Here is a 72,089-nt window from a genome sequence, read left to right as displayed (position 1 = left end):
AATACAGTAAGGGTGCCTTTACAGTTTTACCCCCCACTGTTACATCCAATGCTTCTGTGTAAGGAACTTCAATTACAGCCCCAGAGAACCCCTGCGTCTCTAACTTCCTGTTAGATAACGGGAACCGGCCCTCCCGGATACATGATTTTTCCGCTCCCAAATCAACCATGAATATGAACTGCTTGTCTCCTATCTGCGCCCCTACCAATGGTTCCTCTGCTGCATTGTAGGTTGTAGATAGAACTGGACACGCAAGTGTTCTCTGTGGGCTGTCCTATGCGGGGTGTCTCATCGCCCCCCCCTGATTAAAGACACTTCCTGAAACCACCGACATGCCGTTGTAGGGTGCTGGTGCGGGGGCCCTGTTTGCTGTTGTCGCGAAAGGGTTGCCTGGCGTGTACTGCATAGTGTCATTGTTTTGTGGATGGTTCTGTGTTCTATACTGGTGCCCCTGCTGCTGTTCATTATTACCTTGGCCTGGGTTTCTCAGTTGTTGTTGTCCCATTGGAAGGCCATATGGGCTCCCCGGGTGGGGGTGGCCATACTGTTCTACCTCTTGGAACCCGTTGTTGGGTCTGGCTCTGCACTCCCTAGAGTAATGCCCCCATCTTCCGCAGTTCCAGCAACTCCCTTGTGCACCTCTAGGGCCCTGCCATCCATTTCCTCCCATTCCTGCATATCCCGGTCCACCTCCTCTTCGGCCCCTGTACCCACCTCGTCCCCCTCGAGGGGTCCACTCTTGCCACTGCGGACCTCCACCTTGTTCCTGCTCGTTCCACTGCCGCTGTCCTGCTCCAACCCAATTAGTTGCCACCCTTCCTTGTATTGCTGTCAGCCCCTCCTCCTCCTCATCTCCCTCCCTGCTGTGGGGGAGTGCGGCTACAGCCGCTGCGACCTTCACCAACTTTGTCTGCACTAGTTTTGCTTCGTCTGCCAATCTCTTCTGCGCCACCTCCTTCTCCCTTTCCTTTATTCTCTTACAATGGTGTACTATTATGCTCTGAATCTCAGGCCATCCCTTCGCTTCAATACCTGCTATCTTGTCGAGCGCCTTTTGCACTTCTTTGGGTAGCCCTCTTTTTATAATGAAATAGAATAAAGATGTCGATTGATACCAGGGCGTGCCCGTTTCTGCTCTCCACATCTCTTGGACCCGAAAAATGTAATCCATAGCCTCCTCCCCGTCATTCATTGTACACTGCATGACTGACTGTAAGTCTGGCGTGTCCGGAAACGTTTCTCGCAAGGCATCCCACACCCTTGCACGCACTGTGGTAAAGGAGGCTCCATCATGGCGGTCACAGTCTAATGTTACTTCCGGGAAACCGGCCTTGACCCATACTCTTTCGGCCTGATCCCCCACTGCTGATACGAGCAAGCTCTTCACATCTCCTATTGCTAGGGGTACCCCGGCAGTGTGTTTCTCAAAGGCGTATATCCACTTACTTGCCCCTCCGGACAACGGGGGCAATAGCTTTAATAAATTGGCTTTATCCATCTGAGCCCATGGGATATAGTTTGGCCTCCCTCCTCCCCTATGTATCAATGGGAGCTGTAGCCTTCCTTTTGTCGTTACATCTGGACCAGTTTTGGCTGCTGATGTTCCCAGTGATGCCATTTTCCCCACCCTGTTCCTTAATTGCCCCGTCCACTCATCGTCCAATGTTCTCATTGAACATGTACCATCCCCCCCCTTCGCTTCCCCCTCCCATTGCCATACTCAACCTGTCGCTTTCTTCTAAATCGTCCCTTATATCACATAGCAACTCCACTCTGCCCCCCACAGGCCTTTCCTCATTATCAACATCTCCCTCTCGTGTCCCTACTTCTATTATTCGTGTCGGTTCTTCTTCAATTCTGAACAGTATCTCGCCCTTTTTCCACCCCTCTTCAGGTTTTCTATTTTCGCCTGGCGCTCTAGACGTGCGCCCTGATCCAGCTGCATTAAGTGCTGTTTGTTCGCATATGTCTTTTATCCTCGAGAGCTCATCTTTTGCTAGTGAAAGTCTTGATTGTAAATCATCTGTGAGCTTCTCTATGTCCACCCTTTGTGTACCTGCCTGGGCTAGCTCCCTGGTGCTTTCATATGGCGGGGGTGCCGTGGGCTGGCGGGGTGTAGTAGTTGTCGGGGGAGGCACATAAGTGGGGTCACTGTACCCTTCTGCGGGCACAGGCTTGTTTAATATTGGGTACAAACTTATTACCTCTATTTGTGGCGCTACACTTGACAGATCCTTAACATCTTTCTGTATCATCAGTGGGTTGTCGGTGGTGGACGGGAGGTCAGGATTTAATGCTGGCGCTTTAGGTGGTGGTATCTCCTCAAATAACCTCCAGAGATCTAATACTTCTCTCCTATTTTGCAACTGCTTCCCCTTGTACTTCAAACAAATGCAGGTGGCCACCATATCCAGAACACTTTTATCAAATGACCCTACCTCGGGCCATATCTGGGGTAACCCCTCTCCCTTCAACTCGGTTATCCATTGGTCATGATATTTCTTAATTCGCTCCGCGTAGCCTGGTAGGTTCTTACAAATATGTGATAAGGGTGTTTCGGCCCCCATCTTGTGTATTTTCCTCGTACTTGTTTCTATCTGTGTGTCCACAATTACAATGTAAACCTCTTACCACTATGGGTTTCGTCTTTTACCTCACATTCAATAATGGGCTCCTTTGTGCTCTGCCCCCTGCCTGCGCAATACAAAACTGGCTGTACACAGTCTCTATTCTCTTCTCTTTGGGGGGCACATACAAGAGCAAACCATCAGTTATTTCGACAACATTAACTCGGAAATCAATTAGGTACACACTCACTCCACCTTGTCGTTTTTCTCTTCAAAAAAGTTCTATCCGGTTACACTTACCATGACCATTCCATTTCTATACATTTATAGCCATTTTACACACTTACAACATCAACTTGTCGTCTGACACATACGAGGTGTACACATCTCCCAGTAACACTCTGTTCATAATTCAAGCTGCCCTCCCTTTCCTCCCTAGCCGGCTGTCCCTATCCTTCTTATTCTGATATATGGATGCGCATATATATATATTGGTCTGCTCTTCCCCCTTATAGTAGGACTCTCTCCCTCTTACTTTCTCTCTGAGTTTTGTACTATTCTCACTTTTATTTTCCCCCTAACCCTAAAGAAAAGAAAAGAAAAGAAGTAATAGCGGTCACTAATATACTCTCAGTGCCCCCTTTTGCTGGACACTTTTTATCTTATATTCCACTTCTTCATATATTCCCAGTACTAGTCAAGATAGCACTATGCGGTGCCGCCTTCCACCCCCTTTCGGAGCTAGGTTCCCGTCACTTTTATCTCTTATTCACCTCCTAATCCTAATGGCCATATGCAAAGAAAAAGCAAGGAAAATTTTTAGGATGATCCTTAGTAGATCTGCGTACCCCCCTCTTCGTCCCCTGTCCTACACTTCTTCCCCCACTCCCTTTACAATCGCTCGCACTCAATACTCACGTGCCCGTCTTGAACCGATAGTCTCCGAAACTGGGTCCGTCCAGGCAGTGTCGCCGTCAGCTCAACAGTCAGCCCCGGCTCCGGCGAGTGGTACTCAAAGGGGATTTTTCAACTGGGATCCCGTACCCTCTCTCTTTTGAGTGCGCACTTCTTAGTGTACCGGTCGCCGTTGGCGGCCAGCCGCCCGGAGCCGGCTCACCATGCGTATCCCTTTTCGACCGGAGATTCTCGTGCCAAAAGGGGACGGTAATGTTAGATCGGGAAAAAATAATAATAATAATAATCACGCTTTCGGGGTCACCACTGAAGGCAAGCATCCCCAGCCAGCACGATCCTCCCTGCAATGAGAGACAATGAAGGACTCTCCCACGTAGGGAATAAGGCCAAGACAGAGTGCGGGTGAGCTTAAATGGGAGTTTATCAATCAGAATATGGCATGCAAAGAACTCTGCAACCTCCGAGAGCGCTCTGTCTGACAATAGCAAAGACAGGCGTATATATTTACAGAAAGCGTCATAAGAACCTATACTCTATAGGGGGCACAAGTTCAATGGGATTGGGTGGCGACGACTAACTATAGGTGCTGCTGCGATGTGGTTGGCCGTGGATGGACACGTCACTGGTCAGCCTCGTGGGTTGGGCTGGGCCTGGCAGGTTGGCAGAGTTCATCCGGACGGTGTTGCTGTGCCATCGCGGCTAGTGTCAGAGATGAATGTCTTTTCTTGACTTATTTGCCCTAGGCCATGCACACCGCAGTCATTCAGTCATTGCAATATTATCTTCTTTAGTAAATCTTCCAATAGGTTATTCTACAGGTTAATGCAACACAGGAGGAATGCACCTTGTGAGGGGCCTAATGGTCATTCATCAGGGCATGGTTACCAGTGTCCTGTTGACCGGAGTCATAGGTTGGGGGGGCTAAGCTTCAGGGCATGGGACGGACGGTACAAGCCTCCCTGTCTTGTTAGATGTGGTTATAAATGTGCCGCTGTGTGTTGCCACAGTGTTGGGTGTCCTGATTGCACAGGGCCATAAGTCTGAGATCTGGTGGGTTGTGGGGTTTACGAGGGGGCGCCTTTGGAAGTGTGGGTTCAGGTGGAGGTTTACTGCTGTGCTGTAAATAATGCAGGTGGCGGCCCGTGGCCTTGGGTGCTGCAGAGGGGGCTACACATCTTTGAAGCGGCTCCAGTCTAGTTGGGGGAGGTGGGGCAGCGCGGCGCGGGCCTCTGCTCTGATGTTTGGCAGTCTCCAGAGGGTGGGAGGGGAAATGGCCTTGCACATATTTATAAAGGTATTTTCCTCGCGTGTTGCCGGTTTTTGGAGGCGAAAACATCACAATCATTGGAATACTTTATAATATTTGTTTGAATTACTTAAAACCATACATTTGATTTCGCTGGAGGCGTTTCAATTATATCCAGTCTGAGCACCTTATTCGTACACTATGTTTCAACAATTACAGTATTTAGCTATATGCATATACATCTTGCAGTAAGTGAGGTAGCATTGCGGTTGGTGTAGTACATAGGAAATGAACCGCCACCGTATGTGACGGTGGTGGCACGCAAGGGGCTTTAAATATACACGCGTGACGAGTGCATTCTCGCACACCCTTCACAGGTGCCCCCTGTATGGTTACATTTGTTTTCTTGTGCACTCTAGCAGCATTAGTTCAGTTATGGCGCGGGACCGCGGGGTGTACGGTTTTCAATGATACATCTAAGGAACACTCCCCCGGAATGCTTTTTTCATTTGCACACCCCTGCAGGGGTGCGGGTCCTTTATGGCTGGTGTCATGTACAATAATTACACAATTTTACAGGTTTCTTTAGTAAAAGTGGTTGTATGGAAAGGATACATGTGTTAGAAGTGGTTTTTGACATTAATTTTTGGGTACCTTTCTGCTTCCATCAGATGACCATTCTACAGATCTTCCCATCACCCAGGCCTTGCTGATCGGGTCATTCTGGGAGCAGTGATACACTGCAGACGGTGAAATGTTACAGTGTTAGTATCTTATGCTAGCTCATGTCCGTCCTGTTCGTGGGAACGTGCTCGCAGCGGATCTGCCAGGGTGCTGCGGCAACAGGGATAATTGAAACTCTCTGAGGGTGGGGGCCGCGCTACAGTGCGCTACGCTCACACCATCCTTATTAGACAAAATGGTTTCTGAGGCCTAGCTGGATTCAATACGTGTGGGCAATGCCTTCAGCAGGTGAGCCATCCACCACCTGGGCCCGGGTGGTAAGGAGGGGGCAACCGATGAGCCGTGGCCCTCACCTGGGGTGGAGATATAGGCGAGGGGGGTCCCTTGGACCACTCCTCCCCTACATCCCTTACTGCCCAATTCCGAGGTCCCTTAGCAGGAACCTCAAAGAACGTGTGGTCTGACCACACGTCCCTTTCGGGTCCCGCTAAGGGACCAGGGCGCTAATTGCGGTACCGTTATTAGCTACTTCCCCATTCCCATTGAGCCCTATGGCGGCTCAAATGGGAATGGGGAATGGCATTTGGAATGGGGACTTACCGGGTCCGCCTTGGGGCGGAATGTCCCGGTAAGTCCCCTCTCCACCAGACCGGACCCGGACCTGATTTTTGAGGCAGCCATGGCGCTAATAGCGCCATGGCTAACTGCACACTCGTAATGAGGCCCTAAGTATCTTATCCATCTGTGTCTTTTGCTTTTCTTTTTGGAAGATCTGAAATCTAGGCATGTCTGCATCATCTGCACTCCGACTGAGATTTAAATCAGGAGTACCATTTTTATTTTCGTTCTCTTTGCATGGTCTGCAGACCTCGGAATGCTCTATTTCAATTTGAGCAAGTGCACTCTCATCATCGATGGTTCCACATGATTGTTATGCATTATTTTCCACCATTCTCTCTTCAACCATGTCTTGATTCGAAGTTTGTGTATCCTCTTTTCATTTTTGTATTCCCGTTCCATTATTTTGAATTCTTTTATTATTATTGTTTTGCTGATTTGTTTTCTTCGTAGGTTGTGCAATCAATTGTGGCAGTTTATTTCCACTGACCAAATTTGTCCCTTTATTCCTGACATTCAGTTGTTTATTCTTTACCATGTTATTCTGATTTTTTCCCGGGGTCACTGGAGAGTTCTTACATTTGAATGTTTTCTCATCCATTTCAATGCTTCTATGAATGCCTCCATCATATTGTTTCTGTTGGCACGTTCACTCTGGGCTAGATCGCTAAGTGGGGCTTGCAAGTAGCTGATGTTTCTGCCGCACGATTTAGTCTTGTTGGCATATTTGCCACCAATGCTTTCAACAGAATTAACTTTGTATCATTGCTAACAGGGTTTCATGATCTTTCATGCTAGGGTGAATGTTCTCATACAATTTGAGGAGAGGTGCCAATCATATTGTTTAAGCGGCCATCATGTTGTTATGTTTTTGCATTCCCAAATCAGATACAATGCATTCACTTCGCTGGAATTCCATATTTCCAGATGATAGGTTAGGTAAGTCAGGTAGTAGGTCAGAGGGTGTAGAGGAAATGGGCGAGCACTGCGCATTCAAGGTATAAGACTCCCGTTGGGGGGTGTTTACCATATGCAACTTAGATCCAGCAGTTTCCGCCTCACAGTTTGATACAAGTGCTCATCATGTTGTTTCAATCATTTATATTGTTTCGACGGTGGTACCTCAATGGTTGGTGTTCATAAAAACTGGTTGTGATAGTTAAACCAGTGTCTTCCTTCAAACTAAAATCTTAAAGATTGTTCACAAATCTGTTCTCTTATTTCAGCTAGACCTTTCTTTAATCTCTCCTGTAGTCTGGCATCACGCTCTGCATTTGCTTTTTCCATCAGAGTTTGAGCCACACACATAGTTTCTTTAGGAAGTCAAATTTGAACTTCATGTTCAACCCTTTTAAGTTCCTGCTCATTAATATCTGCCTTTGATAAATTTGGCTCAGTGGTCTTGGCTTTCCATCTGCTCTCTGAAAGCTCTACATTAATTGAGACTTGAGACTTGTCAGGCTTCAGTTTCTACTATTCTTTCTGGCCAGGAGAATCTAGGCACACGTACATTGCCCAAAAGATTTTGTTGAATAGGTGATGTCTGTGTTCCCATATTGCCTACTGCTAAGACCATTCTGGCAGCTACTACCCGACCTCCTTCACTATCCATGTTTTCCATTGACTTGCGGGGACTAGAAGCTGCAAACTCGGCCACTGTAAGCACTGCTGCAGATGTATTAAGGCTGCTAGTGTTATTCGCCTCTTTGTTGGTGTCTTTATCGGCAGGCGCACAGGCACAGGTATGCAGAACTGTCAATGTGATTTCAAGTATTTCCACGTCTGTAATATCGAATATGAGTGGGCGCCATTTATAACTTTCCGCTCTAAATTCCCGGAGTCCTTGATCGCTGTAGTCGAAAAGGCCCTGCATCCATCAGGTACATGTATAGATACAAGCGAGTGCAAGTGTAAAACGGGGCAGAAGCAGGCACTATGTTTCTGCTTACTGGCATTATGTCCTGATGCTCGGCGCGTTTCTCCGTTGGCAGCGTGATCTGGAAGCGCTGTTGCTGTTGCCGGGTACGAGGGCCCAGTTGATCCAAAACTCTCACAAGATTGCTCGCAGCCACAGCAAAACTCGTAGAAGACCGCTCCGGCGTGCCTCGGGAGGGACTGTCGAGAGACTGGGACTCTCTTGCCAGATTCACTTGCCGGCGCTACGCACCAATTACAGTTTTAAAGGCAGTGCCTCCAAATTAAAGGTATAACAACTTTCTTCCAGCGCAATTCTCCACAACTTGGTCCTGGCAAAAATAGCACGTACACTGGGGAGAGACTGGGACTAATCTACCTCCTTCCTTGCCTTCTTGCTGGACCCCATCACCACACTTTGCCTGCCAAAGCCAATGCTGCCTCCAGGCGGTCCTGGGGGGAAAACCAAAAGACAATGTGGTGATTTGTTCAGGGAATATGTGTGTGTGAAAGACACAGAGAGCGGCAGAGACAGAGTGCGACAAAAAATGCTCAGGACTAGTACTTACCTTTCCTGAAGTAAGGATCTGCCAGCATCCTTGTCTTTTGGTGGGGCCCTATCACCACCCCTTGCCCCACCAACACTGTCTCTCCGTCACAACGGTCCTGGGAAGAAAATAAAAGACAAAGTAGTGATTAGTTCAGGGAAAGTGTGTGTGTGAAAGACAAAGAGAGACAGAGAGAGACAGAGAGACAGAGAGACAGAGAGAGAGAGAGAGAGAGAGAGAGAGAGAGAGAGAGAGAGTCACAATACACTCAGGAATAGGTACTTATCCTTTCCTGAAGTTCAGATCTGTCAGCTTCCTTGTCTTCTGGCGGGCCCCATCACTACCCCTTGCCCCACGAATGCCATCTCTCCATCAGAAGGGACGTGGGAAGAAAATAAAAGACAAAGTGGTGGTTAGTTCAGTAACAGTGTGTGTGTGTAAAAGACAAAAAAGAAAGAGAAAGTGAAAAAACAATGAAGCCTAGGTACTTATCATTTTCTGGGGTGCTTGTCTGCCAGCTTCCTTGCATTCTTGTAGGCTGCATCACCACTCTTTGGCACGCCAATGCCAATGCTCCCTAAAGATGGTCCTGGGAAGAAAAACAAAAGACAAAGTGGTGGTTAGTTCAGGGAAAATGTATGTGTGAAAAACAAAGAGAGATAAAGAGAGAGACAGAGTCAAAAAACACTCAGGACTAGGCACTTATTCTTCCTGAAGTACTGATCTACCTCCTTCCATGTCTTCTAGTGGGGCGCCATGACCACCTCTTGCCCCGCCAATGCCACCTGTCTGTCACAACGGTCCTGAGAGGAAAACAAAAGACAAAGTGGTGGTTAGTTCAGGGATAGTGTGTATGTGTAAAAGACAAAGAGAAAGTCAGAGTCAAAAAAGCAGTCAAGACTAGGTACTAACAGCATCAAACTGAGGAGTCGGGCATTCGACCAGGGGCCGCAACAACAGACCACCAGCACCCGTGTGGTCCACAGGGGAGGGCACTAGTTGGCCTTTTGGCATTCTGTTTCATTTCGCTCCCTTTCAAATTTTGCAATCAAAAGGAAGTGAGACTCTGAGTGCCGACTGCAGAGGAATAAAGTGCTCTCTGCATGACTGGGGTCTCGCCTGACAGGCGCTAGGGCGTGGCAGCCAGCCCTGACTCTGAGGCAGGCACGAGGAGGAGACATCAGAGCCACCCACGCCCACCACCGGAACCCGATCTGGTGCATATGCACCCAGTGACCTGCAGTGCACAGATGCCACAGAACTGAACTGCAGCAGCAGGAGCTAGGAGAAGAGGGGGCAGCCGAGGCAGGTGGTAGCACACACCTTCGCTCCCGCCGCCGACACGAGGCCCGCCGCCTGCCTGCCCCAACCGACTGTGAGTGAGCTGCCGATCCAGACCAGGCCAGGGCCAGCAATAGCCAACAGGACAGCAGTGCCAGAGAGAGGCAGTACTAGCCGCACACACTGAGGTACTGAAAGAAAGGTCATCCGGGACTGCTAAAAGTCCACTGCTTTGATATAGCACCCCCTCTCCTGCATAGCATGGAGAATTCATCTGATGTTCCTGGTGGTCAAAATCAGGCTCAGTCAGTGAAGCTCGGTGTAGAGTGTGATTGTGTTGTGTGAATACAGTTGCTGTGGCATTTGAGAAGGTTGTTGAAAGAGTGTAAGAACAGGCCACTAATTGGCAAATGGTCCTAGGGACAGCATCAAATAAAAACGTGTGACGCACATCCAAATTCAGGCTGCTGGAAAGGGGATATGCCTATGTGTGTTATTTAAGATGTTGGCGCATTAATCAACCATCTACTATCCTGAAGAAACATGTATAAATGTTGAAAACAAGTTTCTGCCCTGTTGTGCAAGAATGGAGGTAGCTCATGGAAGTGTACATTTTTTATGAAAAACAGCAAGGGCAAATAACATACTTGGCGCTAGTTCTACCAAAAACTTTTAATAATACATATAAGTGTTGAGGGCGAGGAGGCACTCCAAAGCAAAGTCTCTGCTGACAGAGAAACCTGAACATTATTTTGCGTGAATTACGAGCGACTTGGGGTCGCCCATATTGACCTTGTTTACTCCTCTCTGAGTTTTCTTTTCGGTAATGCGTATTAATTTGGTATAGAACACAAGTGGGACATGCAATGTGGTATCTGTGAGGAAGGTAGCCCGTGTCCCGACTAGGAGAAGTGTATGTCGCCAGTATTGGCAGTGGCAGAGCACAAAGCTCTGAGGTGGATTTAGCTGTAAACTTCAGAACTGGTTAAATTCTGTTCATCCCCACAGGGCTTTTAATGTTAACCAACTCTAGAACTAGGAGCTCAGTGGCGGCAGCATCTTCCCTTAAGCATCTGGGAGGATCTGGAAATCCTTCCAGCACACACCGGCACATTTTTTTTAAAAAAGATATTTTTATTGATTTTACAACAAAAGAAACTCGTAATCCACTCCATTACCCCCTTCTCCTCCCTCCCCCACCAGGATAGTCTGTGTAACTGCTATGTGCTCCGAAGTGTGTCTGCTTCTATTTAACTGAACATGTCCAGTATCTTTATTTCGTGTGGGCACCACTGTTCCATATAGTCACTTTGTACGTATTCCAAAGTTATTGCCCAATCATCTCTGAATTTTTGATAGTTCCCTTGGAGATTGTAGGTTATGTGCTCCATCGTTATATCCAGTCTAGTGCCATTGGCGAGTGTTTCTGCTTCCATTTTTGGGCTTTGGTGAGGGTTCTATCTCTCGGGTGCCAAATCCAACATAGCCAAACTTCCTCCCCTGGTTCTCCCATATCTGGGAACATTAACTTCATGTGCGCCTTGACATCTCTCCAATATTGTTGTAGGTTATGGCAGTCCCACCATATGTGCCGCCAGTTGCCTTCCCCCCGCACAGGCCCTCCAGCATTCATTGGAGACTCCCCTGAACATCGTATGTAGTCTTTCTAGTGTGTAGTGCCATTGGAGGAGAATTTTCATCCACATTTCTTTTGAGTGTATTGCTTTCATTAATTTGGGTATCAGCTCACACGTGTATTGCTACCGTTCCCTGGGTATCGTTTTCCTTAAGGTCTTTTCCCATCTCCTAATGTATAGTCATTGTACTTCTTCCTCAAGAATATTTATGAATCTGTATGTGCTTGAAACCAGCTTCCTGGATCCATCGTTTGTCATAATGTATTTTTCAAATGGGGTTAGTTCTCTTGCGGCAGCTTCTCTTATTTTGGGTGAGTGCAGCCAGTGGTATAGTTGGTCATATTTATATCTATCGGTGGCGTTGAGTTTCAATAGAGTGGTACAGTCTTCAAATGATCTTATCTGTCCTCCCTGGAACATGTCCCCAACCATTTTGCAGCCCACTTCCTCCCATTTAAGGTATGCCTTTTTCTCGAGTCCTGGTGGGAATTCAGGGTTTTTTAATAGGGGCATGAAGGGTGCTGGAATTTTTGTTAATGTGCCCTTCTGTGTGGCTCTGTCCCATGTATCTAGTGCCGTCTGCATGATTTTGCTTATTCGTAAATTGGGATGTCTATGTTTTCTCCCCTCCCATAGCATGTGTCTTGTGGGTGTGGTTGCTACTGCCCTATCTTGCGCTGCCCACAGCTTCTGGGAGTTTTCTGGTATCCATTCTTTCAAGATCCATAATTGGGCAGCCTCATAATATTTTTTAAAGTGCAGTAATGCACCTCCCCCGATTTTTCTAGAGACAGTGAGGACTGTGTTAGATACTCTCTGTGTTTCCCCCTGCCATATGTATTACGTAACCGCTTTCGTTAGGGATTTAAAACATTTCGGAGGGGGTCTTATTGGCAGGGCTTGAAATAGGTACATGAGTTTAGGAAGGATGGTCATCTTGATCACCATCATCCCCCACACCATGTTATTGCTAATGGATTCCACTTCTCTAGGTCCCTTTTTATTTGTCGTAGTAACGAGGGGTCGTTTTGGGAGTATAGGTGTTGTATCTTATGTGTCAGGGGGATTTCCAAGTATTTGACACCCAGCTGTGCAACTTTTAATTGGAGATCTTCTGCGACTGATTTTATCTGCTTTTAATCTCCTGCCAGTATCATTATTTCTGATTTCTGTCTGTTAATCTTAAGCCCTGACAGGGAGCCTAATGTTTCTACTTCTTGCATGAGGAGAGGGAGGGAGTTGTCTGGGTCCCCCAGCATCACTAGCATATTGTCTACATATGCTGCTATTTTATGTTCAGTACCGCCCATATCTATGCCCTTTATTTCTTTTTTGCTTCTTATCTGCGCCAGTAGGGGCTCCAGGAAAAGTGCATATAATAAGGGGGATAAGGGGTGTCGCTGTTATGTCCCTCTCTCAATTTGAATCATCTCGAATAGGGCTCCGTTCACTGCTACTCTGATGTTGGGTGATTTGTAGTTAGCTTTGATCATTTTGATGAAGGGCTCCCCCACCCCCATTCTCCTCAATGTGTGGAACAGGAGCGACCATTCGACTCGATCAAAGGCCTTTTCCGTGTCCAAGGCCAATATTATCGCTGGGGTTTGTGTTATGCCTATTTTTTCCACAATGTGAAGCACCCTCCTGATATTGTTGTGCGTTTGTCTACTGGGGACAAAACCCGACTGATCCTGATGGACCAGCCTCAGAAGTGTTTGCGTGAGTCTTGTGGCTAAGATTTTGGTATACAACTTTGCATCCAGGTTTCTCAGCGCTATTGGGCGATATGATGTTGGGAGTTCTGGGTCTTTTCCCTGTTTCTCTATTACCAGCATTTTTGCCTCATTCATCGATGGGGTGATATTGGCTTTTTCTTTGAATGAGTTAAATAGATCCGTTAGGACCGGGGCTAATATGTTGCTGTATGTTTCATAAAATTGGACAATGTAGCCGTCCGGCCCCGGAGCCTTATTCCTGGGTAGGTGTTTAATCGCTTTGATGACCTCCTCTTGAGATATGTTCTTATCTAGTGTGTGCCTATCCATGTCCATTAGTACCGGAAGTGTTACCCCCTCTATATATGTCTTTTGGAGGGTCTCGTCTGGGTGATCTGACAAATATAGTTGCCTATAAAAATGCTCAAATATGGCCCCAATTTCCGTCGTTTGTGTCTTTCTATTCCCTTTCTCATCCTTCAGTGCTGTTCCTGTCCTATCTAGATTTTTCCCCTTCAGCTGTCTGGCCAGTAACTTGTCCGCTCTGTTAGCCTTTATGTAGTACCAATCTTTCAGTCTAATTAGGTGTCTTTCTGCTTTTTTGTGCGGATGGAGTCTAGTTGGCTTTGTACATGTCTCAGGGCTCTTTGCAGCTTCATTGTTGGTGTCTGTGTTATTTCTGCTTGGATTTTGCTAATATTTCTCTCCAGCTCCCTCGCCCATTGGAGGTTAAGCTTCTCCCATTGGGCTTTTAATGATGCGATTATATGACCCCTCGTGACTGCCTTTAGAGCTTCCCATTGGGTTTCTATTGATATGTCTGGGAGGTTGTTATTTTTAAGGTATTCATTGATTTGTTCTCGGATAGTGTTTCCCGTCAACGAGTCTCGGACTATCTACTCTGGGAGTCGCCATTTCCACAACCCAGGGCCTTGTGGGGCAAGCATTATCCCTACCGAAAGGGGGAATGGTCAGAAAGTGAAATGGAACCGATATCTGCCTTCCGTGTTTTCCCCAGAATGCCTGGCGTAGCCCATAGATAATCTATCCTCGATATTGTTTGGTGGACATGTGAGTAGTAAGTGAAGCCTTGTTGATTCATGTTGATGTGCCTCCAAATATCTACCAGTGCTAGGTTGGACATTTTCTGTTTCAGGGATTTTGAGGGGGAGCATTGCCCCTGCTGTCTGGGGGCAGATCTGTCGAGATTGGGGTCCCACGCTATGTTCAGGTCTCCTCCCAGCACTATTTCCCATGTGGCGAACCGTTCTAGTTTTCCCAGTGTATCTTTAAGGAATCCCTCCTGCCCTGTGTTTGGTGCGTATAGAGCTGCAAGCGTTAGAGGGCGCCCTTCTATTTTTGTGTTCGCTAATGAATATCTCCCCTGTTTATCTGCCTCTGTTTGGAGAATCTGAACCTTTAAGGAGTCTTTGAATGATATTAGGACCCCTGCCTTTTTGTCTTGTACATTTGCCTGTATTATCTGATTATACCCTATCAAACAGACTTTTGCCTTGTCTTGTGATCTTATATGTGTTTCTTGGAGCATGATAATGTCATATCTGTCTTGTTTTAGAAAATGCTCCACTTTTTTCCGTTTAACAGGAGAGTTGATCCCTCGGATGTTATATGTTAATATTTTAGTCCCCATCTCGTTCCTGGAAGTTAGTCCCTGAATGTGTGCCTTGGAGCGTTCCCTGAGTATTAATACTTCCCGGTGCCCCCCTTTATAAGGCAACCCCAACTTACCCTGTTCTCCCTCCCCCAAAACTGCCCTGAGATGGGCTCTGGTTCCTATGATCGCTCAGGCGTTGCGCCGTACGTGCCATGCCCGACTATTCTCAGGGATAACTTGTAGGGTATTCTAAGAACCTTTGGATTTCAAGTGGTGTTCCGAATGCCCTCCTCCCCCTCCTCCGCACCTTTGTTTCCTGTTTCTGGAAGACTCTCCTCCAGTTACTTTAGCCTTGTCGAGTTGGAGTAATTGTTCTCTCCGGACTGCTTTTGGTAATTTCTTCTGATGCCTTTCCTTATTGTTACCTTTCTCTTGGCGGGGGACATTTCCCTTTTCTTTCGTTGTTTTTCCAGTGCTATTCCGCCCTATTCCGGGTTTGGGTGTCTCTCCTTCTTTGAGGTTCCTCCTCTTGTTCTTGTATGCCCAGTATTTGCCTCCCTTCTTCACAGGTTGTTACCCTCCTTCGCTTCTCCTCCCATGTGAACAGCAGCCCAAAGGGGAATGTCCATTTATATCTTACTTGCTTCGTCGTTAGGAACCTTACTACTAGGCCCATGTCTCTGCGCTTCGGTAGCGTGATCTGCACCAGGTCCTGATACAGCTGCACCTCCTCCCTGTTCATTCTGATGTGGTCCATTTTCCTGGCTTTCCTCAGGATCTGTTCTTTTTGGGGATATGAGGAGAGGGCCACTAGAACATCTCTTGGCCTTATGCCTGGTTCTCCTGCTCGCTTTGGGCCCACTCGGTGTACCCTGTCTATGGGTATTTGTTCTTCCTCTTTTGCGTCTAGGATCTCCTTGAATACCTGTTGGGACTACGTCTTTCAGGTCCCTGTCCTCTACTGACACTGCCATATTCTTTATTCTTATGTTCGATCTTCGTGATCGATTTTCAAGATCCTTGGGTCCGTCTCAGCAGTTGTTCCTGGACCTCTGCATATTGTTGTGACTCTTCGTCCAGATTTTGGGTGATTTTCTCCAAGGTGTCCGTCCTCTCCCCCAGATTTGTAATCTCCGTTCTTAATTCTTGTACCACCTTTCTCATGTCATTTTTCATGGATTCAAAATGCGTCTCCGTTTTGGCCATGAACTGTGTTTGAAATTCCCCAAACTACATTTTCATGTCTTCTTTGGTCGCCATTTCAGGGTCTGGTATTCCTGTGGTTGCTATCAAGAGTTGTCCTTCTTGGGTTCTTTTACCCCTTGTAGAGGTTGAGGGAGTAGTTTGTTCTGATCCCCACAGTTGTGGGAGGCTCTGGTCCTGCTTCTTCTGGGAGTTTTGGTGAGTTGAATGCGCTGTCTTCCCCCTAGATTTTGACATAAGTGCTGTCATTTGTATTTGTATTATAGGCGCCGCGATCGCTGCCTGCCACCCTGGGGGCTTCTCCTGCAATGAAGGAGCCTCTGATTTCTGGGGAGGGCGTGCGCCCTTCCCAGATTCTCCCTTGTCAGGCTTCCCGTGTCCTTGTGGGAGTCCTCCTGCAGATTTTGCCTGTATTCATGTGTCCTGTGAACTCCTTTTCATCCCCTGAGGGGGGCCTTATGCAGCATGGAGGTTGCGTGTCCTTGGTGATCTCACACCGTGTCGGCGGGTGGATCACCCCGGTTGTAGTGCCCCCTACAGTGGGGTGGGTGTACAGTTCCTGGGTGAGGTTTTGAGTAGCCTCTTTGCTTTCCCCAGGGGGTCGCTTCTGGGAGGGCCTTGTTGGTTTCTAGGCACCCCTCCCCCTGTTGTGTGCTGGAGCTTGGATGTTGCCCCTCCGGCCCATAAGGGCGTAGGTGCCTCTTTCCCCCGCGTGCCCCTGTTGTCCGTGGGTTTCTATTAAGCTGGCCCAGGGGGTGTGGGGGGATAGGTTCTCCCCTCCGTGTACCCCAGGGCCTCCGAGGCCAAGGTTTGTGGGGTTGGTGGTAGCTCCTGTGGCCTTCGTCCTCTACCTCCCGGACCGCATACCTGTTTAGGGTATGCTGGGCGTTCCCGATCCGCACCGCTGTCCTGCTGCCTCCTCTGACCCGGGGATCACTTATGTTCACCCCGCCTCAGTGTTTGCGGGCTCCGGCGTCCTCCCTCCGTTCTCGCCTATGGCGCCCTTCGGTCCGTGCTGCTCCGACTGCTCCGAGTGCTGGGCGGGGTTGCTCCTGTCTTGTGGCTGTCCCGTGGCCCGCGGGGGGGATTCCCGCCTCTGCCCCATCCTTGTCTGTGCGGCCCCAGGGTCCTCCCCAGCTCCTCCTCCCCTCAGTGGGTCTGGATTTCGGTGTGTCCCGGGTACCCCCGGTGTTGCTTCCACCCGAGGGGCTCACGAAAGCGCTGTGGATTACGGGGGATTATCCGGCACCGATTCTCCAGGCTCCCCGGGCTCTCCCGACGGCAAGGGAGGTCCTCTCCACGGGGCTCGTCTCGGGCGCAGGAACTGCTCGGCACTCCCGGAGTCCTCTCAGGCCGTCCGACGCCTGTGTGCCTCCAGCTTCGTATGTTCCAGTAAGAGTTTCCCCGCCACATTGATGTGCTTAGGTGGTGTGGCTCGGTTGGGGGACCTAGCGACGTTCAGACACGTCCTCCTCCCACTGGCGCCATCTTGGAATCACATCGGCTAATTTTAAAGATACATCCCAAATATAATGGACAGCTGCAAGCCCTTTCAAATGTGTTAAAATAGCGTTGCAATTTGGCATCCAAAAAAGAAGTGCACAGCTCCCCCACAGAACTGCTGCAATGTGTAGGGAAGCTAATGGCGAAGGAGATATTAGGGGGCAATGGACAGGTAATGGGTTGGACTGGGGCATAAAATTGTCTCTCTGGCACTGCACCAATAAAAAAGTGGCCCACTGGTGGCAATTCATTCCTTTTGTGACAGACTGTGTAGTAGGAGGTTTTTCATAAAATATGATTGAAATTGTGCATTTTAAAGAATATTTATTCAGTTGCACTGGTCAAAACTACTAGTTGCATTGTGAAGTAACTTATCAAACTGGTCCACATGGGCCAAAAAAGAGGGCCACTTTGACCAAAAAAATGGTCTCACACTAGCATTTTGGTTTGGACATTGCCCTATTGCCCTATAGGCCAAGAGCCGGGTTCTAAATCAGTGTGCAGTATGTGTCTTTTTTTTCCACTTTATTTTTATTGACATTTTCAGCAGAAGAAAAACAAGTTCCCCAGAGGTCATAAAACAAAAATGTGACTTTTTCAATGCACTTTAAGAACGTGCACTTTAAGTTCCAGAAAGCATTGTGGCTTTTCAGTGTGACTTTCTCAATGCCACACGCCATTTGTTTTTACCTCATGTATTCCCCTTCAACGCCATGGGTCACCAGGTCTTTGCTTAGTCTCCTCTCCCGAGTCCCTGGTTTCAGCATTCATCCACAAGCCTTCCACCTTCCCTCGGTTCTGTCCTCAAACCAGCTCCTTGCCAGTCCATCCTCCCTCTTCTCCTTGTCCCCATGTTAGGCGGGCTGTAACAGTAGTACACGAGGGGGGAGCGTTTGGTAAACAGTCTTGCAAATTATGCATCTCAAAGAATGTTGTTCAATAACGCTAGTGTACCATTGTGTGTACAGACACCACCACCATTACAGATGAGAAGCAGACAATATTAGACACATCATATATGTCAATGTGTTATGCGTGTTTTTACACTGACTGTGCCATCCATCACGGTCTAAAAGCGCAGAGGCTCGGCTTGTGAGGTGGCGCATTGTGCGCTCTCTCAGCGATGTATATCCAGTCAGACCATGGCCTGAAAATCTCAAATCTAAGGAATAAGTAGATGCCCTGTTCTCACACAGGGTGAACAACATATTGAACAAATATCCAACTAATATTCAAATTATGTTTCTTTGGCCCATCATCATCCAGCGGCTGTAAGAATAATTCACACACAATAAAAACACACATGTAGGCATTGCTTTATTATTCGTAAGAGTTAATGGTCTGCGATCAAATACCTCAAGAGGTATTTTGGCACTATTCATAGAAATGCCATGGAGAAAAATAGATCTTGGTTGGAGTCAATGTACCTCTGCCGTACAGGTTTGCATTTAGCCTGCAGATTACAGGCTCTAGTTGTAATATCAGCAAGCAATGGCAATGCCAACAGTTTGGGCTTTAGTAGGCATGGGAAAGAGCACTTGCCAGGCACTGCTGTAGTGGTATTAACTAGCCATCGATGGTAGCAGCTGTAAAATGCCTCGAGTATCTTGGCATATAATTTTCTCCGGGCCCTGCAGTAATGGTGCAGCATGGAGACTCATTTGAAAGTGCAAAAGGTATAGTTTACATCTTGTGCGGAAGTTAGATTTACTGCACGCTGTGCTCTTGTAGTTCTTCAGTCCGGAGCCAAATGGATAGCCCCTAGTTATTGGATGATGCTTGATATCCAGGTGGTGCTCATCATATCTTTGTTACAAGCCCTGCTCTGTATTTATATGATATATGCTGTGTTTATTGGGTTTTCGTCATCTTTACTTTGTTTGTTTTTGCAGGCAGGCTGCTTTTCGACTATCCACTACAGCAAGGCTTTAGCAGAGCTACTAACAGCCAGTCAGACAAACCCATCACTGTGGGACCACTAGTAATTGTACGTCTTCAATGCAGTGTAATGTAACATGGTCCTGTATAGCACACGCCAGTCACTTTGGCGGCCGTTCTTAAATTAAAAAAAAATTAAAAGCAATGTTATCACTGGTTTTCTCAGGCGTTTACACAAAACATTGCATGCAATAAACACCATTAACCCTCCATAGATAGCATTTTTTGGGAGTTTCTCTACTACCAGCCAATATCCCGGGTTAGAGTCCCAACCAGAGTCTTTAGCTCACCATCCTTTCACAGAAGAAACATGTCCACTAGATATCAGTCTTTGTCCTGCCCAAGGGCAGTCCAGCACCGAAATGCCTGGCAATTCTTTTCTGAACAAGAGTACCAACAGCAACCCCAGAAACGTGTTTCGGCCTGGCCTATTTCTTGTCCCAGTCCGACTCTGGGTACTAAGGATTTCGTGAAGTGCTGGTCTGTAAGCTTCCTTTCCTTCTTGCAGGGCCTCGATGTGACGTGCGAGTCACGGCATGCGCATGCGCGAGCCTCGTTCGTGAATAATAAAGTGCGCCCGTGCCGGCGGTTGCCGCCGGGAAGCGAACCGGCCAACACCGTGTCCCGTGTGTTTCTACATGTGTGAGTGAGTGCACGAGTCGTGGAAGGTACATTGCCAGTGGCGCTATCGAGACTCACCATCGCAGCAGAGTCATCCAAGGATGAAGTGTTCCACATCATCAAGGCAGCAGTGAGGAGTGGTGACTGGAAAGCGGTGCTAAGGGACAACTCCAGGCGGCAGTTAGAAGCACAAAAGGACCTTCAGGCGCTCTGGAAGGTGAAGGATGAGTTGTCTATTTCGGATGATGGACTGCTACTGAGAGGGAGACAAATTGTGATCCCGCAAGCTCTGAGGAATCGCGTCCTGGAATTAGCACACACTGGGCACCAAGGGGTCGTCAAGACCAAAGCGAGGCTCTGTCCAAAGGTGTGGTTCCCCGATCTTGAAGGGATGGTTGAGCGCTTTGTGGGAAGATGTCTACCGTGTCAAGCAGCAGCTCCAGGGGACAAGGCCCCACCGATTAGGTCGATGGAACGGAGCGAAAAGCCCTGGGGAACTGTCCACGTGGATTTTGGGTCGACTGGTCGGGGCATGTATTTCTTAGAAGCCGTGGACCAATGGTCGCGATACCCGGAGGTGGAGGTGTTGGAACACACGGCGACTGAATACACCACTAGGGCCCTGGACAAAATGTTTGCGACACATGGGTTCCCGGAAATAATATGCTCTGATAATGGACCCCCGTTCACCGGCAGTGTTTTCGCCCAGTACCTCAAGGACAGAGGCATCCACCACCGAGAGTATCACCTCTGTGGCCTCGCGCCAATGGGGAAGCCGAAAGGTTAATGGGCACATTGAACAAAGTGCTAAGAATTTCCGCTCATGGGGGGAAGACCTTCCAAAGAAGCTAGTAGAATTCCTAAGAGAGTACCGGACCACCCCGCACCAGTCAACGGGGGTAGCCCCCGCAGAAGCACTGTTTGGACGCTGCCCCAGAGGCATGATACCGGAAATGGATGGCCGCAGGCCAGGCGTCATTGACAATGAGAAAGTAAGAGAGGATCGCATGGCACGGAACCAGCGAGAAAGTGAAAGGAGGGGTCTGCAAGACAAAGAAGTACGTGTAGGGGACGCGGTGTTAGTCCGTAACCGCCACCCTGAAGGCAAGCTATCACTGCCCTATGAACCCCACCCGTGGAAGGTCACACACGTAAAAGGGACCATGGTGACGGCAGCCTGTGCACGCGGCACAGTCACTCGCAACAGGACCTTCTTTAAGAAAGTCAACACTTCATCGGAGACGAGTGAGCCGAGCGAGAGCAGGGCTTCCGAGGAAACCCCTGAGGGTCGAGTGGAAGACGTCCAGAGGGATGCTGGCCCAGCTGAGGATGGTCTCAGTGGAACTGCGCCAGAGATGTCAAGGTACCCTGTGCGGAGGGGTCGCAGACCGCCCTCATACCTCAAGGACTACGTCCTGGACTCGGGAGACTGAGCCGAGGCGGGGGGAGGCGTTCTTTGAGAGCAAGAAAATGTTTGGGTGTTCGAAGTTTGAACTGTTATTTCAAGGTATGTTGGGTTGTGTTTTCGTTAAAGAAAAAAAGGGATGTGACGTGCGAGTCATGGCATGCGCATGCGCGAGCCTCGTTCTGGCTATGTGCATGCGCGGTGAATAATAAAGTGCGCCCGTGCCAGCGGTTGCCGCCGGGACGCGAACCGGCCAACACCGTGTCCCGTGTGTTCCTACATGTGTGAGTGAGTGCACGAGTGCATGCAGGCTGGCCCAAGGCACGGGCGGCCACACAACACTCATCACCACCCCTTGCCCCGTCAATGCTCCCTCCAGACAGCCATGAGAAGAAAACAAAACATAAAGTGGTGGTTAGTTTGGGGAAAGTGTGTGTGTGAAAGACAAAGAGAGAGAGAGTCAAAAATCGCTCAGGACTAGGTACTTATCCTTTTCTGAAGTACTGATCTGCCAGATTCCTTGTCCTCTGGTGGGGCCCCATCACCACCCCCTGCCCCACCAATGCCACCTCTCAGTGACAACAGTCCTGGGAAGAAAATAAAAGACAAAGTGTTAGTTAGTTAAGGGAAAGTATGTGTGTGTAAAAGACAAAGAGAAAGAGAGAGGCTACGTACTTATAATTTCCTGCAGTGCTGGTCTGCCAGCTTCTGTGCCTTCTTACAGCATCCCATCACCACCCCTTGCCCTGCCAATGCTCCCTCAAGATGGTCCTGGGGAGAAAACAAAAGACAAAGTGGTGGTTAGTTCATGGAAAGTGTGTGTGTGAAAGACAGGGAGAGATAGAGAGAGAGACATAGAGTCATAAAACATTCAGGACGTATCCTTCCTAAAGTACTGATCTGCCTCCATCCTTGTCTTCTGTTGGGGCCCCATCATCACCCTTTTCCCCGCCAATGCCACCTCTCTATCACAACGGTCCTGGGAAGAAAACAAAAGACAAGGTAGTGGTTAGTTCAACACAGTGTGTGTGTAAAAGACACAGAGAAAGAGAGAGAGGGAAAAACAGTCAAGACTAGGGCCTCATTACGAGTTGGGCGGTATCCCAGTGGTAAATCACCAGAATACTGCCCAACTGAATTACTGTTACCGCTATTTGGTCCAGCGGAATTTCCGATGGATTACAAGTGTGGGTGGGGATGTAATTCCCCATTTGTTTTGAGTCCATTGGACTCAATGGGGCTTTTTTGGAGGAATTCCCACAGCAGAATTTCCCCTGCCGTATTTCCCATATTCTGCCAATTTTCCGACATTGAGTGGAAAATATACCTCCACGATAATTTGGATAATTTGGCATAGTGGTAAAGTTGATCATAATGGATTTACCACTAACTTAACCACCTACCGCCATACTCGTAATGAGGCCGTGAAGAAAGAGGGAAAAACAGTCAAGACTAGGTACTTATCATTTCCTGGAGTGCTGGTCTGTCAGTTTTGTTGCCTTCTTGCTGGGCCCCATCACCACCACATGCCCCGCCAATGTTCCCTCAAGACGATCCTGGGGAAAACAAAAGGCCTCAACACAAGTTGGGCGGTAATCAAGCTCAATTTCCACTGAGTGGAAATAGTGTTACCGCCAGGTCGTGCAGCGGTATTAGCATTGCATCACAACCTGGCGTGAACACGCATGAAACCACGGCAATAAGGGTTACCGCTAGAAAACCGGCACTAATAGCGCTACCGTCTGCATCGCCGGAACAGAAAGCATTGCAGTGGTCCTTTTGAAAAACACAATCCAGCATATATCTCCACTTCATGCAGCCATCCGGTCCTGGGAAGAAGTTAGAATGTCTCAGGAGAGGATCAGAGGCAAGGTGGCAAAACATTGTCTGCGGAAACCAAAATTTAGCAAGAGAGAGCTGGTGGGCCTCACAGATGAGGTAATTGCCAGCTGTGACAATCTCTATGGCAGTCGGCAGCGTAAGACCACTGGACAGCACAGGACAGCTATCTGGCATGCCATCAGCCAGAAGATGACTGCAGTGGCGAGTGTACCCCATGACAAAGATGACTGCCGCAAGCGGTGGAACGACCTGACGGTCAGGATGCAGGGACTGCTGTCCCTACACTACCAGGAGTCCCTGGCGACTGGAGGAGGCACTGAGGAGCCACAGGTCCTCACCGCCTTGCAGGAAAAGTGCAGCATGGTACTGGACATAGAAGGAATAGAGGGAGTTGGCAGTGCAGAGGAGGTGAGTCAACCCCTCGCCCAACACAAGTGCATGCACAAATGACAGTCCAGCATAAGCTGCCCCAAAAGACAGGGACACATGCCAGCAGACCCAGAAGCTGAGCATGCCAATAGGGTGGAGTGATGGGGTGGCACATCAACCACCCCCCACAGCAACCATGGGGCAGGGCACCAAGGGCACCCCTGAGCGTCACAGCAGCAGGAAAGGGTGGCAAGTAACCTAACTAAATGCTGTGCACACCACACACCTGCTGGCGCACCCTGTGCCAGCGGGATTGTGGTGCGTGAGCGACCATGACATCGTGCAACAGTCACATCAGCATGTTGCGGCCATCTTGGCCTGCCCATATTGGTATGGCAGACAAGCTGCAGGGAAGTACATGTCCCCTTACAACGACTTGTGCTCCGTTTGCCAAACGCTGCACAGCAGTACCCAATAGAGACATGCCAGTGCCATGGAGTAAGCCACGACTCCCACCATGTGAGTTCCACCAGAGGAGAGGATTTGGGGGCATGAAGGACCACAAGCATACATACCATACATCAGCTGCCCCAGTATGGACACCCTGCCCCCCCGCACACAGGCCAAAGACCAACTGGCCATGTGTCACACACTTATTGCTACATGCATCCCCATGATGCTGAGCTCACATGCAATCTCCCCTGACCATTTTCATGAGCTTTGAAGGGATTAGTTGCCTGGCTATCACTTTAGCTTTATGCATTTGGGATTTACCTGATTATATATATATATATATATTTGTCACCAGATACAGATTATCTTTCATTCGAAATAGGTACAGCACACACCGCTCTACTTTCAGTTGCTGACTGGGGCACAGGGATGAATGGTTCCCTCCTGACACTACAAATTAGGTAATTTTTGTTTATTTTTTATTTTTTGCCACGGATCTATTCTATTCTATGATCCATGTTCCTCTTTATGAGTGTAATTACTAGTTTATCCTAATTATTGTGTACCGAAACTCTGTACACTTTTAGGCTATCTGACTCTCCAAGCCCTCTACTGCCAGCATAGTGCATCCGGCACTCCAGGATTTTCTGGTTCACCGACCATTTTTGGTTATTTTGAAACAAGTATGGCATTTTACGCTGATCACGTTTCATTCTGTCATCCACGAGAGGTCTTGTGATTGGCCCACACTTATAGTATTTGACGATAGGAATCCTAATTGACTCCTCTCCTGAAGAAGTTTCTGTACTCACAGCAGAGAGCTGAAACATGTCGAGACTTCATGACTCTGGATAACATCAGAGCCTGCAAACTGAGCAAAGTTTATAAACATTGCATATTAATACACAGCGATTGAACCACTGACGTTGTACTTACCCGTTCTAACTGTTGTTTTCACCAGTTGTTACTGTTGTGTTATTGTTTTCCTATTTCATACTGTGGGTTACATTTCCTTTATATTGTATACACCACACACTTGTGTTTGATTGTGATTATTTTGTCACATCTCTTTTGATGTAATACTTGTTTTAATCTCGATCTATTTATTAAACTGAAGTGTTTTTACTAACACCTCCCAGTAGGCCAGCCGATTATTGCATTATTAGCATGTTTTTCATTTGACCTGTCCGTCTCTGTTCTATTTCCCTTTATTTCTTGATCTCCCCTGACCAACCATGCCCATTTGCCCATATGTGTGGGTACCATAGCGAATGTGTCCTGCATGCCAACACACGTAGGGCAACCATACCTGACAACATTTCCTATTTCCCCTATAGGCACTCACGCATCACCAGAGGCACCAGAGGAGGAGAAGTTTGCATCTGGGAGTGGCGCATCCAGGCCCTCAAGGTCTGCAACCATCACCACCACCTTGCAAAGGGCCAGTCAGGCTACGCTGAGGCGGCTGTCCCATTGTGAGACACTGCAACACAGCAGGGCCAAACCAACATCCACTCCACAGGCCACCAGCACAAGGCACAATGCACCGACTCCCGTAGCTGGAGGTTCAAACACTGAGGCCACGCCTGCTTACCGAGTGACTGTGGAGTCACGGGGGACACCAGCCCGGTGTCATCACCTACAGAAGGGCCACAGACCCCAGAGAGCCCTCCACGGCACCAGCGTCTACAGATCCAAGGCAGCCCTCCATGCCGCTGGCGTGCCCAGACCCCTGAGAAGGAAGTTGACACACCCTCTTATGGCTCCCCTGATTTCAACCCAGGGCTAGTGCACAGCTCCTCTCCCTTACGCCACACACCACCAAGCAGCACCATGATGCAGAGGCTGGAAGAGATGGAGCACAGACAGAGGGAGATGGAGACGATAGGGCACACATACTCAGAACACCTGCAGGCCATATGGGACAGCATACATGGGGCCACCCGCAGGATTGTGCGGGGCCATCACGAAGAACCGGAACGAGACAACTGCCAGTACGGCCGCCCTGACGCTCTACACCCAGAGTCTCAGGGTGATGACTAAAGGTGTCTTTGCACTGGCAGAGACATTCGCCAGAAAAACAAGTTGACACACCAACAGCTACAGGGTCAGGCTCCATCCCTTTCACTTTTACAACTCCCACAGAGGAGTCTCAGCAGAGCACAACAAGGGGTCAGTCCCAGTGCCATCATTGCCCTGAGTAACATGCTGGGGAGTTGGTGGTGGCAGGATTTAGGGGGTGGGGGTAGTGTGCTGCGGAGTTGGTGGAGGGAGAAGGCATGGGGATAGTGTGCTGGGGAGTTGGTGGTAGTAGGATGGAGGGGGATAGTGTGCTGGGGATTTGGTGGTGGGAGGAGAAAGGGGGGATAGTGTGCTGGGGAGTTGGTGGTGGGAGGAGGGAGGGGGAAAGTGTGCTGGGGAGTTGGGGGTGGGAGGAGGGAGGGGGATAGTGTGCTGGGGAGATGGTGGTTTCAGCGGGGGATTATTGGAGTACTTAATTTCATTTAAACTGTTATACATTATATATGTGAGGATATTCCTGATTGTGTCATTGTCCTGTTTATTGATAGAGGTGAGTGTCGCACAGTCGTGCATGGCTTGTACCATGTGAAAGTGTCAGAAGAAATTGTCTATCAGTTCCCGGTGGGCCAGTCTCCCATCCCTCACATCATCTCTGACAATGCGTGCTGCCTGCCTAGCCCATGCGCAAGTATGTACAGGGAATGTGTGCCGTGCGCATGCGCAAACGTCCAGTGTCTCAACCCGGTTGTTCGCGCAATGCGCATGACACACAAATACAGGGACCTAAGCAGTCTACACACTAAGACTTGCGGATTGGAGACCGCGACTCTCCCTCCGGATACCAGAGGACTCCAGTGCGGGCCGCTTTTTCGTCCGCGCCGGTAAGAGTTATACTTTCTTCTGTACACCCAGAGAAAGCTTACAATTGCCTTAAAATTGCCCAAACCCGTGGTTAAAGGGAACTTTGGGATAGCAATAACATCTTTGGAATCTAGCAACCAGGGGTTAACTAGCAAATTAGAATGGTAGGGCGGATGACTCTGCTCACCCATGCACACTAAAATTTGCAATACAGGAACACATTCGAGTTTAACGGTGTTAGTGATATCTAGAAGCTAGAATGGCAAACTTATTAAATCCACTCCTCCCTCCTTTTGTCTTTATTTTAGAAACCATTCTTCTGTACGAGTTCGCTTGAGGTGGTATTTACCACATGTACAGTCGGCACAGGCAGATCCACGCACATGGGTGTGCTCCAAGTCTGAAATGAGAGGTTCTACAAACACTTAAGAGGTGCTTCTCATGCAATTTGTATAGTTGAAATTATTGAGAATTGGTCAGTTAAACAAGATTATTAATAGAATTTTTTCTATACTTCAATACGAATTGAAAACATGAACACTTATATGCTTGGAACAAGTAGTATCATTGGCCCTGAAGATGGACTGTTGTAAAGTTCGAAACGTGTTGGCAAGACATTGAAAAATTCTGATGCTATTTTGGATTGGTGACTGCAAACCAAAGTACCTTATTTTATCTTTATTTTCCGTTTTTTCCTGTCACAATTTGAAAGAGACATTGTAAATATGTTAAGTGTTTAAAATAATGCCAATGTGGCCATCGTGGGCTGGGGCACATGGGTGCATGGCTGTGGTACTGGCAATATTGTTGTTGTGAGAGGCAATGTGGCCATTTGTCTGCATTGCTTTGGTTAGTGCATGTTGAATTGTGGTACCTGTAGTCGTGTTGGTGTTAATAGTTGCTATTGTATGTGCACATTGCACTCTCCATCCAGGTAAGTACGACATGTGCATGCTCCCTGGTCTGTACTGTGACGTTGGTGGTGGATGTGGTAAAGTGAGTAATTTGCAGTCGCTTGGCATGCCATGATTTGTGTAGTTATTTGCACCCTCCCTTTAGACATGTACTTCAAAGTGCATGCATGCTGGCTTTTCTCCTCACCTACTATCCAGGTCTGTAGTCATCTGTGCCTCTCAATGTATCCTGGCAGTGTGCTGTTCCATAGGGCCATGTCATCGTGTGTGGAACCAGGGTAGCGGGCACAGCAGTGTGTGATGTACAGGTTTGGGTTACAGGTCACCTGCACATTCAGGGATTGGTAGTGCTTGGGTACAGTCCAGAGCAGCGATCGCATTTGGCATTTGGGCAACAGCATAGAACAGGGCAAGTGCAGGCTCAGGGTGCCAAACCTTCTAGCACATCTTCAGCAGTTTTACGGGTCTGCTTTAGCGTAAGAGTGGGAGGAAAAGAGTCTCACTCTTAGCAGGAGAAAAAAATAAACCCCAAAAAACCACGAAAATGCTGATGGTCTTTCTAGGATGAATATCATCGACTAGAGGTATGAGATTCATCCAGGAGTGGATTAAATCCTCCTGTCCCTTAGTCTGGGGGGGGGGGGCAAGTGTTAGGGAGAATTCTGTGTAAAGGCTAATTTCCCAAACCTAGTGAGTCCCCCAGCAGCTTTGCTGGATTTTTGGGGTTTATGTTTTTTCTCCTGCTAAGAGTGAGACTTTTTTCCTCCCACTCTTACGCTAAAGCAGACCCGTAGAACTGCTGAAGATGTGCTAGAAGGTTTGGCACCATGAGCCTGCAGTTGCCCTGCCAGACCCCTGTTTTTGCTTCGATCACTGAAGGCCTGCAAGGGTGCTTCAATCCTTTGGAGTAGTGGGAACAACTACTATCGGCACCTCCTGATTACCCTCCAAAAGAGCCTTATGGGAAGTGTTCCTGGACCATCCAGCGAACTGTCCAGCTCGAACCCGGGGTATAGCAAACGAGTGCTGCCGTCTTGAGTTGACACTAAAGACTTGAGGAATCGCTAACTTCGGGTCCTAGGCCCTCTCCCACCAAATGCCACAATCCTAGCTCCTCTGGGTCGGGATTTAAGAGAGTGTGCCACGCCGCTAGTATTTGCGGTCCCTGTGGCGCCCTGCTATGGTGACGGTTGTTGTAGGAACATTGCCTGCCTGTGCCCTCAGACTGGAACTGTCCTCTTTTCTTCATCGAGAGCTGAGAAAAGGCTACTGTCCGACCATGGACTATCATCCTGTCCCTGGGCCGCTGAGAGCCAGACAGATGTGCAACTGCAGGCGCTGAACCTTCAAGTGACCTGGTCTAGACTGGCGAAGCTTGGCCTGGACTCTGTCGAGGGTCGGTGAGTACTTGCATCATTTACCGGTGGCCTCCTGGCACAGCCATTGTTCTTTACGCACAAGAATCCCTAAAAAATACTCGCCTTAGCTGAGCTAGCCTGTGCTCCCTAGCTATTCCCGAAACTTGAAAGTCACTCCTCAAATAGTAGGACACTGTTCTTCATCACCTCAAGCCCCTTCCTGAACTGCTACAGCTCTCTGAAGAGGACCCAAATTCTCTCATTACGCACGACCATGCATTTTCAATGCACTACTGTAATTTTGAGCACAAGGCTCCCCACTTCGTAGGGCTGGACTGCTTAAGTTAGGGATCGATTCTGAAGGACTGCCTAATGCTGTATTTGTTCTGTTACAGGTTGTGTCTGGGTTTTCCCCTTTACTGCATTAGACTGCTTCCTTGTGTTCTGGTGGGGCCCCACCAATGCCACCTCTCTGTCACAGTGGTTCTGGGAAGAAAACAAAAGACACAGTGGTGGTTAGTTCAGGGAAAGTTTGTGTGTGTTTTGTATAAGACACAGAGAAAGAGAGGGAAAACCAGTCAAGACTAGGTACTTATCATTTCCTGGAGTGTTGGTCTGCCATCTTCCTTACCTTCTTGCAGGGTCCCATCACCAAGCCTTGGCCCGCCAATGCCAATACCATACATGCCACTCATCCCAATTTAGGCAGGAGACTCCCGATTTTTCCCTGAAAAATATAGCTATTTTTCACGTTCTCCCGCCTAAAATACAACTTTGCCGAATGGATTTCTATGGCAAAATCTTTGTCTCCCGAGAGAGAGCGAGCGAGAGGGTGAGTAAAATAAACACTCAGGACAAGGTACTTATCCTTTCCTGAAGTACTCATCTGTGAGCTTTCTCATGTTCTTTTGGGGCCCCGTCACCATCCATAACCCCACCAATTCCACCGCTCCATCACAACAGTCCTTGAGAAGAAAATAAAAGACACAGTGCCTCATCACGGGTTTGGCGGTAACCCCGGTGGTATCACCGCTGGGGCTATTAGCCCTACCCCCAACCCACCCACCGCTATTAGTGCTGGATCAGGGTTTGGCGGAACAGTAAGTACCCATTCCCCATTGGGCCCGTTTGGGAATTTCCCATTCCCCATTAGGCCTAATGGGGAATGTGTAGTGCTATTTCCGAAATAGCACCGAAAATTGGAAAAATCGCAGCAGATTTGCCCCCAACTCAGAGCTGGGGGTACATCCGCCAAGCCTGTGATTTGGCAGACCTTTAAATGCGGCGATAATAGCGTTACCGCCGCATTAAACGGTTACCGCCAAACTCGTGATGAGGACCACAGTGGTGGTTGGATGGGAAAATGTGTATGCTTATGTGTGTATGTGCCTAGGCATCACCCGGTTCGTATTGGTTCTGTCATTCTCCTCTGCTCTACTGAGTGTCAGCCAGGGGTGGGACACCATCTGTGCACTGCATAACTCCTCAATCAACTGGCTCCTACTTGTCCTGTCCTTCTCCTCTTCTCTGCTGAGTGTTGGCCGGAGGTGGGGCATTCGTCTGCATGATTCATCACTCCTCAGTCATCCAGCTCCTACTTGTCCTGTCCTTCACTTCTGCTTTGCTAGTGTAGGCAAGGGTAGGGCACTCATTTGCTTGATGCAGTGCTCCTCAATCAACTTGCTCCTAGCAGTCCTGTGTTTCTTCTCTGCTCTGCTAGCGTGGGCTGGGGAGGGGCACTCGTCTGCTTGATTTGCCACTCCTCAAACTTCCAGCCCCTACTGGTCTTGTAATTGTCCTCTGTTCTTCTTGTGTCAGTTGGGGGGTGGGGTAGTTGTCTGCTTGATGTCTTGCCCCTCATTCCTCATAGCACTGTACTCTTCAGGGTGGTGCTTCTTGGTGTGTTCAGGGGCATAGTGAACATATTTTGAAGCAGCATCTTGCAATACCCCAGAAGCAACCCACAGAATGCCTTTAATTGAACCAAACTTCCAAGGAATAGTAAGATTGTTGTTTTTGTTCTCCCCTGTTCCCCTTCCCTTGTAGTGCTCTGAAAACACTTGTGTATGAGCGTGACAGAAATAAAATATCAATCAATCAATCAAACTCTGGAGATCTTGTGATATCTCTGCAGGTGAAGGGACATGGACGATGTGCCAAGTAAAAATGTCCTGTAAATGACTCCCCTTCGAACTTCTTGGCTGCAAGAGAGGCAGATGACTGTGGCAGCAGCTTTGATAATGTTGACTCTAGGAGGATGGGCGAAGTGGTTCCGGTTCAATTACTTACATCTAGTGGCAGTGCATGGGACTGCTGGTCTGGCGATGCTGTTGGTGACTCATGGTCCGGCAGTGGTGGTGGTGGTTCGAGCTGATGGTCCAGCAGAGGTGCTGGTAAATGATGGACTGGCAGCATTGGGGGGAGCTGATGGTTCATTGGTTGCTGGTCCTGTGGTGCAGGGGATGGCTGCTGGTTTAGCAAATATTGGTGCCAAAGTGCTGGTACTGGCTTCATGACTAGTGGTGTTGGTGGTTGCTGCTCCGCTTCAGTGCTGGCGGTGACACTGGATCCTTCTCTTCCTCCTCCTGCTCGCTGTCAGTGATGCAGATACTGCTCACAGGTCCTTTGACTGGCAAAGAAAGGTCAAGTCCTGTGAAAGATGCCTGCTTCTCATCATCTTCCAGGATGATGATGGTGGCTTCCTCACAGTCTGATTCGATGGCGGTGTTGTCTACTGGTCCAGTGGTGGTGGTGAGGTTGTCTGCTAGTGTGGTGGGGGTGATGGTTGCTGGTGTGGTGGTGGTGTGGTGGTGACTTCCGTCTTCCACTTATTGGTGGTGACTGCTGTGAGTCCTCCTCAGGCCCCTTGACTGATCACAGAAGTTCGAGGGCTGCAAAGCATGAGGTTGAAGGAGTGAGCCTTGGTATGACTCATCCTCCTCTGCTTCATCTTGCTGCTCGAGGATGGTGCCCTCCTCCTCAGTGTCTGATGTCATTGTGGTGGTGGGGCAGAATGCAGGCAGCGGTGCTGAGCTGCCAAACATGACCTCACTGAAGCGAATATCAGACAGTAGGTGGCCAAGGTTGTCATCTAAAACAGGCCCTGTTTCTCCTGTGATGGTGTGCTGCTTCCACTGCTGACTGCATACAGTGGGGAATCGCTTCCTGTCACCATCATAAGCTGGTGCCTGCTAACACGGCTCCTGCTGCTCGCTGATGGTCCTGCTACTGGTGGTGGCCCCTATCCTGGTGACCTTGGCTACTGGTGGAAGGTGCTAGTTCTGCTTGTGCTGCTGCAGCAAGAAGGTGGTGCTACGGCTGCTGCTGGCGTGCAGGTGCTGCTAGTACTCCTCTCCTAAACAGAAGAGGTGTGGTGGAGACTTGGAGGGAAGGCTGTATTTATATAGGCAGGGCCATAAACAAGGAAACCACTTCACGGCCAAAAAGTATGTATCATATTCTCACTAAGCCATGCTGCAAAACAAAGCGTGAAGAACATGAGGGAAGCCTTTGCAGGCACGTGTTGCCATACTCATGACAGTGCACATGGAGACACATAACACAAAGCACATGCACCCAATCAAGTGTGGATGTGCCCGGTGGCCCAAAATCTAAATGGACAGAGGCACACGTATGTCTGAAAGCAAATTGTGCACCTTGCAAAATAAAGGGGACACACAATCTAGAGAAACAACATGACGCAAATTGCATGCGTGCAATCATGTCCTTCGTGGCCCAAAACCAAAATGGGCAGAAGCGCACATGGGTGGGAAAGCGAAATGTCCACCGTTATCAATTTAGAGGTGGTCTTAGGAGGAGCCATCAGTTAAGCAATATCCAATTAAAAGTTTAACCCATTTAGAAAAAGTGCATAATCAATTCCCCTTACCAATCCCCTTACTCCTTGTGTTTTTTTTTTTATCAATATGTCATTATTATGATGTGTTTTTGGTTTATAAGATGTTGTTTTGTATTAAGAGCTTTGAGAGCGACATCCCTGTTTTTGTATGCTGTCCCTACTTTATTCTTGGATGTTAATAAAGCTGGGTTTTGCCCAGGGGTCAAGTCCTAACACTTAAAGGGGGGGTACTCATTAACAAATGCAATGGGCTGAGATGTCGCCAGAAATTAGCATGTCAAGGTGAAATATGCACATTTCATTAAATTGGCTTTGCATAACCACCCAAATTGCACAGGATGAATGGTATTTGCCTTTCATAAAATCAACACACACCCAAAACCAAGAGGGGATATGTTCTTATAATAGTGTTTTTGAAAATGTTAAAAGGTGTGCATGTTTAAACTCCAAGAACCAATAGAAATGTTTTCCATGTGGTACTTGCAGTACCGAAATGGGACATTTCACCTTTAGTTGTTTGTTATTTTTATACAGTGCAGTGGTGAAGTGTTGGGCCTGCAAACCTGACGACTGCAGTTCCCGATCCCTGAAGTCGGCTTTAATTAATATATTCAAAGAGGACGTTCAATGGGCCTCATTATGACTGTGCCGGTCCGGTAACAACGGTGCCGGTAAGCCTACTAGCACCTTTTGTTACCGGACCGGCACAGTAAGACTCTGCAGGTGGGTTACTAACGGTGCCGGTGCATCCGTGGTCCCCATGGGACTCAATGGTAATGGGGACTAACAGAATTACTGGCGCCTGACTTCCTGGGCCACCAGGGTTGTACTACCCCAGTGTTACCGGGAAGTCAGGCGCCGGTACATTTATTCAGGTCTGACGGCAACTTGCCGGTGTTACCGGCAGGGTTATCGCCAGGCCTGTAATGAGGCCCAATGTTTCTCATTTTAGGTGGGGGGGAACTGAGTCCACCCTCTGAAAAAGGTGGGTGGACTCTGTCCACCCGTGTGCACCCTCGACTTGAGCTCTGGTTTTGCCTTTACCTTTGTCTATTCCTATTACTGAGTCTGAGTTTTTCTGGCTCCTGATCCTCTTCATAAATCTGGGTTTTTCCAGAGCATCGTTACAATCAGATATGTTGGCAGCAGAAATTTGGGGGCACCATGAGTTCAGTATCTGCAAATGTTCATGTTGAGCCCATGACATCTCCATTATTGAGGGATGCAAGGACTAGTGGAACAACATATTTTGTGTATCATAATCGTTTAACAAAGTTACAACCATGTACTCTTTTGTGCCAGGGCCCATATTCTGCTCTTGGGCAGAAAGGTGGCAAAGAGCCCTGGCAGAGAGAAATACCTAACAAGGGAATGCAGCAAAAATATTGCCTACAAAAATGTAGTCAGTGAAAATATTGCGGTGAAAATACTGCTTCAGTGAAAAAGTCACCAAGCAAAAAATAGTAAAAAATACTGAGTCCGATTTTTCTGGCTCCAGATCCTCTGCATATATCTGTTTACGGCCACTCCACACTGAATGTGCTCGATCTCGTCTGATCTCGGAAGCTAAGCAGTGTCGGCTCTAGTTAGTACCTGGATGGGAGACTGCCTGGGAATACCAGGTGCTGTAGGCTAATAAAAAAAAAATATTTGTTTTTTTCAGGCCACCATTGCAGATGGTAGCAGAGGTGATGCTTGTCCAGGGGTGTCAGATTGTTGAGGGCTACCTGCCATGGCCCGAAGACTTACGAGGTGACCTGTGGAGAGTGGCATCATGCATGAACAAAAACAGGTCAGGCAGGAGCCCCCTTGGAGAAGATTCCTGTTCGGTCCTGCAGGATGCCCAGTAGACTTGCAGGTGAGTGTCGATTAGGAGAGACTCGATACCGAAAACCCTCAGCTGATCCATGGAAGTATATATAGCATCGACCTAGCAAAACAACAAAGGGGAGGGGGCTTGTTGTATGTTGGGGGATTGTGATGAAATAAAGAGATAACAGAGAAAGAGATATCTTCTGACAAGGGTCGGGAAAGATCACATGGTACACCTCGTTACAGGGTAACATTAAGTGATGGATAACCTCACCAGGAGTTGAGAAGGCTGCTGTAATGTATTTATTTGTGTAGTGATAGCTGGCACCAGTAGCTTGGATTTTGTGAGCAGTGGATTTTTGTGTATAATGGTCTAGATTGTGGAGGATGTGAATTTGTGGTGTGGACTAAACGGTGTGGTCTGGTGCTGGGGCAGTGAAGTGCTGCTGCTTGTGGCGTGAGCGGCATATGTGGTGTCACTTAGGAACTTCGTTGTGGCCCTAATAGGTGTGGTTTTCAGGAAAGATGCAAAGCATTAGGAGTACGAGAAATATTGTTGGGGTGTGTGGGAAAAAGAGGTACAAGATAAGGTAAGAGTGAACTAGAATTAGAAATAGAGGTTTGGTAAGTATAAATACAATTTTACTGTGACATATTATCATGGGAGACACTCCCATTATTCATTTGTGTAAAGCATTATGCCGGATATAAGGACAACAGCAGGAGGGTACTCACTCGAAATCGGTACTGCAAAACAAGACAACTTAATTACATGCTGCACATCAAGGGAAAAAGTTGCAGAATCGAATAGCCATTCCGGAACTGTGGAAAGTGTATGGGGAGGAGACAGAGGAAACACCCATAAAAGAATTGATGTCCAGCATGTACTGTGGTGGTTACATATGCTGAATCTGAGTATATTGTCACTGAACACACTTTGGCTGCATGAAGTGCTTTTATTGACGCTACCAATTCTGCTGCCTTAGCTGAAAAATGCATTGGCAATCTCTTTGGTATTGACACCTCGTATTCCCCCTCCTCCAATCTCACTGCTGCATCAAAATGCTTTTCACCAGTCACTGGACAAATGGATGCTGACCCATCTACAAAATATTCTTCTCCTTCACTCAAGGGAATCTCACTTGTTTTGGGAATTTCATCTCCTTCTGCCCCATAGGTAGCATAGTCATGTGTTTGCTTATCTTCCAATGTATACAGCTCTGTGAGGAACGTGGCTGGGTTTACTGTTTTACAACGTACCACATGAACGTTTGGGCTTGAAATGGTGATCTCAGAGGCAGTGGCTCTTTGTGTGGTGAGCGTGGACTTCGATCGCTAAACAATGTTACTGAGCATCCCATCTCAATTGTGGAACTTTTTTTAATTGCGAAGGCAGCTGTCACAAGGGCTTGTTTGCACGCAAAATGTCTTAGCATCACTGAATCGAGGGTGCTGCTTTAGTATGCTAGTGGTTTATGGCCCAATTATGTTTTTTGCGTCAATAATGTTGTCATCAGTGTTCCATTTGAATGTGAGAACAAGAAAAATTCTCGTTTATAATCAGGCATGGCAAGGACGGGTGCTGTGCATATCAGTTCTTTTATGTTGTGAAAGCAGTATGCATTTCTGGGATCCATGTTATGGCCGTGTTTTCTTTCTCTGCTTCTTTTAAAGCTTGCAATAGTGGTCATGTGTACGCGCATAGTCTAGGATCCATGCCATGCAATAATTACAAATGCCAAGAAATGTGTGCATGTCCTTCACTGTGTTGGGTCTGGCTGTTGCCCGTACTGTCACCGCTCGGTCAGGAATTATTCTCTTGCCATCTTTGGATATTAATTGGCCCAGATACAACACCTCTGTCAAACAGTATTGAAGTTTGTTCTACCTCGTCGTACCCCTTGTGAGCCAGTAACTTCAACAAGGTGACTGAGTCTTTTCTTCATACTTCCTCCCCCTTACTGCACACTAGGATGTGATCCACATATTGAATGATAGTGCTTTGAACAGCAGTATTGCCGAGATCTTTGTGCAATATTCTATTGAAAATGCTTGGGCTTTCACAGTACCCCTGGGGTAATCGGCAATGCTCATATCTTTTCCATCCTAGAGTAAATGCTGTCAGGTATTGAGAATCTGGGTTGAGAGGCACACAGAAAAAAGCATTTTTAAAATCCACCAGTGAAGTGGGAAGCCTGTTTTGGAATACTGCACAAGATGGACGCTGGGTTCGGTACAAGAGGGAACTCTTTTTGGACAATATCAGAAAAAGGGGGCGGAGGTCCTGCACTATGCTCCACGACCCCCCTTTCGCTTTCTTATTCAGATAAATTGCGGTATTGTGCAGGGAATTTGAGGGTATAATGATGCCCTCTTTTAATAGCGCATGTATAGTGTCTTTTATATCCTCTCTGCTTCTTTTGGAAGGGGGTATTGCCTTACTCTAGGCAATACTGCCCCTGGTTTTATCTTTATTCTTATTGGGGTTACTTCCTTCAATAACCCTACATCATGGCACTAATTGTAAGTCTTTGTCAAAGAAAGACAGCGGTGCACTGACAATGGCCATGAGGGGGTTTGTCACTCTTCTGTTTTGTACCATTATGTCACAAGACATACAAACTTCTAATATTATTTCACCGTCAGTGTCATTGTCAGTGAACATCTCTTCATCAGTTAATTCATGCAGTGCTATGTTTGGGTCAATACACAATACTGTCCTCCACTCACAGCCATGCATGTCCAGTCCAATTGCCAAAATATGTTTTGCAGAGACCTGAACCCCCTGCAGATCAAGGGACAAATGGTGCCAGGCATCTCGGGGGTCGCTGCTTGGCGAAAAACAAAATCAGAGGGCACTCTCCAATGCTTGCGTGTAATCTCTGGCACTAACATTGCTAGAAACTGAATACCATAGACAAACATGTCCGCGTTGGTTGGTACGCCTCGGACAACTGCCTCAGTTACTATTGTTTCTATGAGAAGCATTGCTCGCATGGAGCACATACCCGGGGTGGAACATACAATCCCTCAGCCTGTGAATGCGGTGGTCATGTTCAGCCTACTTAGTAAGTCTCATCCCAGTAAATTCACTGGCGAGTCCTTCATGATACAGTAAAGGGGTGCTCGTACTGTTCTTCCTCCTATTTTGACATCTAGCTCTTCTGTGTAAGGAACCGTGACACATAAACATGATTTCTCTGACCCTGAGTCCACCATAAAGATGAACAGTTTTTTTCGTATCTCTGCCCCCACCAGCGGTTCCTTGTATGGACGTAATAGTTGATAGGACTGGACATGCAAAGGCTCTCTGTGGGCTGTCCTAATCTGTGTGGGTTTCCTGGGCAAGAGAAACATTTTTCACTTAACACACACATTCTGTGATAAGGTGCTGGAACACCGTTAGCAGTGGCACTCGCGCTGTATTTTTTTTCAAATGCATATATCCGTTTTGCCGCACCCCTGAAAGCAATGTGAGCACTTTGAGGAGGTTGCTTTTGTCCATCAATGCCCAAGGTATATAATGAGGTCGACCCGCTCCCTTGTGGATGAGGGGCATCTGTAATTTTGATCTCACCTTCCCCTTACTCTTTTTTGCCAATGCCATTCTTCCTAACCTGTTTTGGAGCCTTCCCTCCCATCCTTCCTCTGTCGTCGTTATTGCAGGGTAGTCCATTGTATTGGCTGTAATCCTCCCACTGCCCCTTCATCAGCCTCATCAAAGTCACTCCAACATTCCTCGTCTCTTTCTGAGGCTACTGTATCATATCCCACACTTTCTGCTTCGCCTTCTCCTTCTACTCGTACTGCTTTTATTGGGGCACTGTCTATTCTGAAAAGGAAATCCACGGATTTCCATTCATTTTCGGGTAATGCAGCTGTACTTATTGGCATGGGTAGCAATGGTGACTGCCCACCCCCGGACAAAGGCAATGTTGCTTCGCATAGTGTTCGTAATCGGGCCAGTTCTGCCTGGGTAGATGTTAATACTACATCTAGATCTCAAGTGGTGGGCCAGGTGGGGGACGAAGTAGTGCTTGATGGGACGTATGGAGGAGGCGGTGCAGTGACAGGAGTCAAAGACGCAGTGGCCCCTGGTACATACACTGGGTCCACGTACCCTTCTGAAGTCTTGTAAGCAATGGGTATATTTTCTTGGGTTCTTCCCTTTCTTTCCTTATCTCCACCTTCATCGTTTGGAAATACTGTGTGCTCTACTTCCTTTTCCTGTTAATTTGTAGGGGGCCTTTCATCCAACATCCTCCACAAATCTAACACCCCTTGTCTATTTTGAAGCTGTTTCCCTTTGTATTTTGCCATTAAATAGGTTGTTACATGGTCAAATATCTTTTTATCCAAAGGCCCTCCTTCTGGCCAAATATGAGGTGGCCAAAATGGAACCGTGTGTTACCACCCGGTAGCCCCATATGCACTCCAATTGGGAACAAAAGGTTTTCCCAAATTTTGCTCACGGGTCTGTCTCCCCAGTAATCCCAACACTGGGATCCATAGGGGAGTACCGACTACCACCAGTTAAGTTTCTTACAAGAAAAATATTTATGAACAATTCACTAGTATTGATCTCAAACTGAGAGAGGGTTAACTTGAAATATGCAATTATTAGAACATAATCATCTTTCTCAAGAAAAAATGTAAATATGCCTCAAGCATTTTTTAATACAGAAAAGTAAATCATAAAAAAGAGTACAATTGTAAACCAACAAGTACCCCACACTTTGTTACAGAGAGTCCTATATTACATTTTCAGAATAGCTCTGGAGTAATGGTTGCCACTAACAGAAAATAGGAAGAAAGAACATCTTCAAACCAATATACAATGACTAGTGTTCACAACTATCACACTAGAACATTGTTTTGAGTAAATCGGCAACGTCCATTAAAATGATTCCAAACAGCACCATTGAATTCAAACAATTGCCAATGCGTTTCGGATTACTACAGAATCCATCCTCAGGGCTATGGTTGCTATTTGTTCCAACTCTTTCAGGTTTCCCACAATTCTGATTTCTATAAAGTAACAAGAAAATACAGAAAATGTAATCACTAAAGGTTCTTAGGATACTAAACACAATCAAATCACTTATATTATTGGGAAAACCACAACCTTGTGGCTCATCAGCAGTGGATAACAGGTAGTAAAAACAGATTAGTTGGATCGCAGTGCTTCACTGAGTCCGGCTCCAGATTTGTGTTGAATATGGGAGTACCCCGTATCCTATGGGGAGGAGAGGATGGTGTGTCAGGATAAACCGTGGACTGCATCATTATCTATTAGCATCAGACTCTTATATGACCCTTGTGCATTTATCGCTATATATGGCCAGCTGTGGGTGAAGGCCATCCCACTCTGCATTCCCTTACGCGTCGGATGGCTGGCTCTCCGTCGATGCTGCCAGGTGAGTGTTCGCCCTGCAGAGTTTTCTTAAATTTTAACTTTCTGCCGCCGTGCAGTTGATCAGGAAGTATAGTGCTTCTGTGTGTTGGGCGACAGACAACGCAGGGATGTCGAGCACAGTCAGAGTCTTTGTTTAGGATTTAGTCCTGGTGTCGCGAGATTATCATCACGATATATGTAGAGTTGGTATTTGGTTTAGGGGTGACTTAATACCATGAATTGACACGCGGGGATGCCCCCCCTATATGGTGTGCACCCCTGCGAGTTTGGGAGAGTTTCATGGATGTTTAATGGATAACATGGCATTCTCTGTAAGTTTTGGGCGCTGTGTTTAGTTCTCCCTACACCAGAGTTAAGACTTTGACGGTTTTGGGAATGCAGAGTGGGATGGCATTCACCCACAGCTGGCCATATATATAGCGATAAATGCACAAGGGTCATATAAGCACATCTTAAGCAGTTGGTGACCCTATAGTATGCGTGGGATGTTGAGATTATGTACACATTGCACTAATTTTGAGATCTCTAGAGTCTGATGCTAATTGATAACGATGCAGTCCACGGTTTATCATGACACACCATCCTCTCCTCCCCATAGGATACGGGGTACTCCCATATTCTTTACAAATCTGGAGCCGGACTCAGTGAAGCACTGCGATCCAACTAATCTGTTTTTACTACCTGTTATCCACTGCTGATGAGCCACGAGGTCAGTGGTTTTCCCAATAATATAAGTGATTTGATTGTGTTTAGTATCCTAAGAACCTTTAGTGATTGAATTTTCTGTATTTTCTTGTTACTTTATAGAAATCAGAATTGTGGGAAACCTGAAAGAGTTGGAACAAATAGCAACCATAGCCCTGAGGATGGATTCTGTAGTAATCCGAAACCCATTGGCAATTGTTTGAATTCAATGGTGATGTTTGGAATCATTTTAATGGACGTTGCCGATTTACTCAAAAAAATGTTCTAGTGTGATAGTTGTGAACACTAGTCATTGTATATTGGTTTGAAGATGTTCTTTCTTCCTATATTCTGTTAGTAGCAACCATTACTCCAGAGCTATTCTGAAAATGTAATATAGGATTCTCTGTAACAAAGTGTGGGGTACTTGTTGATTTACAATTGTACTCTTTTTTATGATTTACTTTTCTGTATTAAAAAACGCTTGAGGCATATTTACGTTTTTTCTTGAGAAAGATAATTATGTTCTAATAATTGCATATTTCAAGTTTACCCTCTCTCAGTTTGAGATCAATACTAGTGAATTGTTCATAAATATTTTTCTTGTAAGAAACTTAACTGGTGGTAGTCGGTACTCCCCTATGGATCCCAGTGTTGGGATTACTGGGGAGACAGACCCGTGAGCAAAATTTGGGAAAACCTTTTGTTCCCAATTGGAGTGCATATGGGGCTACCGGGTGGTAACACACGGTTTCATTTTGTGTAGTTTTTAAGTAGCCCCGAGTGGCCTCGTGGCATTTGCCCTTTTGCACCTGAAGTGTGTTTGAGATTAAAACCAATATTGATATCTTCTAGACACTTTTTGTAATACTTATTATGTGCTAGTGCCTCCCGCCCCCAATTCTTTGTCAAATATGAGGTGGCCCACCCCTTTTATTTCAGCTACCCACTGCCCATGGTATTTTTTTATTTGATCACTATACAAGGGGAGATGCTTGCAAATACGTGTAAGTGGCATATCTAGAGCCATATTTATCAAAGGGCTTTTTCTCGCTCCTCTATTTTCTTGGTAATTTAACACTTCAACCTCTCAGGTATTACTCTTACTCTTCAATTACTTTTCAAAACATTACTTATGCAATCTCATATTATTTATGCAAAACACAAACAGATAAACATTTCCACAGACCAAACCAACAATTACAACGACAACAAACAAGGAACATGAAACACTCTAAAATAAACCTATATGCCCCTAGACCCCCTTTTATTCAACCCTGATTTTCCTTACCCACACTCAACATTCACATCACCATCGCCCATCCTGGGCCTACCTCCACAAGAGTTATAGAACAGTATATATACTAAATGCTCCTAATTTCTGAGCCTACTAAACATATGAGGCTCCTACTTTATTCCATTTCCTCACTTATTTCCAGCACTGGTCCGGACAGTGCTACGCGGCACCGCCTTCAACCCCCTTTTGGAGCTAGGTTCCCGTATCTCCTCTTATTTTCTCACTTTACTCCTTTATATAAAAACCTACTGGACATGAAAAAGAAAAAGTGCTTTGTTCTCAACAATCACTCCATCCAGTCACAATAAACCCAATTCTTGCGTGTTCCCCTTAATTAATCTGCTCCACACCTTCCCTTTTTCCCTCCTTTACTTCCATTTGCAATCAATACGTACATGCCCGTGGTATTCCGAGAGCCTCAGTTCGCGGTCTATGTTTATGTTAATGTTAAAGGACATTTGTACCGTGCACTATCACCACCGGAGTGGTCCCTTGGCGCTCTGGTGGCTCTGAAAGAGGAGGGGAGGTTGAGTTAGTGGGAGGAAGCAGGAAAAGTGCAAGAGAGCAGTGATGTGCTGTTGGCGGCCTCAGCCCAGTGGGTCCGTTGGCTGGGCCTGGGGTGTTTGCGGCCGGTAGTCGTCGTGTACAGTTGTGCAAGGCTATGTGTGTTTTTTGTTTTGTTGTAATGTAGTGAAGTTTGTGCGGTTTGTTGTGCTGTAGGTTTTGGTTTTGTTTGGTTTGGAGTTTGAGAGGTGTATGCAGAAAGGGAAATTGTTAGTAGGGTTGGTTAGTTTGTGTCTCTATCCTGAATTGAAGCGCTCGGCTTATTTAGTCTCCCCTGTTGCGGCTCTGTCCAGATCTGGGTCTGACTGGCATACAGGTTCCTTACTCCTCTAGCCCCCGCCACTAACATGCTCTCTCATAACTCCCCTTATTTTACATTCATACTCCTGTGGCCATTGCACCTGCCAATCACAACCTCTCAGGTAGTGGGGTAATTGCCAATATCTCGATAATTCCACACCAGTGTGGTATCTGGCGGTGATTAAGTAAGGGCGTGCAAGAGTGTTGGTGGGATTGTCTAGGGTAGTTGACTCAGTCTCCATGCGTGCCACCTGTATTCCAGTCTATCCGGTGTCATCCGTCCAGGTGCCGTGGGCGTTACTCTCTCGGGTCAGGGATGTCCGTGTCTTTTCGGTTCAGTCATCCTTTTTTTTCCACAAGTGGGGGCCTCCCTGTAGTGGCCCCTGCCCGGTTCCGGTGAGCAGTTGGTTATTCGCAAAGCCGGTACCCACAAAACCTGCCTCGTTGCGTAGGTGTTTTTGTTTGAATCTGGTCAGCCGTAGGTGGGGGTCAGCCATTTTGGGGAAGCCTTGGATCACGCCATAGTACAGGCACGTCAGTGAATATCACGTCGGATGGTCACCAAATGCAGTGCTGCTTCGGTATGTGTTAGGGTTTAGGAGGGTTTAGTGGCTTTGTGATTGATTTAGGATTTGGATAGTGTCATGACCCGTAGAACTTGCCCCTTCTGGACTTCCTGGTCCTTATTGCGCCGGGGCTTGTATTCTTTGTTACTCCCAACATGGCCGCAACAAGCGACTTTCCTCACACCAGCTTCCACGTCGCACACGGCCCATTCTATAAATTGGCCACGCCTCCGCGGCCCCGCGCGTCTCAACGCTATCATTAGGTAGTGACTTGACGTGTGTGTGCTGTTCGCCGAATCCACTATTCCTAGATCCTGGTTCCTTCTTCCTTCCTTCACCCCTTTCCTCTATTCTGCTCCTGGAATCCCCATTCTTAGCGACCGCTACCTATTTTCCTGGACATCCTGGAACAGCGGCCTTCCCGGAACTCTGAACGCGCTCTGCAGCCGGACGAGACTCGAGCGAGCCTATACAAGACCCGATCCGTCCACAAGAGGAATCCTCCCGCGGAAGAGAGCAAGAACCGATCTCAGGTGAGACGGGGGAGATTTACGACAGTTTGAGACGACCAACGACCGACACTGATACTGCTATGGAGAAAGCAGTCCAGGACCATATGCGTGGCATGCAAGAGCTCACAACTGAAGTACAGAACTTAAAGTCTGAGAATGTTGCGTTAAGGCAGCTTGTTTTGTCTCGCGAACCCACTAATGAGGACAGTGTGTTACTGGGTGGAGTGGTAGATAAATATGATGGATCGGCAAAATCCTTACGTGGAATCCTGGATTCCTGCTTGGTGCATTTTACTTTTAAGCACTATTATTTTTCAACTTCTAGGGTGAAGGTGGGCTTCATAATCTCGCACCTCACAGGGAACGCGTTGACCTGGGCCACTCCCTTAGTCAACTCAGGGGATGCCCTCCTGGATGATTATGATGGATTCATTCAGGCACTCAAGACATTGTTTGACCGCCCAGAACAGGTTTTTAGTGCTCAGGAACGCTTACTTGATCTCCGACAGGGTACTCAGGATATGCTAACATACGTTACTAGATTCAAACAACTGGCCAAGGAAGCGGATTGGTCCTCAGAAGCAAGTTTCACTCTATTTTGCAGGGGTCTAAACGAGTACATTAAGGATGAATTAGTCCGGGTGGCTCGTCCCAGTTCATTCCAGGCTCTTATGGATCTACCCATGCAGATAGACCTCCGAATCCAAGAAAGAAAGGCTGAAAGAAGAAAGACCAAGACACCCTTTCAAAAGAGTTCCCTTGAGACCTCTGTTAAAACCGAGTCTGCCCCAACCCCTGACACAGATCCGGAACCCATGCAAATCGGAGCCTTCCGTGGGCCTATTTCCCCTCAAGAAAGGATGAGAAGGATCCACACAGGCCTGTGCATGTATTGTGCCTCGGATAAACACCTTGTTAGAGAATGCCCTCTAGCCCCTCCACGGCGTTCGGGAAATGCCAGCTCCCGATCCTAGATGGAGCGAGGTGTCGGGAGAGAGATGTTAGCTCCACATCTATTCCATCCTTGAACTCTCCTGGACAAAACCGTTTGGTGATACTACAGGCCTTCCTCTCACCCTCCAAAGACAAGACCTATCGCATTCTGGCCTTGGTGGACTGCGGAGCTATGGGAATTTTCATTGACCAAGACTGGGTTGTTAGTCATCATATTCCGTACGAGACACGAAACACCATGCAGCCGGTGGAAGCAATTGACGGAAGACCCCTCTCTTCAGGACCCATAAGCCTGCAGACTAAAGAGATCCAACTTTCCATAAACCATCATCAAGAGCGGATTACATTCGACATCATTAAGTCAGCCCATTACCCCATGGTTTTGGGCATGCCCTGGTTACAAAAGTACAATCCGTATATCAATTGGACAGCAGGATCATTATTCCTGGACTCAGAGTTCTGTATGTCCCACTGTCTATCCCTGGACCCCTCCTCGATAACTCCTAAAGAACCTCCAAGAGATCAAGAAACATCACTCATTGTTTCCAATATCATACAAGTTCCAGAGGCCTATCAGGAATATGCTGATGTATTTTCTACTGCCATAGTCCAAGCCTTACGCCCTCACAGGCCCGAAGACTGTGCCATAGATACAGATCCCTCAGCGGTAATTCCCTTCGGCCGAATGTTCATTCTTTCCGAACCTGAGAAAAAGGCCCTTCGGGAATACCTAGACACCAATCTTGAAAACAGAACCATAAGACCCTCGAAATCTCCAGCGGGTGCTTCATTGTTCTTCGTTCCCAAGAAGGATACCAAGGAACTCAGACCTTGCCTCGACTATCGAGGCTTAAACCAATGCACCCTCAAATATCGGTACCCACTGCCCCTGATTTCGGATATCCTGGAAGCTGTGAGAGGAGCCGTAATATTCACGAAGTTGGATCTCCGGGGCGCCTACCATTTAATCTGTGTCTGGGAAGGGGACGAATGGAAAACAGCCTTTAGAACACCCTTTGGTCACTATGAATACCTAGTCATGCCTCCCGCAGTCTTTCAGTGCTTTATGGACAGGGTGTTCTCTGATATGTTGTTCCTCTTCGTCATTGTCTATCTGGATGACATATTGATTTTTTCCAAGGATCCGCTAAAACATGAAGAACATGTAAGGGCAGTACAACGACGACTTTGTGAACACAAACTGATAGCCAAGCCCTAAAAATGCTTGTTCCACGTTACTTCTGTTCACTACCTATAGGATTCATCCTTAGCCCAGAAGGAATTGGTATGGACCCTTCAAAGCTAAAGGCCATACTGGCTTGGCCCGCTCCCACATCTGTGAAACAGGTGCAATGCTTCCTGGTGCTCGCCAACTTCTACCGGAAGTTTATTTCTACCTTTTCCGAGATCGTTCAGCCAATCGTTGCTCTATTGAAGAAAGACACCCCCTTTATCTGGTCTACACCGCAAGATAAAGCATTCCAACGATTGAAGACAGAGTTCACGCAAGCCCCCATCCTGACCCAGCCCGACATAAATTGCCCATTTCTAGTGGAAACGGATGCCTCTAACTACGCCATAGGGGCGGTTTTGAAACAGGAACTTGAGGATGGACTGGAACACCCCATTGCTTACCTTTCACGAACCCTGACCCCCAGCGAGACACACTATTCCATCCTGGAGATGGAACTCTTGGCCATCCGCCAAGCCTTCACTGAATGGCGACACCTACTTCTGGGTGCTAGATATCCAGTTCAGGTCCGCACAGATCATCGGAATCTCCAAATCCTACAGTCGTTGGAGTGCAGGAACAGTCGTCAGGCCCGTTGGGCCTACTTCTTTGCCCAGTACCAGTTTCAAATCACACATGTTCCCGGATCACAAAACATGATTGCTGACGCCTTATCTCGACGTCCAGACTACGCAGCCACTGAGGACAAGGCCTATCCTAAGATGTTTCCCAAAACTATCTTTGTAGCTCAAGCAATCAACCTCCTGGAAGAAATCCGAGTGCAAACCCAGTCCTCTGACCTCTGGAAGGATATTTCAAGGAAGAATCCATGGAATCTAAGAGTCAAGGAAGAATATCTATTCAAGGACAATGCACTGGTCATTCCTACACAGAAATTACAACAGAGGGTAATAAACCTCTGCCATGATACCCTTCACTCCGGTCATCGTGTTATAACTAACACCCTCCGTCTTATACAAAGACAGTTTTGGTGGCCTCGAATGAAGACCGACGTACAACAGTACGTCAAGGCTTGTACTGTCTGCAGTCAAAACAAACATGATAACAAGAGACCGGCGGGTCTTCTACTGCAACCATCGCTGCCAACAAGACCATGGGAGTTTATTGCTACAGAATTCATTGTGGAATTACCACCTTCCCGAGGGTACACGACCATCATGGTAACCATAGACTTGTTCACCCATATGGCTCATTTTACACCTTTGTATAAACTACCATCCTCCTCAGAACTGGCTGGAATCTTCCTGGAACATATTTTCCATCTTCATGGACTTCCTTCCAAGATCATATCGGACCGAGGACCTCAATACGTCTCACAATTCTGGAAACATTTGTGTCGTATTCTAGGGATCCAACGTGCTCTCTCATCAGGTTATCACCCACAAACCAACAGAGCCACGGAACGTGTAAATCAAACTCTGGAGCAATATCTTTGTTGTTTTGCCACCAAGGTTCAGGATGACTGGTCTCTCCTCATACCCCTGGCGGAGTTTGCCTACAACAATTCCGATCACTCAGCACTCAAGTTCAGCCCTTTCTATTGCAGTCAAGGTTTTCACCCGTCCGTTTTACCTTCTGTTTTTCCTCATCCCACTCCAGTACCTACTCTCGACTCATGGATACAGACTCTCATCAACATACACAAGGAAGCCAAGGAACAATTGAAAGAGGCTCAAACACGCACTAAGCTCTATGCAGATTCCAAGAGAAGATCAGCACCCTCTTATTCTGTTGGTGATCAAGTCTGGTTGTCCTCGAAACTATTACCGCGACATCTACGGCCAAACAAATTGGCCCCTCGGTACTATGGACCATTTTCCATAAAGGAAGCCATCAATCCTGTCTCATTCCGACTCAAGCTACCCGATTCCTGGAAGAAAATACACCCAGTCTTTCACACTTCCCTATTGAAACCTTACATCCAATCCTCCCGAAAATCCTGCAGACCCAGTCCTGTTGTTGGGGACGATCAGCTGGAATATGAAGTGTTCAGAATATGCGATTACAGATATAAACGGGGTCGACTTCAATACCTGGTTGAATGGAAAGGCTACCCTCCTAGCGAGAGAACCTGGGAACCAATTTCTAACTTAAATACCCCTCGACTGCTTAGAAGATTCCATCTCATACAGCCGGGCAAACCTGGTGGAACAGGTCTTCGGAGGAAGCATGCTGTCATGACCCGTAGAACTTGCCCCTTCTGGACTTCTTGGTCCTTATCGCGCCGGGGCTTGTATTCTTTGTTACTCCCAACATGGCCGCAACAAGCGGCTTGCCTCGCACCAGCTTCCACGTCGCACACGGCACGTTCTATAAATTGGCCACGCCCCCGCGGCCCCGCACGTCTCAACGCTATCATTAGGTAGTGACTTGATGTGTGTGTGTTGTTCGGCGAATCCACTATTCCTAGATCCTGGTTCCTTCTTCCTTCCTTCACCCCTTTCCTCTGTTCTGCTCCTGGAATCCCCATTCTTAGCGACCGCTACCTATTTTCCTGGACATCCTGGAACAGGGGCCTTCCCGGAACTCTGAACGCACTCTGCAGCCGGACGAGACTCGAGCGAGCCTATACAAGACACGATCCATCCACAAGAGGAATCCTCCCGCGGAACAGAGCTAGAAGCGATCTCAGGTGAGACGGGGGGAGATTGACGACAGATAGAGGTTAGGGTAAAGATGTGATTTAGGGTTAGAGTATATATTTTGGTTAGAATTACTGTTGGGTTTCGAATCAGGGCAGTTGTAGGGGTGCTGAAGATGTTGGGATTCTTTAGTGGTTATCTTAGATAAAGTGTCAGGGTCAGTGTTCGGGTAGGGATTATGGTAATGCTAGGGCTTATAGAGTAATGGTTTGGGAACGGTTTAAAGAAAGAGATGGGGAGGTTAGAGGGGTCTGGTGATGTTGGAATAGGATAGGGGTTAGGATCAACCAAGTTGTTAGAGAAGAGTAAGCTTTAGGGTAAGTGTTAGAGCTGCAGTTAGCATATGGCTTAGATTAGTATTAAAGCAAGGATTTGGGTTAGGGCTATGGAATTTGTGGCAGGCTGGCGAGAAGGTCGGAGTTAGGTTCACTATTCATTTTTTCATTTATTTGGTGTTTTCTATTGAATCACATACAAAGAAAATGCTTTAGTTGGATGAAGGGGTTGTATTAAGTGCGTGTAAGGGTTTGGTTATTGTTTGCGTTAGTGTTAGGGTTTGTGTTATTATTAGGTTTAAGGTGAGGTTCAGTCAGGATTCGCTCAATGTCAAATCCTTCCCATTCATTCAGATATAAGTGTCAGGACATGAAACACTACTTGAACAGTAAAGGACTGTTGCTTATACGGTCATCTAATCTCCCACCTCATCTACACTGTACCTGATTTCATAGATATCATGGACACAGGTTACCATGGTGACTCTGGCATCCATTACGCTCTTCCTACAATGTGTCACATGGAGGGCGTGGAGTTTAGTGCCCCTGTGATCCTTGTGACCCAGACCGTTAGAATGACATCCCGCTTGCCTGCCGATTTGGACCTGTTTGCTTACTTGTACTGATCTCAGTCTGCTTTTCGGCATTCTGCTTGCCTGCCGATTTGGACCTGTTTGCTTACCTGTGTACCGAACCCGGTCTGCTTTTCGACCATCTGCTTGCCTGCCAATTTGGACCTGTTTGCTTACCTGTGTACCGAACCTGGTCTGCTTTTTGACATTCTGCTTGCCTGCTGATTCAGAACTGCCTGCCTTCCTGTGTACCGATCCTGGTCTGCTGTCCAACATTACCACTTACCCGCTGATTTGGATTTCTTTGCTTACCTGTGTGCCGAACCACACTCAGGAACACACATACTTCATCAACCTGGACTGCCAAACTTTCCATCACTCCTATCTTGGAAGACACCAACAACACCCTAGTGTATTACAAAAAAGCGCTGAACTTGAGACTGCCTACATGCGCTGAAGTCATTAGGCTTCCTCGTGCTGGCAGGATAGAACTGGGACTAGAGACTGCCTCACTTTGTTCAGGCGTCCTTGTGCTGTCGGTTTAGGAATAGAATACACTGGTGTCTTGTTGGTACAGGAGTATCCTCATCAGGTTTATTGGTAAGTCTCTGTAACTGCTGTTCCTTATTCCTTGACCCTCAATCCTATCCTTGTCTCATCTCATTTTTTCTGTCTCGTTAGATTGCGTACTGCTGTCTAGTTTTGTGATCCGAATTGACCCAGGGCAGTCAGGAAGCATTGTTTTTCATTCTGGTCAGTGCTTTGGTGTTTCCTTACTTTGTTCATTGCATAACTTGAGCTTGACTTTTCAAGTAATTTGCCCTAGTTCCTTTGCAGTGCCTGGTCATTGGTGTGGTGTTCCTTATCTTTCGACTTATAGATCCCTCTCTAATTTACCTTGTGTGTACATAGGGTTACATTGGTAGGAAGAACTGGACGGCTACACTACGGGTACAACCGCGTGTTCTACTACCTCGGAATCTGACATAATCAGAAGCCTTATACAATATGGACGCCAACGAGACCTTGACTGCATTAATGCAACTTGTGGTGGAGCGACGTGTGGATATGCAAACAACTCATGCTATCACACAGGCTCGCATTGACGAGCTACAGGCAAGGGTTCCGGTAGCTGTCAGATCCCTAATCAAGCCATGGCTTCTGGTTCTGGGGACCATGCGCCCCAACCTGCGGCCGTTGCCCCAGTATATATGTCAACGCAACATCCTCTAGCTCCCCCTGAGCGGTTCCATGGGGATCCTAGGGTTTATCGTACGTTTCTGAATCAGTGCCGATTGCATTTTCTGTGCCGCCCCAATGCCTTTCCTTATTCCGCTACCAAAGCTGCCTTTGTCCTTTCCCATTTGGCTGGTACTGCGGCTGGCTGGGCTAACCCTTTGTTGGGTGCTGGTAGTCCTCTCTTGTTTGATTGCGATGCCTTGTTGGAAGCTATGAGTCAGGTATTTGACACACAATACAAAACCCAGGCTACCGAGTTGGAACTATTGGGCTTGCAAAAGGGAGACACCCCTCTTCGTTCTTATGTTGCCAAGTTTAATCAGCTCGTCACTGAAACATGGTGGTCCAAGGATAAGAAAGCCTCACTGTTCTATAAAGGTCTGTCAGACACTCTCAAAGATACTCTTACAACTGTTCCAGTGGTTTCGACTGCCTTCCATGAGCTTTTGGATCTTGTCCTACAGATCAATGCTCATAGAGCAGAAAGAAAGGGAGAAAAGAGGCCTCAAATACCAGTCTTAGTTCCACCAGCTCATGCTTCTGCTAATTATCCTGAGCCAATGCAGATAGGTGCCTTAAGGGGTCCTTTGACCCCTAGTGAAAGAGAGAGGAGACGGGCAGACAACTTATGCTTCTATTGTGGCTCAGCGGAGCATTTCCTAAAGTTATGTAAAAAAAAAAACAAGAAGTTGGGAAACGCGAAAACTCGGTAGTGGATGGGGTCCAGCTACCGGGTTTTATGCATACAGATTCCACCATGATGTCTCCAATTAAGATTCATGCATCGTTTAAACGCCCGACGGGTCCTGTCTGGTATGGTGAACCTGTATTGGATTCAGGGGCCACAGGTAACTACATTGACCTCTCTTTTGCCCAGGAAAACAATGTGCCTCTTGTCTCAAAAGACCGTCCTGAACTGGTAAATGCAGTGGATGGTAGCACTTTGCTTTCAGGGTTGGTTACCAAGCAAACTGTGCCGTTTGTCATGACCTCCGATTCAGGGCGTACGGAAACCGTCTCTTTTGATGTAAGAACGACACCTCAGTTCAGAAAGATTCGGGGTTTACCTTGGCTGAATTACATAACCAATCCATTGATTGGGCTACTGGGGAACTCCGTTTTTGTCTGCATATTGTGAGGATCAATGCCTTATAACACCAACCAAGCTCATGAATCCCTGCAGATCCTTGTTGGGGATCACACTTACCATGGGGGCGGTTTCCTCAGTGTCTTTGCCTCATGTGTACACTACTTACAAGGATGTCTTCAACCCCAAAGGCGCAGAAGTGCTTCCACCTCATAGACCCTACGTTTGCCACAGTGATATCATTCCAGGGACAAAAATACCAAACAGTAGGGTTTATTCTCTATGCCAAGACCCCAAGACCACCAGTGTGTTCTTGACAGGACGTGATGCAGTTCAGAAGGCCGAACACTAGCAGAAGAAATATTCCCACTGTTATGCCTCACTGCTGTTCAAAAGAGATCGAGCATTTGGAAGAGAAGACCACCCATGACTCACCGGCTGTAGGGAGACAAGACACAGTGGGCCTCATCACGAGTTGGGCTGTAGCCCTTAAATGCGGTGGTAACGGTATTACTGCCGCATTTAAGGGCTTGACCTATCATGAGTTGGGTGCTAAATCGGCTGCTTTACCTCCAGCTTTTTTCTGCAGGTGAAAATCCCTGTTTTTGGCGATATTACAGCCGGCTATATTAGCCCGCAGTATTAACACCGAAAATTCCCCATTGGATCCAATGGATGCAATCAGGAATGGGGATTTACTGTTAAGGCCCAACCCATGATCCGGTGGTAATACCACCGGGCCGGTCGGTCCTAGGGCTATTACAGTTGGCAGTATTACAGACGGGAATACAGCCCAACTCGTGATGAGGCCCTGTGTCAGTACGAGGTACACTATTTTGGAAAAAACAGTGAAACTCTCACTGTAGATGACCCACCTTCAGGTAATTCGGGAAGGTGCAGGTCAGTCAGGGGTGTTGCTGGAATGTCTCCTTAAGCCAATACAATGTTCTAAAATGAATACCAGAATATCAATATATGAACCAGAAGGGACTAAGACAAGAAAGAAAGTGAAGGTAAGGCTCTTACCAATTCCTATTGCTGATGGTGTCCAAAGTGTTCTCGATAGTTCCAACAGTTCCCCAGTAATGAAGGAGAGTCAGATTCCAAGGAAACCTACCCCAACGGCACGAGGACGCCTAGTAATTCCCAAGAGTCTCAAACCTACCTCGACGGCACGAGGACTCCTAAGGCACTTTCTGCAAAGCGTCTCTAGTTCTAGTGCCTTGTGAACACAACGATGGGAGAGCAATAGAAGAAAGGCAATCCGATATAGCAATCCGGGTCTAATAACAGGCTGACAGTAGAAGTACAAAGCGTGAGGCAGAAGCAGTCCGTTAGGCAATCCGGGTCCCATAACGGGCAGGCAGTAGAGGCACAAAGCGTTAGGCAGATGTAGTCCGTTGGGCAATCCGGGTTTGTCAATAGGCGAGCAGTGAAGGTACCAAGCGTGAGGCGTCAGCAGTCAGTTTGCACACTCCGGGTCTATAAACAGGTGAGCAGGGAAACCAGCAAGGGGAAAGGATTAGGAGGGGACAAGAAGGGGCTGATCAATGAACAAACAATCCAGAGAGACCCAGCAGGCAACTGGGCAATCTGGCAAATGGAGGTGGGAATATCAGGGTAGCAAAAGAAAAGCAGAAGCAAGGAGGAAGAAGTAAGGTAACAAAACAGAACCAGGTCAGGAAATATCAAGCAAGGAAATATCAGGCGTGGAACAAGGAGGAAGCAAAACAAGGTCCCAAAACATCAATCAGAAGCCCCGGATGATTTGAGGAGGCGGTTTATATGCCAAGGGGTGAGAATCATTGAACAGCCCGACCCGTGATTGGAGAACGTCTTCTGGGTGCACAGTGCGACGCGGCATGCGTTCATCATCTCCATGGCAACCTGTATCGCGCAAGGAATAGAGAACGCTGCTGCAGCCGAGAGTGAATATAATGACCTGCAGTATTGGATTGAGGTCTGTTGCAGGTATTCTTACCTGAAGGGGGACAATTTCCTCCCCCAAAGGTGCATCCAGTCCCCAGGCAGCGTGAAAACGACCCAAGAGCAGGGGGGCATGTACATTAACCACAGGTTACCATGTACGATCCTTGGGACTGTAGCCCTTCCAGTCAATGAGATAATAGCACATCCCGCCCCTAACTCTGGTGTCCAGTATATCTTGGACCTGGAATTCTTCTGAGCCCTGTACATCCACCGGTGCCGGACGATGCAAGAGGCATGTACCAGGACGGAAAGGTTTTACTAGAGAGACATTAAAAACCGGATGGATTTTACAACGATGAGGCAGAACCAGTTTCACAGCCAGGGGATTGATCACACAATCGATCGCATAAGGACCCACAAAACGCGGAAGCAGAGGTCTATGCCCAGGAATGCACTGGTTTTTTGTTGACAACCATACCTGCTGTCATGAACTTCAGATAACGCCCCTTTTGGACCTCCTGGTCCTTGTCTCAACGGTGCTTACATTCCGTACTACTTCCAACATGGCCGTCCAGAGCTGAAGCCCTTGCTCGCTCCATGCGCTGAACGCGGCGTGATCTATTCATAGACCACACCTTCCGCGGCTCCGCGCGTCTCGATGCTATTGCAGAGTAGCCTCAGATGTGTGTTCGTGGCTCTCAGTATTGTTTCCTTTGTCCCAGTGCTATTACCCGGTCCTGACCCTTTCCCCCTTCCTGATTCCGAGCATTACTAGCCTTTCCCAGACTCCCGGATTCCTGGAGTCCGCGCTCCCGGAACTAAACGCAACCTGGAACCAGACGAGACTCAAGCAGCGCTGTTCAAGACCAGGAGCGTTCGCAAGAAGGCAGCGATCGAAGACACCGGCAAACACCGGACCCAGGTGAGAAGGGGGGAACTCCTTGACAGTTTGAGACGCCACCCGATCGAACCTAAAAACAAGATGGAAGCCGCTGTGCATCAACCGAGGTTCAAAATCTTAAGGCGGAAAACACAGCGCTCAAACAATTGGTCTTATCCCGGGATTCTGCTACAAAGGAAGGTGCCCTGTTGGGCGGTATTGTTGACAAGTATGATGGTTCGGCAAAAACACTTTGCGGATTCCTGGATTCATGCCTGGTCCACTTTACCTTTAAGCCCTATTATTTCTCGACTCCTAGGGCTAAGGTGGGTTTCATCATATCCCACCTTTCCGGCAACGCCTTAACTTGGGCAACACCCCTTGTTAACTCTGGCGATGCCCTCCTAGACGACTATGATGGGTTCATACAGGCCCTTAAAGGCATGTTTGACCATCCAGAGCAGGTCTATACTGCCCAAGAACGCTTGCTGGACTTTCAACAGGGCTCCCAAGATATGCTCACTTATGTGACCAGATTTAAACAATTGGCTAAGGAAGCAGACTGGTCCTCTGAGGCTAGTTTTACCCTGTTCAGGAGAGGCCTGAACGATGAGATCAAGGATGAACTGGCCAGGGTGGCCAGACCAAATTCATTCCAAGCACTAATGGACCTGGCCTTGCAAATAGACTTTCGCATCCAGGAAAGGAAGGCTGAAAGGAAGAAATTCAAGGGAAACCCACCCAAGACGTCCTTTGAGAGCACAGCCAGAACGGACGCAAACCCTTGTCCAGCCCCAGAACCTGAACCCATGCAAATTGGAGCCTTTCGTGGACCCATATCACCTCAAGAAAGATTGAGAAGGATCCATACGGGTTTGTGTATGTATTCTGCTTCAGACAAACATTTGGTCAGGGAATGTGCTCTGGCACCTCCTCGGCGTTCGGGAAAAATGCCAGCTCCCGATCTTAAATGGAGCAGAGATTCGGGAGAGAGATGTTTGCTCCACATCAATTCCATCCTTGAACTCTCCTGGACAAAAGAGTTTGGTGATAATACAGGCCTTCCTGTCGCCCTCCAAAGACAAGACCTATCCCATTCTGGCTTTGGTGGACTGCGGAGCTATGGGAATTTTCATTGATCAAGACTGGGTTGTTAGTCATCATATTCCGTACGAGACACAAAACACCATGCAGCCGGTGGAAGCAATTGACGGAAGACCCCTCTCTTCAGGACCCATAAGCCTGCAGACTAAAGAGATCCAACTTTCCATAAACCATCATCAAGAGCGGATTACATTCGACATCATTAAGTCAGCCCATTACCCCATGGTTTTGGGAATGCCCTGGTTACAAAAGCACAATCCGTATATCAATTGGACAGCAGTATCATTATTCTTGGGATCAGAGCTCTGTATGTCCCACTGTCTATCCCTGGACCCCTCCTCGGTAACTTCTAAAGAACCACCAAGAGACCAAGAAACATCACTCATAGTTTCCATTATCATACAAGTTCCAGAGGCCTATCAGGGATATGCTGATGTATTTTCTACTGCCATAGTCCAAGCCTTACCCCCTCACAGGCCAGAAGACTGTGCCATAGAAACGGATCCCTCAGCTGTGATTCTCTTCGGCAGAATGTTCATTCTTTCCGAACCCGAGAAAAAGGCCCTTCAGGAATACCTAGACACTAATCTTGAAAACGGCACCATAAGACCCTCCAAATCTCCAGCAGGTGCTTCGTTGTTCTTCGTTCCCAAGAAGGATACCAAGGAACTCAGACCTTGCCTCGACTATAGAGGCTTAAATCAATGCACCCTCAAGGATCGGTACCCACTGCCCCTGATCTCGGATATCCTGGAAGCTGTGAGAGGAGCCGTAATATTCACCAAATTGGACCATTTGATCCGTATCCGGGAAGGGGACGAGTGGAAGACCGCCTTTAGAACACCCTTTGGCCACTACGAGTACCTGGTCATGCCCTTTGGACTAGCCAATGCCCCAGCAGTATTCCAACGTTTTATGGATAGGGTGATAGGGTGTTCTCTGATATGTTGTTTCTCTTCGTCATTGTCTATCTGGATGACATATTGATTTTTTCCAAGGACCCTCTGAAGCATGAAGGACATGTTAAGGCAGTTCTACAAAGACTCCGGGAACATCACCTCTTAGCCAAGCCTGAAAAATGTTTGTTTCACGTGACCTCTGTGCACTATCTGGGATTTATCCTTAGTCCAGAGGAGATTGGCATGGACCCTTCAAAAGTAAAAGCCATTCTTGCCTGGCCTACTCCCACGTCCGTGAAACAAATCCAATCCTTCCTAGGACTAGCCAATTTCTACCGAAAGTTCATAGCCACCTTTTCCGAGATTGTACAACCTATAGTGGCTCTGCTAAAGAAGGACACCCCATTTGTCTGGTCAACATTACAAGAAACTGCATTCCAGCGTTTGAAGACCAAGTTCACACAAGTTGGCTCAACCCGATACAAGCCGACCCTTTTTAGTGGAAACGGATGCCTCTAATTACGCTATAGGAGCAGTGTTGAAGCAGAAAATGGAGGACGATTTGGAACACCCCGTTGCTTATCTTTCAAGAACCTTAACTCCTAGTGAAACACACTACTCCGTCCTGGAAAAGGAACTCTTAGCCATTTGCCAAGCCTTCACTGAATGGCGACACCTACTTCTGGGAGCCAGACATCCTGTCCAAGTCCGTACTGATCATCGAAACCTTCAGATTCTACAGTCACTGCAGTGCAGGAACAGTCGTCAGGCACGTGGGGCCTACTTTTTTGCCCAGTATCAGTTCCACATTACCCATGTCCCTGGATCACAGAACCTGATCGCTGACGCCTTGTCTCGCCGTCCTGACTACGTGACCACTGATTATGAGGCATTTCATAAAATGTTTTCTCCCACGATCTTCGTAGCCCAAGCAGTTGATCTCCTGGAAGAAGTCCGATCGCAAACCCAATCCTCGGAAATATGGAAGGACATTTCAACAAGAAATCACTGGAAATTAAGAGCCAAGGAAGGCTACTTATTCAAGGACAATGCACTACTCATTCCTACACGGAAGTTACTGCAAAAAATAATAAACCTTTGTCATGACACACTCCATTCCAGGCACCGAGGTATCACCAACACCCTCCGTCTTATACAGAGACAGTTCTGGTGGCCTAAAATGAAGTCTGACAAACAGCAATACATCCAGGCTTGTATAACCTGTGCCCAAAATAAACATGATAACAAAAGACTGGCGGGCCTTCTTCTGCAGCCCACTCTACCCTCTAAACCATGGGAAATCATTGCTACAGACTTCATAGTGGAGTTACCACCTTCCCGAGGATATACTACCATCATGGTCACCATAGATTTGTTTACCCATATGGCCCATTTTACGCCACTGATGAAACTACCCTCCTCTTCAGAGCTAGCTGGAATATTTCTGGAACACATATTCCGACTACATGGGCTTCCTTCCAAGATCATATCTGACCGGGGACCCCCAATACATTTCACAATTCTGGAAACACCTCTGTCGGGTACTAGGAATCCAACGTGCCCTCTCTTCAGGTTATCACCCCCAAACCAACGGAGCCACAGAATGTGCAAATCAGACCCTGGAACAATATCTCTGATGTTTCGCCACCAAGGTCCAGGATGACTGGTCTCTCCTGATACCCGTTGCGGAATTCGCTTACAACAACTCCGAACACTCAGCGCTACAGACCAGCCCTTTTTATTGTAGTCAGGGGTTCCATCCATCGGTTTTACCCTCGGTTCTTCCTTACCCTACACTAGTACCTACTGTTGACTCCTGGACCGAAACTCTTATCAACATTCACCGGGAGGCTAAAGAACACTTAGAGAAAGCCAGATTACAGACCAAGAGGTATGCGGATTCCAAGAGAAGACCAGGTCCTTCCTATACGGTCGGTGACCGAGTGTGGTTGTCATCAAAACTACTCCCCCGACACTTGCGACCAAACAAGCTGGCTCCCTGCTACTATTGTCCATTTCCCATCAAGGAGATTATCAATCCTGTCTCATATCGAATCAAGCTACCTGACTCCTGGAAAAGAATTCATCCAGTTTTTCACACATCCCTATTGAAGCCCTACACCCAATCCTCTCGAAAATCCAGTAGACCTCCTCCTCTACTGGTTGACAACCAACTGGAATATGAGGTGTCCCGGATTTGTGACTCCAGGTATAAGCGGGGCCATCTTCAATACCTAGTGGAGTGGAAAGGATATCCTCCTAGCGAAAGGACCTGGGAACCTGTTCCAAATATCAAGGCTCCTCGGTTGCCCAGAAGATTTCACCTAATACACCCGGGCAAACCTGGAGGGAAAGGCCTTTGGAGGAGGCATGCTGTCATGAACTTCAGATCACGCCCCTTTTGGACCTCCTGGTCCTTGTCTCAACGGGGCTTACATTCCGTACTACTTCCAACATGGCCGTCCAGAGCTGAAGCCCTTGCTCGCTCCATGCGCTGAACGCGGCGTGATCTATTTATAGACCACGCCTTCCGCGGCTCCACGCGTCTCAATGCTATTGCAGAGTAGCCTCAGACGTGTGTTCGTAGCTCGCGGTATTGTTTCCTTTGTCCCAGTGCTATTACCCACTCCTGACCCTTTCCCCCTTCCTGATTCCGAGCATTACTAGCCGTTCCCAGACTCCCGGATTCCTGGACTCCGCGCTCCCGGAACTAAACGCAACCTGGAACCAGACAAGACTCGAGCAGCGCTGTTCAAGACCAGGAGCGTTCGCAAGAAGGCAGCGATCGAAGACACCGGCAAACACCCGACCCAGGTGAGAAGGAGGGAACTCCTTGACACCTGCATACCGGCCACGTAATCAGGAGCTGACGATCGGTGGCGGTCAGCATATATTTTGGCGGACATATGGGCTTTGTGCAAACATCTCCTAATGTTGTTGTGCACAGCAAGGAGCTCTTTGACACAGCAACTGCAGGATGGTTGTCTGACAATGGAGGCCCCAACGGCAATGACCACAGATTTTGGCCATAGAGAGCATAGAAAGGTGTGGTACTGGTTGAGGTGTGTAAGGAATTGTTGTATGCGAACTCCGCAGCACCTAACACTGACAGCCAGGTCTCCTGGTGTTGTACCAGAAGATAATGAAGGTATTGTTCCAAAGTGGCATTTAACCTCTCGGTTTGACCATCCATTTGTGGATGATAAGAACTGGAGAAATGGTCCTGGATGCCAAAGAAAGTCGTGAGAGAAACCCAGAAATGCGACGTAAACTGTGAACCTCGATCTGATACAATAACAGAGGGGAGACCAAAGAATCGAAACACATGTTTCAAAAACAAGTCTGCGAAACCTGGAGCACTAGGTAGGCCTTGACATGCAACAAAAACCACCATTTTGGTAAAGAAATCCACCACTACCCAGATGGCATTATAACCCTGTACCACGGGAAGCTCAACTATAAAATCCATTGATATCATAGCCCATGGTCGCTGTGGAACGGGCAGGGGTAGAAGAAGACCCATGAGTTTGGCGGGTGTGGATTTACCTTGAGCACAGACAGCACAGGCTTGGACGTACTCATGAACATCTTTGCGCATACCAAGCCACCAGCACCATCTTTCTATGAGGTTGAGAGTTTTCCTTATGCCGGATCGGCCGAGAACTTAGAGTCGTGACACCAGGTCATGGCAGTGTAGCGGGTCTTCGGATCAGGCAAAAACAAATGCCCCTGGATGTAGGGCAGTGAATTGATCACATCGAGGTTGTACTCCGTGATCTCGGGGGGATTACTTGAAACCCATGTTTGTATAGTTGCTTTCAAAGATGGCTGTGGAGTACAACCACAGACCACCTGGTTGGGTAGCACTAGTGTTTCCACTCCATCCGAGATGGGCACATCACCATGCATACGAGAAAGGGCATTGGCCTTTGAATGCAGAAGACCAGGCCTGTATGTCACAATGAAATCAAACATGGCAAAGAATTTGTGCCATCTAGCATGCCTTGACGTAGAACACTTTACTGATTTCAAGGCCAAAAGGTTCCTATGGTCCGTGAAAACCTGGATTGGATGGGTAGCACCGAGTAAATGATGCAGCCATTCCTTAAAGGCATCCCTTATAGCCAGAAGCTCATGTTCTGTTGTAGTGTAATTGCATTCATAGGACGTGAGTTTCCTGGAAAAGAACACAACCGGATGAAGGACACCCGTGTTTTCACATTTTTGCGACAGAATAGCACCTATTGCTATTCCGGAGGCATCCGCCTCGACAATAAAAGATGCGTCTGGGTTACGGTGTTGGAGAACCGGAGCAGAGGTAAACGCCGCCTTTAGAGAGTCAAAGGCGTTCGGTGCCTCCGTAGACCATGTGAATTTGCGCTTGCTACTGGTTAGTGATGTGAGGGGAGCCACCATACCTGAAAAAGCCGGAATGAAGCGCCTATAAAAATTTGTGAAGCCCAAAAATGACTGTAGTGACTTCATGTTATCGGGGACTGGCCAGTCCATCACTGCCTTCACTTTACCCTACTCATGCGTACACCATTACTGGTTAGCTCATAACCAAGAAATTTCACTTCCGGTACATGTAATACACACTTGTCCAGTTTGGCGAAAATGCTATTTTTTCTCAGGAGTTGCAGTATGGACTTCACATGAATGACATGCTGTTGGCATGATGTTGAATATATGAGTATGGCATCCAGGTACATGACCATGTACCTGTCGATCATATCCCTGCACACGTCATTCATGTAGTTCTGGAAAGGCGCAGGGGTGTTGCAGAGCCCAAATGGCATGACGCAATACTCAAATAGACCGAACCACGTTTTGAAACGTGGTTTTCCACTCGTCACCTTCGCGTACCCTTATCAAATTGTATGCACCCCATAGATCCAACTTGGTATAGATAACTGAGGCACCTAGCTGATCCAACAAGGTATTGATCAAGGGAAGATGATACTGATTACGAATGGTTATTGAGTGCAAGGCCCTGTAGTCAATACAGGGCCTCAGATCCCCCTCCTTCTTAGGGACGAAGAATAAGGGTGACACGGCCGGGGATCGAGAGGGTCTAATGAAACCTGTCTCTAGAGCTTTGTCTATATATTCCTTTTAATACTTGGGTCTTCTTTTGTGAGAGGGAATAGATGCGGCCGTTCGGGATTACTGCCCCCGGAACTAAATCAATCGGGCAGTCATATGGCTGATGGGGTGGCAGCTGTTCAGCCATACCTTTATCGAACACGTCACAAAAAGACCTATACTCCACAGGCAGGACTGTGGAAATCACTGAACCTACCACCGAGGTGGCATCTAACAGAGGCCGACATGGACCAGTGACACCATGGCCAATGTCCCCCAAACAATGAGACTCACAGAAACCAGATATAAAGCTGACTTCTTGTTTTTGCTAATCAATGTCGGGATTGTGCAAAGCGAGCCAAGGAATCCCAAGGATGACTTTCAATTGCAGAGCAGCGATCAAATGAAAGACAATGGTTTCCTTATGACCACTGTCGGTTACCATCTGTATGTCCACCGTCCATTCCGTGACTAAACCAGAAACCATTGTGGTGCCGTCCACGGCGTTAATGACTTCAGGCCGATCTTTACGGATGGTAGGCACACCTGACTCATGTGCATATGATATGTCCATGTAATTGCCCGTGGCACCTGAGTCCAGAATAGCAGACCAGGATGAATTCTCGGTTTTTGACAGTGTAGCCGACATAGTAAAAGGAGAATGAGCAACACCTATATCAGGGTCCAGACAGGAATGACTCAGCAGGGGGACCCCTTCTACTGACGAGTCCTGGAGTTTCCCTGTTTCTTAGAGGGTGTCTTTGGGCATGACCCAATGAAATGGTCCGATGACCCACAGTAAAAGCAGAGATTATTCACTCTCCTATTTTCCCGCTCTGTTGGTGAGAGTGGACCGCGCACAGCCCCGATTTGCATGGGTTCATCATCCTGGTTCCTTGTTTCGGGGCGTGACTGAGCTGGGGCTAGAGGCCTTTTTTTGCCTTTCCTTTCAGCCTTTCTGGCGTCGATCTGCAAGACAGATCCAGAAGCTCTGAGAAAGCTCTGGGTACTACTGGAACCGTGGCCAGTGTGTCCTTTAAAGACTCAGATAACCCCTTATAGAAGACAGAGGATTTCTTGTCTTCTGGCTAGTTGGTTTTAGCCACTAATTGGTTGAACTTGGCGAGATAGGTAAGGAGGGATCTGTCCCGTTGCTGCAGATTCAACATCATAGATCCGTTGCCTGTGTTTTATTTCGAGTATCAAACACACAGGCCATGGCGTTTATGAGAGTGTTGCAGTCATAGAGCATAAAACTGTTTTCCTCCAACAGCGGGTTAGCTCAGGCTCAGACCGTCCTTGTCAGATATGACAATACAAAGGCAGATTTAGTGGTAGAATCAGGGAATGAAGCTGGTCTACACAAGAAATGCAACCGACATTCGTTGATAAATATATTGTATGTTTTAGGGTCCCCATGGAACCTCTCTGGGGCCACCAGAGGGAACTGAGTGGACATGAGCACCGGAACCTGGTCCTGACGAGGTGTAGGATACCCTGAGCCAGAAGCATTAGACGGGGCTGAAGCCTCTGCGCCCATTGAATGGGAGGCTGTCTGCAAATCATTGATATGCGGATGCGTGGCTTGGTAAGCAGCGGTCATATCAGCCTGTAACTCAGAAACGAGCCAGACCAAATTCTCGAGGGCGTTAGACGTCTCCATTTAGTAAGGCTTCTGATTATGTCAAGAACCCAAGACCAGCAATGTGTTCTTGACATGACGTGATGCAGTTCAGAAGGCCGCACAGTAGCAGAAGAAATCTGCCCACTGTTATACCTCACTGCTGTTCAAAAGAGAAACAGGCAGAGAGATGGAGCAGTTGGAAGAGGAGACCGCCCACGACTCACCGGCTGTAGGGAGACAAGACACAGTGTCAGTACGAGGTACACTATTTTGGAAAAAATGGTGAAACTCTCACTGTAGATGATCCACCTTCAGGTAATTCGGGAAGGTGCAGGGCAGTCAGGGGTGTTGCTGGAATGTCTCCTTAAGCCAATACAGGGTTCTAAAATGAATACCAGAATATCAATATATGTACCAGAGGCGACTAAGACAAGAAAGAAAGTGAAGGTTAGGATCTTACCAATTCCTATTGCTAAAGGTGTCCGAAGTGTTCTCGATAGTTCCAACAATTCACCAGGAATGAAGTAGAGTCAGATTCCAAGGAAACCTACCCCAACGGCACGAGTACGCCTAGTAATTCCCAAGAGTCTCAAACCTACCCCGACGGCACGAGGATGCCTAAGGCACTTTCTGCAAAGCGTCTCTAGTTCTAGTGCCTTGTGAACACAACGATGGGAGAGCAATAGAAGAAAGGCAATCCAATATAGCAGTCCGGGTCTAATAACAGGCTGACAGTAGAAGTACAAAGTGTGAGGCAGAAGCAGTCTTTTAGGCAATCCGGGTCCAATAACGGGCAGGCAGTAGAGGCACAAAGTGTTAGGCAGACATAGTCCGTTGGGCAATCCAGGTCTGTCAATAGGCGGGCAGTGAAGGTACCAAGCATGAGGCGTCAGCCGTCAGTTTGCACACTCCGGGTCTGTCAACAGGTGAGCAGAGAAATCAGCAAGGGGAAAGGAATTAGGAGGGGACAAGGAGGGGCTGATCAATGAATCAACAATCCAGAGAGACCTAGTGTCATGATCACTGCTTCCAAGGAGCCTGGATCAGCCCAACGTCCTTGGAAGCAGGCCCCTAACCCTGATCCTAGGCACCAGCCGGTCCCCACAGGGACCTTTTGGACCTTGTCCTGGCGCCGGTGGCACCAGGCTCATCAGAAGCATCGGTCCCGGCACTGGAAGCGCCGGGCTCATCATTGGTGTAAAGGTGCTTGGGTGGACTTACCTGCGGCAGACCATGCTGCTTACTTACCAGACTCTTAGAAGTCCTCTGTGAACTGGGACTACTTTCTTACCTGGGTGGGGCAGCTCCACTCCCTGGATACAACACTGGAACTCTTCTGGAAGCAGGAACTTTTTTCTTACCTAGGCGGGGCCGTGGAAGGAGACGCCTCATCACTCCAAGGCTATTTAAACCACACCCGATTGATGAAACGTGCTTCGCGTTATTCTGCATCTGCAGCAGAACGCTCACCGAGTCTGTTCCAGCCTTTCTTCCTTGGATCCTGAACCTGCAAGAATTATACTTACCATTCCAGTACCCGATCAACATCAGCACCTGCAAAAGACCAGAAACAACAGGTTAGCAGAACGAACTTTAAAACGCAGCGCTTACTTACCTGATCCATCGGCAGCGGCCGTGTCTCACGCTGCACCTTCGCCTGCAAAGATAAACAGCATTATTCTACCTACCGGCACGCTGTGCATTCCGGATTCTTCACGCTGCATCCTCACCTGCAAAGATAAACAGCATTATTCTACTTACCGGCACGCTGTGCATTCCGGATTCTTCACGCAGCATCTTCACCTGCAAAGACAACAGTAGTGTTACACTTACCGGCACGCGGCGAACTCCGGATTTCTTCATTCTGCATCGTCGCCTGCAAAGACAAAGAAAGAGACAGTAAGAGCGCTTGCCATACTTATGCTATTCCAGGCGCATCACTGCCACGCACAAAAAGACTATAAAGACTAAAGGTGTCCAGAAACTTACCGGTCGTGCAGACAACGACGGTACCCATCCTCTGAAGTCAAGAGGCCAACGTTTCACCAGTGAAGGAACTGGCAACGGCACCCTGCACTAGACGCAGATGGAGAGCCCAGCATTCACCTATCTAAGGTGAGCACGTTGACCTGGGAGGGGGGCTCAACAGACAAGCTGGGAGGAGAGAGAGATAGGGACATTCAACAACCCAGACCTTTAATCCCCATATTATTTCACCTGCAGAAACCTCACCCTTCGAGTTCGACACACAGTGCGGAGAGGTTCGACCCCAGAAGCCAACCGAATCCTGCACATCACGTTTCGTGTTACAGACATCTTCCTGCCAAGACCCGTGCCTCCGTGGGAATCAGGTGAGCGTTACAGAACGCGAAGCCGACCACAAAACTCCTACCAGGCACAATGGAAACCTCAGATACTGATCAGCTAGCCCAGTTGCTTGGGGAATTAAGAGCAGAAGTACATGCAGCTCGCCAGGAAACAAGCTCTCTAAGAAGAGAACTGATAATTTCTAAGGAGCGAACAGAGGACCTTGCTAGGCAGTTGTTACAAACGCAGGCAGGACAGACACCTTTGCCTGTTCCAGGAGGGAGTTATCCTTCTGCATCAGCTTCAAATCCAGTGCAAATCAATCTGCCCGGTAATGTGCCCTTGGCTCCACCCGAACGCTTTGCTGGTGATCCAAAGAAATTCGCAGTGTTCATCAACCAGTGCCGCCTGCACTTCTTATGTCGACCAGCTGCATTCCCAACAGACCAGGCCAAGGTGGCTTTCGTGCTTTCTTATCTCAGTGGCAGCGCTGCAGATTGGTCGATCCCTTAAGTCACCCAGGATGATCCGGTTTTACACGATTTTCAAGCCTTCCAGTCCAGCATGGAGAAACTGTTCGCAAGACATGCACAAGGGCAGGCCTTGGACAATGAACTTCTCTCATTATGACAGGGTAACCAAGACCTTTTGACTTATATAGCCTCTTTCAATAGACTCATAGTGGAAACACAATGGCCCGAGGACAAGAGAGTAACGCTTTTCTACAGAGGCCTGCGTGGAAAGCTCAAGGATGTGCTAGCGCAAGTTGTGAATCCTCCACAAGAATGTTCAGACTATATTGACTTAGTTGTCCAACTGGACCATAGACTACAGAACAGGAAGGCAGATCGTTCCAGATTTGATACCCGAGTGTTTTCTAAACCACCGACCTCGAATAAGGGAGCTAACACTGTGGAACCCATGCAAATAGGGGGCATGAGAGGACCTTTAACCCAGAAAGAGCGGGAAAGAAGAAGGCAGCTGCAATTATGCCTCTATTGCGGTAATTCAGGACACTTTCTTCGGGACTGTCCCGTGAAACCAGCTAAGAAGACTGTAGGAGCCGCGGATACCTGTACCACAAATTCTGAGCAGGGAAACGACCTCGCCCGACAACAGTAGAGGTCCTCTTGCCGAGCGTTAAGATCTGTCCCGTGACCTCGCATTTCGTGATACCCATGGTCCTCATTAGTCCTGAACGTCTGGATCGTTTGCATGCAATTGAGGCTTACATTGACAGCGGAGCAATCGGTAACTATGTGGACCGTGAAATGGTATCAAGGATGCATCTACCCCTTGTCCCTAAGGCAGTAAAAGACGTCATCACTACTGTGGATGGCACGGAGATAGCCTCCGGACCAGTAACGCATGCCACCCAAGAAGTGACGCTGTTGAGTCACAATGGACACCGGGAGAGAATTGTGTTCGATGTAATCAAGGCCCCTCAGTTCCAGATCATTCTGGGAATCCCTTGGTTAGAGAAGCACAATCCTCAGATTGATTGGCGAGCAAAGACGGTTCAGTTTCCAGAGTGTTCTACCACTTGTTATCCTCGACCTGATGTTTCACTGGCGGCGATCTCTTCTGAGGAGATTCTCAAATTACCTCCCGAATACCAGGAGTTCCAACACGTCTTCCAGAAGGATCAAGCTAACACCCTACCTCCTCATAGGTCTTACGACTGTCAAATAGATCTGATACCTGGAACAACTCCTCCTTTCAGCAGGATCTATGCCCTCACCGAGCCAGAGAACCTTCACCTCAGACAGTACCTGGACCAATACCTAGCTAACGGGTTTATCCGTCCTTCAAAATCTCCAGCTTCATCGGCTTTGTTCTTCGTTCCGAAAAAGGAAGGAGACCTTAGGACTTGCATAGATTACCGCGCCCTGAATCAGATCACTGTTAAAAACAGATACCCGTTACCTTTGATCCCTGAACTCCTGGACCAAGTCAAAGATGCATGTATATACACAAAGCTGGATCTCAGAGGAGCCTACCACTTGGTACGGATAAAAGAGGGCGATGAATGGAAAACGGCCTTCCGCACCAAGTACGGGCTATTCGAATATCAAGTGATGCCCTTTGGACTGTGTAATGCTCCTGCTGCTTTCCAATATTTTATGAACGATGTCCTTAGAGAACTCATTGACGTGTGTGTAGTTGTCTACATTGACGACATCCTCGTCTATTCATCATCTAAAGAAGAACATCAGAGACACGTTAAAAAGGTTCTCGAGAGATTGCGTCAACATAGACTTTTTGCTAAGCTTGAGAAATGCGTTTTCAACGCAACGGAAGTCGAGTTCCTGGGATTCATATTGTCACCTAATGGAGTCCATATGGGTTCAAAGAAAGTTGATGCAATTATCAAGTGGCCATCACCAACCTCTTTAAAGGGAGTTCAAAGCATGTTAGGATTCGCTAACTTTTACCGCAGATTCATTCCTGAATTTTCTCGGATAGTCCAGCCCATCACCGCTCTGTTGAAAAAGAACAAACGTTTTGAGTGGTCTTCTGAAGCGGAACAAGCTTTTCAAGACTTAAAAGCTAAATTCATTTCTGCACCTGTTTTAAAACATCCTCGCCCAGAACTTCCTTACATCATGGAAACGGATGCTTCTAGTCTTGCTATGGGAGCTGTGTTATACAAAGAGATTCGGTCACAAACCAACTACATCCGGTTGCCTTTTGGTCCCGCAAGTTTTCGCCTCCGGAGATCAACTATTCAATTACAGACAAGGAACTTTTGGCCATCAGATCAGCCTTTAAAGCCTGGCGGCATTATCTTCTGGGAGCCAGACACACAGTTACCGTAATGACTGACCACCGCAATTTACAATATCTAAAGACAGCCAAAGCTCAGTCTTCCAGACAGCTTCGCTGGGCTCTGTTCCTAGCAGAATTTGACTTTATAATTACTTATCGACCAGGTAGTAAAAACGGAAAAGCGGATGCCCTCTCCCGGATGGGAGTAGATGAACATTTGATCAATCCAGATCCAATACCCATAATCCCAGAACAAAGGATTTTGGGTTTGGTCAGCACTCAATCTTTTGAAGACATCAAGACCACAGTGAAATCACTCCTAACTCCAACCGATTTGCAGGACTGGCAATTAAAGGGAAAAGAATTCTCAGTAGATCAAGACCTACCATATTTCCGAGGACGATTGCACTTGCCCTGTGAGAAACTACAAAAACAAGTAATCTCCGGTTATCATGATTCTCTAATGGAGGGGCACCCTGGCATTACCAAAACCATGGAAAAGATTAAAAGACATTTCTGGTGGCCATCGTGGAAAAGGGATATTAGAGACTTTGTAATCTCCTGCGGTGTGTGTGCCCAGAATAAAAGTCAAAAGCAAAAACCAGCCGGCCTATTACAGCCACTTGACATCCCTCCCTGTCCATGGCATACCCTGTCCATGGATTTTATCACGGACTTACCTCCATGCTTGGGATATACTACCATCTTAGTAGTCGTGGATCTATTCTCGAAAATGGCTCACTTCATACCCTTGAAGGGTCTGCCTTCAGCCTCAGTATTGGCCCAGGAATTCTTGGCAAACATCGTTCACTTACACGGTTTTCCTTCGGTTTTAGTCTCCGATAGGGGAAGTCAATTCATCTCCCACTTCTGGCGCAGTTGCTGTCGTCTTGCCCAAGTTGATGTAAGACTTTCGACCAGTCACCATCCCCAAACTGACGGACAAACCGAAAGGACAAACCAGACACTAGAACAATATCTACGCTGCATGCTCCAACAAACGGAAAACCCCTGGAAGGACATTCTTTGGATCGCTGAATACGCTTATAACAATTCGACTCATTCTGGAACCGGGAAGACTCCTTTTTTCCTATTATATGGACACCATCCTAGAACCTCCAACCTGGATCCTCCCCAAGAAATTGAAGCACCTGCCATGGATCACTTGCATTCGGAAATCACCTGTGCTTTTAAGGAGGCCACAGCCCATCTGCAAAGAGCTAAAGCTCAATTCAAAAAGGCAGCCGATCGGCACCGTAAAGAGGCCCCTCACTATGCTGTAGGAGATCAAGTCTGGTTATCCACTAAGCACCTGCCTTTAAAAGGACCCCGCACTTTCATCCCGAGATACCTTGGGCCCTACCTCATATCTGCCATAATTAATCCGGTGGCTGTCAAATTGGAATTACCTACGCATATGAAAATACATCCAGTATTCCATGTCTCCTTATTAAAACCAGTACAACCAGAAACCCGATTGACTGAACTCCCAGAACCCGTTTTGGTAGACGGAGAACTCGAATTCGAAGTAAAGAACATCCTAGACTCCAAAATTTCCAGGTCTAAATTATACTATCTGGTTGATTGGAAAGGATACGGTCCCCAGGAAAGGTCTTGGGAACCCTCAGAACATGTCCACGCACCTCGTCTGGTCAAGAGATTCCATCTGAATCACCCCGACAAGCCAAAGCCCCCGGGAAAGACACACTTAGGAGGGTCCTTGAGGGGGGATACTGTCATGATCACTGCTTCCAAGGAGCCAGGATCAGCCCAACGTCCTTGGAAGCAGGCCCCTAACCCTGATCCTAGGCACCAGCCGGTCCCCACAGGGACCTTTTGGACCTTGTCCTGGCGCCGGTGGCACCAGGCTCATCAGAAGCATCGGTCCCGGCACTGGAAGCGCAGGGCTCATCATTGGTGTAAAGGTGCTTGGGTGGACTTACCTGCGGCAGACCATGCTGCTTACTTACCAGACTCTTAGAAGTCCTCGGTGAACTGGGACTACTTTCTTACCTGGGTGGGGCAGCTCCACTCCCTGGATACAGCACTGGAACTCTTCTGGAAGCAGGAACTTTTTTCTTACCTAGGCGGGGCCGTGGAAGGAGACGCCTCATCACTCCAAGGCTATTTAAACCACACCCGATTGATGAAACGTGCTTCGCGTTATTCTGCATCTGCAGCAGAACGCTCACCGAGTCTGTTCCAGCCTTTCTTCCTTGGATCCTGAACCTGCAAGAATTATACTTACCATTCCGGTACCCGATCAACATCAGCACCTGCAAAAGACCAGAAACAACAGGTTAGCAGAACGAACTTTAAAACGCAGCGCTTACTTACCTGATCCATCGGCAGCGGCCGTGTCTCACGCTGCACCTTTGCCTGCAAAGATAAACAGCATTATTCTACCTACCGGCACGCTGTGCATTCCGGATTCTTCACGCTGCATCCTCACCTGCAAAGATAAACAGCATTATTCTACTTACCGGCACGCTGTGCATTCCGGATTCTTCACGCAGCATCTTCACCTGCAAAGACAACAGTAGTGTTACACTTACCGGCACGCGGCGAACTCCGGATTTCTTCATTCTGCATCGTCGCCTGCAAAGACAAAGAAAGAGACAGTAAGAGCGCTTGCCATACTTATGCAATTCCAGGCGCATCACTGCCACGCACAAAAAGACTATAAAGACTAAAGGTGACCAGAAACTTACCGGTCGTGCAGACAACGACGGTACCCATCCTCTGAAGTCAAGAGGCCAACGTTTCACCAGTGAAGGAACTGGCAACGGCACCCTGCACTAGACGCAGATGGAGAGCCCAGCATTCACCTATCTAAGGTGAGCACGTTGACCTGGGAGGGGGGCTCAACAGACAAGCTGGGAGGAGAGAGAGATAGGGACATTCAACAACCCAGACCTTTAATCCCCATATTATTTCACCTGCAGAAACCTCACCCTTCGAGTTCGACACACAGTGCGGAGAGGTTCGACCCCAGAAGCCAACCGAATCCTGCACATCACGTTTCGTGTTACAGACATCTTCCTGCCAAGACCCGTGCCTCCGTGGGAATCAGGTGGCGTTACATCTAGCCAGTAACTGGACGATCTGGCAAATGGAGGCGGGAATTTCAGGGAAGCAAAAGAAAGGCAGGAGCAATGACGAAGAATTAAGGTAACGAAACAGAACCAGGTCAGGAAATATCAGGCGAGGAAATATCAGGCGTGGAACGAGG

The 72,089-nt window shown here is 47.8% G+C and overlaps 1 pseudogene; it reads left to right on the top strand.

The window, feature by feature from the left end:
* Positions 1-34,603: 34,603 nt before the first annotated feature.
* On the top strand, positions 34,604-34,722 carry LOC138481904 (5S ribosomal RNA; annotated as a pseudogene).
* The last annotated feature ends 37,367 nt before the right edge of the window (positions 34,723-72,089 follow it).

Source organism: Ambystoma mexicanum, chromosome 5p, assembly GCF_040938575.1.
Source record: "Ambystoma mexicanum isolate Mex_15411 chromosome 5p, UKY_AmexF1_1, whole genome shotgun sequence".
NCBI lineage: Eukaryota > Metazoa > Chordata > Amphibia > Caudata > Ambystomatidae > Ambystoma > Ambystoma mexicanum.
Note: the sequence above shows the minus strand (reverse complement) of the source record. Positions and strands in the feature narration are given on the sequence as shown.